We start from the raw sequence: 72089 nt of genomic DNA on the forward strand, positions 1-72089 counted from the left end.
TTAGGTAGGTGGGATGGCTAGCTTTGTGTGTCACTTAAGCTGGGCTATGAGGGCCTGTTGTTTGGTCAAACACCAGTTTAGATGTTTCTGTGAAAATATTTTTTTAAATGACGTTATCATTTAAATAAGTATATTTGAATAAAGCAGATTACCCTAAATTATGTGGGTGGCTTTCATCCAAATAGCTGAAAGGATTCCCCAAATTACAAGGAATTCTTAAGGTAGCAATGAAGAAACACTACCTGAATTTTCCAGCTTTATGGAGTTTGACCTCGTTCTACGTCAACTCTGACTGGAGTTTCCCATCTATCACTCTGTCCTGTGTTGTTTGTTTCTATTATATTTTGACTTGCCAGCATTCTTCTCTCCCTCCCCCCAAGGACTTTCTCTCTCTTTCTCTCTCTCTCTCTCTCTCTCTCTCTCTCTCTGTGAACATTTGTGCATGGCTCTATGTGCATGCATGTGTGTGTGTGTGTATGTGTTCTGTTTCTCTAGAAAACCAAGATTAATAGAACAGGATGTGAGGAAGATTTTGAGAAAAGGCAACATGACATAAATTTTTAAGGAATGAGTGGGAAATGATATACAAAGAGGAAAGATTAGGGTAATAACTGTTCTTTCTGGAGAATACAGTTCCTTTGAATTCTGAACGAAAGGCATAATTGCCAAACAGGCAACCCAGTTTTGTTAGTTTGCCACTTTCTGCTTTGTGGCCTCCTTAGTCTCTGCTCCATAGTCTACTGAAATAGGCCTTCCCTATTTTAAAGACTCTACACTTTCAAACAAATTGCTTAAGAAATGCACTTCACTGACAAGAGCAGGTAAAGCTATTTATTTACTACTTGGCACCTAGCAAAAATTGCCAGGTCCTTTTAGAAATGCTTACACCCTCTTTCCAAACAAATTATAAGCTTTCTTAGGTACTCAGCGCATAGCCTGTCATTCTAAACACACTAGGCATTTAATAACTGCTGGCCAAGCTGAGATGAGCTGAATATGTCTTCCCATGGACCTAGATTGCTTTAGAGGTTTAGTAAATTCCCACAAATGGGAGCATTCTAGGCAGACCCCAGTAGGTGAGTACTCATCTAGAAACTTCTCTCACCTCTCTTATTTTCCTCTCTCCATCCACATGCATATTAAATCCCATTCCTTCTCCTTGTTCCTTTCTGTAGCTGACCTCTTCCCGGTAGTTAGACAGCAATTACCAAGCACTGGTTGGATGTAGAGTGCAATGTTTGAAGCCTGGTGGTAGAAGAAAAGGATAGAACCTGAGGTTTTTACTTTCTTGGTCACTTTTTCTATCCCACCTCCCTCACACTCAGCATCCACTCTTCACCATAAATTACACATCTCCATGTTTTTCCAATTGGCAGTACAGAAGCTCTTTAACTTGATGTAGAACCATCTATTTATCTTTGCCTTCACTATTGTGGCGTTGGGTACTCTGTCTTTAAAGATGTCGCTGAAGTGTATGTCGTGTAGTGTTTGACCCATCTTTGCTTCTAGGTATTTTATGGTTTCCGTTCTTATGTCTAGGTCTTTAATCCACTTCGAGTTGATTTTTGTGACTGGAGTGAGGCAGTGATCTAGTTTCATTTTTTTGCATGTAGCTTCCCAGTTCAAATAAATAAATCTTTTAAAAAAAAAAAAAAGAAGAAGAAGAAGAGGGTGGCAGTTTTGAGTTCCTTCCTAATTAGATAATACTGTGTTAAGGGTAGAATTTAGGGCAAGAATGTGTCTCAACTTTTCCTACCCATTTTGTTGTTGGTATTTTCTCATTCATCCAATGTATAGTAGTCTATTATTTAGTAGCTTCTGGATTTCTCTCAGAGGCAGTTGCTCCATTTATATTCAGTGTAGCTGTGAATTTGGTATGTATGTTTGGTAAGGAGCTTGGGAACTTCCCACGTCACCATCTTGGTTGTCTCTGATTCCTCCAAAAGGTTTCCTTTGACTTGTCAGTAAGGTAGGAGGCTGGGCATCCTATAAGCTGATAAAGATAAATTAGAAAGATCTTTAATTTTTAAAAAAGATTTATTTACTTATTTATACAGAACTGGAATACAGGCCAGAGGTGCAGGATTGATGAGAGGATTCACCAGACACAGAGTGGGGAACAGAACAGGCAAATCAAAGAGGTACACTGCTGAGGGGAGCAACGGGTGGGTCAGGAGAGGTCTGCCACACCATGTTTGTCACCTCCGGTGCTGAGGAGCAAACTCACACTGAAGCAGCTGCACCAGCTTGCAGTGCTGTGTCCAAATCCATTGTGCCACCAGGGAGGGCCCAGAAAGATCTTTAATTTTTAAAAACTGAGTTTTATGTTGAGAAACAAGGCAAGAGTGTGCTAGATTTGGTAGGAATAAAGAAACAATATCTGCCCATGTCCACCGTGTCCAGAAATTAAGTGAAAAATTACATCTTGTCAACAGATTAAACTTGTGTCTTTCAGTTCTACCCGTTTGTCCTTTTCCTTCCCACTCCTCTTTACCTACAATATTGTTGTCAAATCTCTTAGATTTATTCATTAACAGTGTGCAGTAACACAGGCTTCTCTTATAGGATTCTCAACAGCCTCTGAAGCCACCTTTGGCTCATTTTGAGGGTCAAAGCCTTGAGTACATATGCACAGAGGTATTCATCTAAACACCAAAACAACAAAAACTACAGCGATTATAAAATGTCAAGTACAAAGACAATTACCTTTCTCAGCAACACTATTTCCTTTAATTCATCTTCATATTTGTTGATGATGATAATAGTTCCAAATGTGGCATTTCAATCTTTTCCCAGTGCCCAGCAATAGCAGTTAGAACCCACAAATAATTTTTTCAACATTCTGTCATATTTTGTTCTTAAACCACAGAATGTTCTTAGGTCTTTTATTTATCCTATTGTCTCTTAAAGTCTTATAGGATCTCTGGCTCCACCAACTAAACAAACATACAAAAACAAACAAAACCACCCCAGTGGTCCATGTGGCCACACTAGCTGCCCTTTATTCATAGGTCTGGTGTGGCCCAGGAATCACTGGCTAACATGAGGAACATTCATGGGTTCATAATCTCTTACCTGAAAACCTCCACCCTCAGGAGTTTATTAAGATAGAAACAAGATTCTTTTAGTGATTTTCAATTTCCCAGAAAGCTATTGGAGATTACAACCCAGTTGCTTGGGCCTTATAAGAAAAAACATCAGTCATTTCATTAAATAAGTAAGGCTAATGTCTAGTTACTGTCTGTGGACAGTCTGTGGACTTTAGCTTCCAAAAGTTGGGCACCAACCCGATTTTTCCTGTGTTTTTCCTAATTCTTCTGTGATTCAAGTTTCACTGAGTCTTGTTTCCAGTTATTAATGCAGAATCACCACCTAAGTAAAGTTCTAGCCCTCACTCCCAGTATATTTCCATGAGTATCTCACAGAGGTTCAAGTCCCATTTGCCCTCCGCCATTTCTAGTCTTCACTTGCCCCATCTCCTCTGCTGGTCATTGCCACATCCTCAGGGGCAACTATCTACCCCTCTGTGACACTTCTCACTTCCCTTCAGGAATAACTGCCAAGTAATGGAGGGTTTGAGGTGCTGAGCTATATGGCAGATGTTAGCAAAGATGTGAAGAATATTTCTATCTATATATTCTACTAGAGAAATAAGGATAAACACTCACTGTTCATTCCCTAGTCTCTAAATTTTCTGTAAAATAAACTTTTTTTGTTGTTTTTATCCCCTTTAGTCCTGTCTTCAGACCTGAACATAGGTGATGAAGACACAGGAAAGCATAGGAGTAAGGGATGGAAACTAACTAGAGATCTGGGTGTTGGTAAAACTGGGGAGATCTGCTCCAAGTCCAGGGTTCCCATATATACCTCTGCTATGCCCCAACATAAAATGATTTGTGGACACTTCACTAAAGAAAAATCTGGTACATTTTCCTCTTTGCTTTCAAGGCAGACACATTTCTATGAGGTACAGCAATGAGACATTGAATTTAAGACAGAAAGTTAGGGTGCTAAACTTCTGATGTGATGTCTAAGCATATATCCACACCCCAGGGCTAGAATGGTTGCTCTGAGGCAGTCTGTGGGGGTCGAGAGAGTCCCAGAATCTACTAGGATATTACAGAGATGGAAAACAGAGAAAATCTCATTTCTTTCTTTGTGATAAGAGAGCAATAGAATAAGTAAGAAAGAATGCCAGGTGAAGAATATTTAAGTCAGAAAGCAAGGTTAGTTACTCAAAATCTTTGTGACTATAACTCTCAAATGTCTTACAAGTGAAAAATAGGAACATGCTTTAGCTGGCTTACACAGAAAAGAAATCTATCAGAAGGCCCTTGGGGATCTGAAAAAGTTGGCAGAAAGGGCAGAGAACCAGACTTGGAAGAAAGACAAGGAAGGAAGGTTTTGGTAGTCACTGACCCCATCTGGGTTCAGTTTAGGACAGATTAGTTGAGACACCACCATTACTGCCACTGACATTTAACACTGCCCATGGCCTTCACTGCCCCTTGTCATTTCACTGACTGAATCACTGCCTGATACCGGCTCTGTCACTAGTATGGGGCCTTTGGACAAAGGGGGTCACTTTACCTGAGCAGATCCTGAGCTGCCTTTGCTCCAAACTCAATGTCCCCAAAGAAGCCCACTGTGGCCATGTTTGGGCCATAGACCCCTCTGGAGTTGCTGAGGGGTATCAGCCACCTGCCTTTGTACGTATTGGGAGGTACTCCCAACAACACTTGCCTAATGACAGGTTCCTCCAGCAGGGAAGAGGGAATTTCAAGTAATGGATACCCTCTGGACTAGTTTCCTAGGGCTGCCCTAGGAAAATACCACAGATATTTATTTGCTCACAGATCTGGGGGTTGGAAAAAGGTCAGCAGACTTGGTTTCTCTGAGGGCTTCCTGCTGAGGCTTCACTTGTTCTTCCCTGTGTGTGTACACCAATCCACTGCCCTTATATACGGATCTCCTCTCCTTATAGGGACAATCATCAAATTAGGTTAGGGCCCACCCTAAGAGTCACATTATCCTTTCATTATCTCCTTAAAGTCACATTCTGAAGTACAGGCTTCTAGGGCTTCCGTTTATGAATTTGGGGGTGGGGATCACAATTCAGTCCAAAACACCCTCTCAGATGGGAAATGTCTACTCAAGTGAATAAAAACAGAGAAGCAGGGGCCCTCCCTGGTGGCGCAGCGGGTTAAAGCACAGCACTAAGAAGCTAAAGCCACTTCCGCATGAGTTTGATTCCTGCCTGCCCTGGAGGAGATCCACATGGCGTGGCAGACCTCTCCTGACCCTCCCGCTGCTCCCCTCAGCAGTGTACTTTGTCGATCTGCCTGTTCTGCTCCCCTCTCTGTCTCTGGTGAATCCTCTCACACTCCACATCTCTGGCCTGTACCCCAGTTACATATGAATAAATAAATCTTAAAAACAAAACAAAACAGAGAAGCAAAATGTGAACTAGGTTATTCATACTCAAATATAGTACTAATTTGGGAGGAAACTTCCCTTAGCAGAAAACCCAAAGTTAATTGTCATCCAACAGCAAGCGTTCTGTCCTGATTCTTAGTCTGACGGGCCAGCAGCATCAATATCACCTCGGGGCTTGTTGGACGACAGAATCAAACTTCACCTGCCCTGCTAAGTCAACACATATACTTCAGGGAAAGCCAGTGATTCTTTTATGTGACACAATGGAAGACCTCTGGGTAGCAATGTAGAAGTGAGGAATTTGCTTTGGGCAGAGGAGGGGCGTGGGTCCCTGTGGCTCTGGCTGAGTCCTGTCACAGAAGAGGGAACAAATTGCTATAGCCAAACCAACAGGCTTTGTGCCTTAGGACCAGGACACTGTTCAGGCAGCCCAGAAAGACCTGACTCAGCATCACCATGACAACGGTGTGAACCCTCACAAATCTATTCTGGGTTGAGAAGGTAAGCTTAATAATCTTTTGATACTTATTTTAAGGCTTGGGTAGTGGACCTTAAGCAACTCCCTGGGCTTCTACCATTTCCTTGAGCAAGTCCCCTAAGCTCTTCAGGGCTTAGTTTTCTTGTCTGAAAACAGGAGTAATAGAACCTTCATTCTGAGATTTGGGTGGATTGATTAGGTTAATATTTGTAAAATCTGAGAGCACTTCTGCACATAGTGAGTTTTCTACAGGGTACGTATTATTCTTTTTATTTCAGGAAATTTGAAGTGATCTTGTCTTCCTTTTTGGTTTTAGTTTATTCTTAGAAGTCATCTGTTATGATGACTCATCTGCCTACCTAAAGTTTGTTCCATAATTTAAATTGCTCTCACAAGTATTTTCAAACTATACAATCCTCTTTGGCTTTAGAATCAATTTCTGAAGCTTTTCCTAAATTTACAAGTGAAAGTTGAGTTACTAGAATGAAAAAGTCAACTACTAGCTTGAGGAAAAGAATACAGTGCCTTTCTCATTTTAAAAAGGAGAGTGGAAAGGAAAAAGCTTTGGCTGGGAAAAAGCAATACAAAGCATTTTATACTTCCACAGAGATGTATTAGACAGGAGGGAGGGGAGGGTGGGGAGAGAGGGAGGAAAGGCGGGGGGAGAGAGAGACAGAGAGAGAGAGATGCTTAAAGCAGGGACCTGAAAGAAAAAGACACAAAATTTTGCTACATAGATATACTAGAAAGGATAACAATCACCCCATTTCACTTACAGTATCAGTCAGCCCCTCACCTGAGGGAGAAAAAAATCAGAAGACTAGAAAGTACACAGTCAACAGAGAAAAGAGCAGCATATTTGGTCTCCTGGTCTCTACCGTATGGGGAAAGAATTGTGCACTTTCAAATACGGGTTACAAGTAAAAGTGTTTGATAGGATTTGCTTTTGTTTTGTTTTCTTTGATCTCTGAAGCCACAGTAGACAGAAGTAAGGCAAATCCATGGCTAAGTGTCAGAAACTCTTGCTCTAGGAGCAGTGCAAGATGGCACCAAAGACCAGCTGAAAAGTGGGACATTTTTCCTGGGAAACTTCTCATGTGAGAACAGCTTCTGCCTAGCTAGAAATAGGTTGGATCCCTACCAAAGAATTATAAGAGGCAATTTTAAATTTCCAAGGAAATTGCTAAGTGTGTTATTGAGATCTCAACTATCTTCTTCGAACTTTTGAGTTTTCTTTTTTTATTTTTCCATTGTTTTCCTTTGCTGTCTACCCTGGTGTTCAGTATGGAGATGGAAAAAATTCCCTGTTTTGTAAAAAAGCTGATTTGTTTTGGAATGGAAAAAAGACTGATTGGTTCCATGTCATTTGGTGTCATAACCCTGGTTCTGTCAAAGGATTTGTTGATAGTCTCCTTTAGTTATTTCCTGACCTTGAAAGCACATGATAAAAGAAAGAAAAATCCAACTTAAGAGAAAGTGACACTGAAATTAATATCCTCTGCATGTAATATTCTCTTGGATTTTTACAGCCTGATTTCTTCCCACCCTTTAGGTCACACTTCAAATATTACTTGCCCAGAACAGCCTTCCCATTCACCTATCTACATGGATACTCTGTCTGATGATTAGTTTTTTTAAAAGATTTATTTATTTATACATACAGAACTTGGGTACAAGCCAGAGGTGCAGGGGTGGTGAGAGTCTTCACCAGAGACAGAGTGGTGAGCAGAACAGGCAGATGGACAAAGTACAATGCTGAGGGCAGCAGCAGGCATGTCAGGAGAGATTTGCTGCGCCACGTGGATCACCTCTGGGGCCAGGGATCAAACTCCCACTGAAGCAGCTGTGGCTAGCTTGCAGTGCTGCTTCCTCACCCGTTGTGTCACCAGGGAGGGTCTAATGGTTAACTTTGTGTATCACCTTGGTTGGGCACAGTTCCCAGATATGTAGGCAAACACTACCTGGATGTTCTTGTGAGTGTTTTGGGTGAGATTTACATTTAAATCAGTAGACAATGAGTAAAACAGATTGCCCTCTCCAACATGGATGGCCTCTTGCAATCTATTAAATGCCCAAATAGAAGAGGCTGACTTCCACAGCAATACATAATTCTGTGAGCAGATGGTGTTCAGACTTCACCTGTACCATGGATTCTTCCAGGTATTACTTTGGACTTACCAAGCCTCTACAAGTATTAAGGAGTCAATTCCTTAAAAGGAATGTCTTTATACATATATATGCATAATCCTATTGGTTCTGTTTCCCATGAAAACCATGCTAATATGCCTGCACCTCCACACATCACATTCTTTTCTGCAGCCTTTATTTATGTCCTTCAGAAGCTCATTACAGTGTACAGCCATTTTATTCATTGTTTCATGTTACTTTAGTATCTTTACTGAAGTTTCATGGGGGTCAGGATGGTTTGCCTTGTTCGTTCTACCTTATATTCTCCAAGGTATTTAACAGCTGCCAAGTTGAATGAGTAAATGGGTAAGCTTCTCCCGAAGATTATTGCCTGGGGTAACTTTTATAGTAAACTGAATTTCTAACGTGTATGATTATATTGTGTTAAAAAATGCTAGCAGTCAGAATGAAATAAAACTTCACACCCATATGATGACTAGAATTACATGTACACAAAAACAGATAATAACAAGTGTTGGAGAAGAGGTGGGGAAATCTGAACACTCATATTTTATTGGAGGGAATACAAACTGGTACAATCACTGTCAAAATCAATTTGGCTGTTTCTCAAAAAGTCAAATTATCCTAGACACAATAATCCCATTCCTAGGTATATATCCAAAAGAAATTGTCAACTTTATTCCTAGATACTTAATTCTTTTTGATGCAATTATAAATGGTATTGTTTTCTTGATTTCTTTCTCTTGGAGTTTGTTGTACATAGAAGCAAAAAATATTTTGTATATTAATTTTGCAGCCTGCTACTTCACTATGTAGATTTATTGTTTCTAATAGTTTGCTTGTTTGTTTGTTTTGAGATTTATTTATTTACACATACAAGAACTGGGTACTGTGAGAGACTTTACCAGAGACAGATTGGGGAGCAGAACAGGCAGATCTACTGAGATACACCATTGAGGGGAGCAGTGGGAAAGTCAAAAGAGGTCTGCCATGCCATATGAGTCACCTCCCTGGCCAGGGATTGCACTCATGCTGCAGTGACTGTGGACAGCTTCATGGTGTTGTGGTTTAACCTGTTGCACCACCACGGAGGGCCCAGTTTCTAGTAGTTTTTTTTTTTTTTTGTGAAGTCTTTAGTATGTTATTATTATATTATATGACATTATATACTATTATGTCACCTACAAATGGTGATCATTTTCCCACCTTTCCAAGTTGAATTACTTTTGTATCTTTCTCTGTCCTCATTGCTCTGATTGTAACATCCAACACTATGTTGCATAATAGTGGTTAGAGTGAACATCTTCACTTTATACCTAATCTTAAAGGGAAAACTTTCAGTTTTTCACTATTGAATATGCTATTTTCTGTGAGTTTGTCATATATAGCTTTTATTATGTTGCTTTTTTACCATCCCCACTTTATTGAGCGTTGTTATCATAAACGAATGTTGAACCCTTGTCAAATGTTTTCTCTGGGTCTACTGATATGATCATATTATTTTCATATTTTATGTGGCAAATTATATCAATTGATTTGTATATGTTTAACCACCTTTGCACCCCTGGGTTAATCCCACTTGGTCATGGTATATGATTCTTTTAAATTATGGTTGTATTCAGATTGCAAAGATTTTGTGGAGGATTTAGCATCTATGTTCATCAGGAATATTGATTTAGACAATATGTTCTTTAGAAATGAAAAATCAACTTGACTATAAATTTTCACTTTCTGAAAATGTAAGGTAGGCACTAAAATCCCACTTTGAAAATTATTTGGGTGCAACCTGCGGTTTAGCATGCAAACTAATCTTGGGTCATCTTTTGAACTATGAGTAGAATTATAGGGAACCAAGCAATAGTTATTGGAAGGCCGCATTTACAAAGTATTCCCCCCAAAATAATTGAGTAGAGACAGGCATGCCTTTACTGGATAAGTACTAGTACTGTTAGAAACTGATTAACAGTTCACTACATAAGGAGAGTAAAAGACCTTCAGAGAAAACAGCACAAAAGCTTGAATATGGGGAATTCTGAGTATGGTAAAAAGGATCAGAGACAAGGAGCAGGTGAGTTTGTAATATTAACAATTAACGTGAGAAATTGAATTCTCTGCCAGTAATGGGCAGTAGTTGTCTCCTGGAGTACTGAAAACTAAACATCATTGTTAACCAATGTGCATAATTTGAATCTGTTCACCAGGAAATAACTTCCAAATTCAAACTGAGGAGCAGTCTACAATCTCATTGGTTCACACTCAAAAGAGTTCAATGTTATGAAATATAAGATAGACACAAGACCATTTGTAGATTAAAGGTGAATAGGAAGACATTACAAGTGATCACAACATATCCTTGACCTTTCTTTTGTTGTAAAGTAAATACTAGTAGGTCAAGTATATTAAAGTAAAATATGGAGAATATTTGTAGATTGTATAATAATGTCATATCAGTGTTAACTTCTTGGTTTTGATAATTTCATTGTGTTCATGTAAGAACATTCTCTGTTTAAAACACTGAAATATTTAAGAACATAGAGATACAATGACCCAGAAAAATAATGGTAGAGGGGAAAAGGAGGAAGTTTTTTTTCATGAATAAGATCATGATTTTGTTAGCAGGGAGGAAGGGAAGAATGGATATTGGATCTCACAATAAGCACACATATCTTAATAAGATATTCCTTTACTGCTGAAAAAATGTGTAAATTTTACCCTAAAACATCCAACAGATATTTTAGTTTTTACAGAATTTTAAGCAGAATACAAGTTTAAAACAGAATTTTAACAGAACATAAAGTGAGTTTTTCCTGTGATCCTGGAAAATTATTATCCAGCTGTATTATGAACCCCACATTCAGAGAGCTACCAGCAGTTGAGGTTAGCTATCTATCATAGAGCCCAAGAAAAGCACCAGTTCAGAGCCAATTTTAATTTCCCCCTCCACCCCAACTCAATTCACTATAGAAAGATGCACAAGAGGTAAAGGAGTCTTTGAGTTCTTAACTATTATAATGTTCCTGAAAAGAAACTCCCATTCTCCAAAACCAAGGGAAAGTAGATCTTCAGAAAATCAGTTATCAGGATTTGGAGAGCCCACAAGACGTGGAGAATTGCATTTTTATTCTCTGGTTGGATATCAGCTTATCTAGTTGATATTTACGCTGGGAAGAAAAACTGTAGAAAGCTAGCAAAGTAGAGAGAGAGCTCCACAGAGGAACACCTTGTATCTACCATTTGACAAGACAAAGATGTACATATTTCATATTGTTCAGAAAGACTCTAGAGAAAACAACTAGTTTTGGATCCTGCTACTTACACCAAATCAAAGCTAGTCAGCTGCAAGAAAGGAGAGTATCAGGGGCAAGAGCCATGGAATGGACCACCTTTGGTTTAGACAGAGACAATGAGAGAGGGGAGGACAAAGAGACACATGGTCTTGCAGGCTGTCTATTAAATCAAAGATGATCTTGCTGAGGGACTCAAACAAGCTCTATGATACATGTGTAGCCATATTTAACCTAACAGCCCCCATATATTAAGGTAGCTCTATTGATACTAAAAGAATGGAGCAGGGGGAGAGCTTTGAATGATATTTGAGATGGAAATTTGAAATAAACAGGAAATAAATTTTGCATGGCAAAATTTGATAAGGCCAGTTGGACAAAATTATTAGGAAAGTATATTTTTTAAGACTCAAACAGTTTAACCTTACTTTTAGAGGAACTAGAAAAAGAATAATTGAAATGAAAAGTAAAGGTCTGAATTTGCCAATCAAAAGGCAGAGAGTGGAAGTTTAATATAAAAGTATGATCCTCCTATAATACAATACAGATATATAAACAAACAGAAAATGAATGGTCAGAGCAAAGTATTTCAAGCTAACAACATGAAAAACAGAAACTTCTCAATTCTGATAAATTAGACTTTCGGCCAAAAAAGGTAACTAGTGACAAAAACAGGATATGTGTGCATTCATAGATATAATGATTAAGAGGACAATCCATTGATTGTCAACACACCACTTTCTTTGTGGACAGATCATCCAGGTAGAAAGTAAGCAAGGAAACAATGGCTTAAGTGAAGTAGTAGATTGGCTGTGTTTAATAAGCATATACAGAACAATCCATTGCAAAAGAAACGAAGACTCAATCTTCTCAAGTTCACATGAACATTTTCCAAACATATATCATCTACAGAGACACAAAAAAGCTTTAATAAGCATATGAAGATTAAAATCTTTCAAGCACTTTTTTTGACCACAATGGTATGAATCTAGAAATTAAACTTAAAGAGAAAATTAGAAACAAAAAAACCCCACCAGAAATGTGTTTCTGCATTTGTTATCCAAATGCTTTTGGATAAATCCTGGGTTAATCAATCAATGGAGAAATAAAAAATTATCTGGAGACCAACAAAAATAAAGAAATTAGTTACCATTTCCTATGGGATGCAACAAAAGCAGTATAAAAAGAAAGCTCATAGCAAATCAGGTCATTAATAAAGAGGAAAAGTCTCCAAAAAAAAAAAATCATGGTTAGGTTTGTTACATATAGAAGCCCAAATAGATGAAACACTCATAATTCATTTAGATATACCTCACACATGCCTCCTTTTATCAAGTCCTATTCTTGTGGTTGAAATTCCAACAGATTTGGTGATGGGAGCCAACTTTCCCTGGCAAGGTCCAAGGGAATGAAATCAGAAATTCAGCGTCGAGAGCCATCTGAGTTTGTGTTCACCGGGGTCTGACACTACTAAATCACCTTGATTGTGGACACTTAGCTGATCAGTGAGAAGATGACAAAACTGATCCTTCCAAAATTAAGACTTTATGACAAATTAGTCTGGCCCCTCCTTTTTAGGACTACCATCTTGTTCCAAGTCTATTATCCAAAAGGGAGGAAGGGTCAAGATAGAAGAGGAAGGGGAGGAAAACAGAGTTGATGTCTGCAACAATCAGAATATGGTTTAATTTGCCTTGGGCCTCCTGATTTAAATTTGAATGAATGAGCTGAGAAAAGTATTGACATATGTGCTGGTTACAGTTATAATTTCAACCACTGAGAAGGCAATTTATGGGATGAGAGATGGGGGAGAATGACTGAGTTCAAGTCCTAGCACTCCCATGTTATATCAGCTTGGGGAAATTATGTCATCTCTCATACAGAAATACTTTCCTGATAAAAAGTCAGTGTCTGCTCCAATTGAGTTGCTGTGAACCTTAGGAAAGTAATCATATGCAAAACCTGAACAGTGTCTGGTACATCATAAATGCTTAATCAAAGTTGGCTACTGTTGTCAGAGTAATTATCATCTTGAAAGTATGGGGCACAGAGTGAGGATTGGAGTAAGAGTGGAGGGAAAGGAGGAACTGTCTACTATCAGCACTAAGTGAACAACCAAAACTGAGGTTTGAGTGAAGGTAAGTCAGCAGTCAAAGTCAGACAGAGAAACTCACCCCAGTCTGTGCACAATGGGTCCTGGACTGGATGGAGGGTGAAGACAATTTTTTTTAAACATTTATTTATTTATGCATACAGAACTGGGGTACAGATCAGAGGTACAGGGGCGGTGAGAGGATTCACCAGAGACACAGTGGGGAGCAGAACAGGTCGACTGATGAAGTACACTGCTAAGGGGAGCAGTGGGTTGCTCAGGAGAGGTCTGCCATGCCATGTGGGTCACCTCCAGGGCAGGGATCAAACTTATGCTGAAGTGGCTTTAGCTTCTTAGTGCTGAGCTTTAACTAGCTGCGCCACCAGGGAGGGCCGAAGATAATGTTTAAAATGATTTGGGACTGGGGTGTCAAGATTGAGTAGACCAGGAAGTGCTGGGTAAACATTTGCAGCTGCATTTTATTGACTGCAAAGATTGTGGGAACACACTCAAGATCAAAATACTTTGGTCTTGCTTACAGATCTCACACCTACCACATAGTTGTGGAAATGTTACAGGGTAGCCGAGTGGACTGGGCCGCCTGTCTGTGGGGCCTCACCCACACACAATTCTGTTATACTGCAGGTACACACAAATGGGTCAATAATGGGTTTATTTACAAAAGAGGAAAGGAATAGGAAACAACCCAGGGAAAGAGAGCGGGATACAAACTGGAATACCTCACGGCTAGGCTGACCGGCTGACTGAACACACCAAGTCGTGCTGTCAGGAGAGCTGCTTCTGGAGCGAGTGAGATAGTGCAAGATGCAATCACGCCCTATTTATCCCCCAAATGTCCCAGAATTCATTCCTGCTAGCTCCGTGCTAGGGTCCTTGCAATTCTCTCCCTGGTACTGCTGGGAGTTGTAGTTTCCAATCACTGGAGTAGTGTGTAGGGCCCAGAAAGCTGGAGTAGTGGGTGGAGTAGTGGGTGGAGTAGTGGGTGGATGTCCTTTAGGACATCCTTCCCCTTAACAGAAATACCTTGGGAACAAACAGCATGACCAGATTAGAGGTCACTTCTCTCTGGCTCAAGCAGCCAGCTCAAGTTGAAGGGTAAAGGGTGCTTATGTTACAGCTTAGTAAATATTCCCTCCTGAATACAAAGCTATTTAAACTCACAAAGCAAAATGTAGTCACATTTTCAAAAATGAGAATTTTTGAAACAGAATTGTGATAGTTGTGACTAGCATAAAACTAGAAGAAATCGGTGGTCATTTAAGAAATGTACTGCAACTGAAAAGTCCTTCATTTATACAATGAATATAGATAGCTGCAAAGTTAAATAATATGCTGTCCAAGTTCTGCACCTACTATCAGACAAATATGAATTTGACCTCCACTGTCCCATTTGGAAGCTGGGTGTCTCTAGGTGAGTTTCTTAAGCACTTTAAAATTAGGTTTTCTCAAATACCAGATGGTTTCTCTCATAGCAGGAATATAATGGAACAGGCAAGAAAATAATGATAATGATGAACAGCTACATACCAGAGACATTTTGTGGGGGTGGAGCAGGGAATGGGATCAAAAGCAGTGGGGGCAGGGAAATGCACTGGACTAGGGTGATGACACATGGGTGATTTGGTGATGGGAAACCCAGGGGGGGTTGTAACTGAGATGGAAAAATGCACAAAAAGATGTAAAAATAAACTATTATAAAACTTTTTTAAAAATTAGGTTTTCTCCCACTCCTAGGTATCTACTCAAAAGACACAAAAACACTGATTGGAAAAGATACCTGCACCCCCATGTTTATTGCTGCTTATTTACAATTGGAAAAACATGGAAGCAGCCCAAATACCCAAAAGTAGATGACTGGATAAAAAAGATGTGGTACATATCTACAATGGAATATTGCTCAGCAACCAAAAAAGAGAAACACATGTCTTTTGCAGCAACTTGGATGGAGCTGGAAAAGATCATGCTTAGTGAGATAAGCCAGAAAGAGAAAAAAAATACCAGATGGTTTCACTCATAGCAGGAGTATAATGGACCAGGCGAGAAAATAACAAAAATAATGAACAACCATATACCAGAGACATTTTGTGTGGGTGGAGTGGGGAATGGGATCAAAAACAGTGGGGGAGGGAAATGCACTGGACTAGGGTGATGGCACATGGGTGATTTGGTGATGGGAAGCCCAAGGGGATTGCAACTGAGATGGAAAAATGCACAAAATGATGTAAAAATAAACTTTTGTAATAAAAAAAAATTAGGTTTTCTCCTCTGTATCCAGGACTAGTGACAGTACCAATCTCAAAGAGTTATTATAAATATTAAAACAAAACTTTCTATGTTATAATGTTTTTATTTTATGTAAATCTGGAATATAGTAGGAGTTCAATATATTTGTCTAATCCAAAGTGAACATGTTTTTTGTCATATTCATTTCCTATGACTTTAAGGGCCACACTATATAAATTTGTGTAGATACTGAACAATCTATATAAATCTATTAGATTTAGAAATTAGTTTGATTTATAGGTGTAAGTGAATCCCTACCGTGTATATTAAAATTGACCCAAAAATAATCCTTTTAAAAGTGGGCTCCAATCATATGACTCACCCATTCAAAACCCCAGAGTGGCCTCCACGTCAACGCCCTCAAAGTAGCTAATTAACTGCTCCATAATCTCTTGTCCCCCCCACCTCTTTGTGCCCCACCCTGCTGTCACCACGCCAATGGCCTTCCCAGCTCCTCACACAAGTGGAGCCTACTCCAGGCACAGGGTCTCTGCCTCCCTGCAAGTTTCTTTCCCAGATACCCACGTGGCTCCTGCCTCACCTGCTCAAGTCTTTGTTCAGGAGCCATTTTTCAAATTATGGTAGACAAGCCCCGAACTCCTGACCGCATTACTCTTCTCTTTTTACCCATCTTACCTAATTAACATCCTTTCCCGTGTCATATATTTACTATGTCTTCTTTCTCCCTAAAATAGAATATAACTAATATCCACAAAGAGGTACTTATGGCTGTTTTGCCCACTTAAATCACACATAGAGAGCTTAGTAAATATGTGTAGTGGTAATATTTAGTAAACATTTGTTGGCAAATATTTGTTGAAGGAATGAATGAAAATAAATGAGTTATGCTGTAGGCATAGAATTGTCATTCCTTAACAAAGTCTTTTAGAAAAGCAGATAATCCTTCCCCAGTGGCTTATGGAAGCTGAAATCTTGGGACAATTCTTTTCCAGACCACATCTCCCATATCCAATTTAAGCTCAAATCTCTCCAATTTAATCAAAAGAAGATTAAATGAGAAAATATACATAAATACAACTAACATTGGTCTTCGCAGAATAAACATCTACGCAGTTCCTGTTTCTCTCTTTCTGATAAATATGGAACTTTATTATATTGAATGACTAAGTCTGGGTCTTCTTCAGTGAGTCTCTCTAGTGAAAGGGACAAGTGATCCCAGGTAGCAGCATCAAATAGATCCTGTCACATCTACCAAAGGCTCTCCCAGACTTGTATCAACAATGACATATCAACATAGCTGAAGGGCAGAATTATACATGTGAGACATGGAAATTCTGGGCTCCTGCAGCAACAGTCCATTTTGGAAGTAATTTCTGCAATTAAGGACCCTCTGACATTTTGTTTCAAAGGGCAACATCAGCACTGAGAACCTAGAGGAAAGAAACAATGACAGTATTCTCCAGCAAGCACTAACACAGTGAGCAATATGACACAGTCTCCCACTCTGTGCACAGCCCCCACCTTTGAGCCTTACCTTCCCAAGGAATGAAGTTGTTCAGCAAGGGCTGTCTTTAGTGGAAGGAGACAGGTATCTCTTAAAGGAAAATCTAGAAAGTTGACATTTATCCCAATGTACATTTCTCTTCTTGTTTGCTTTTATGCCTTTGCTCTCACTCTTTTGCTCAAACAAGATTTCATAGAATCTTTCTAAAGTTCATCCTCTATTGAATTCATAGTCATAATGAAGTGGAAAAAGTCTAAAATGAACCCTCAATGAAGACTGATAATTCCAGAGAGTAACTGACAAGCCTTCTCAAGGCCACACACCTCACTTAAGCCAGATAACCACTTAGAAACCTCCCTGCTTGCTTCTAAGTGCAAAATACCCCTGCTTAGGTAATAACCGCTATGTTACCTAATTGCTCAGGCCTCAGACTTTGGTGACAGATCCCCACTGGGCCTAAAGATCTTCCCTCCTCTCTGAGTGCTACCTGATTTCCTAGTGGAATTCTGCCATAACAATATCAATAAAACATAAAGCCATATCTTGGAATCCCTGAAAGCAGTGTGTTGATAAAGCATTTGAAAATGTCTAAGAAAACAGAAATTTAAAATTAGAAAGACTTCTTGCTTGCATGTACACATTGCATAATTTTGCCTTCTCAGGGGGTAGGAATTGCTCTTAAATATCTCTTAAATGAGAAAACTAGGGACTAGATAAATTCAGGAAATGATACAAGGTCACTGCTGTATTAACTTCCTAACTCTAACATAAAAAAAAATTACTATGAACTTGATTTAAACAACAGAAATGTGTCTGTCACAGTTCTTGAAGCCAGAAATCTGAAATCAAGTTTCCGGCAGACTGGAGAGTCTGGGGAGGAAAGTTTCCTTGCCTCCTCCTGGTTTCTGGTGCCAGCAGCTCTGGAAATACTTGGCTTGTAGCTGTATCACTCTGATCTCTGCACCATCTACTAATGTCTCTCCGTGTGTCTCTGTGGATAAAAAATCTCCCTATATTTTCTCTTATAAGAATATCTGTTTTGGCCCTTCCTGGTGGTGCAGTGGGTAAAAAGCACAGCACTGCAAGCAAGCCACAGACGCTTCCCTGCAAGTTTGATCCCCACCCCGGAGGTGATACACATGGTGCATGCAGCAGACCTCTCCTGTCTCGCCCACTGCTCCCCTCAGCAGTGTATTTTGTGGACCTGCCTGTTCCACTCCCACTCTGTCTCTGGTGAATCCTCTCACCACCCATGCACCTCTGGCTGTGTACCCCAGGTCTATATGCATCAATAAATAAATCTTTTTTAAAAAAAAATAATACCAGTTAGGCCTCCCTGGTGGCCCCGGGGTTAAGGCTCAGCATTTTCACCACTGCCACCTAACCAGGCAGGTTACCCACCTGGTGCTGCAGACCTCTTCTGTCTCATCCGCTGCTCCCCTTAACAGTGTATTTCAATAATCCAAATGTTCTGATCTCCACTCTGTCTCTGGTGACTCCCTCCACACACACCCCCACCTCTGGCCTCCATCCAGTCCTATGCAAAAATACATAAATAAAATTTTTTTTAAAAGAATACTGGTTATTTATGACCCACTATAAATACAGGATGATCTCATCTCTAAATCCTTAGTTATATCTGCAAAGATGCTATGTCCAAGTAAGGACACATTTATGGAGGCCAGGATTAGGTCTGATCTTTGATGTATAAGTTTATTCATTTGCTTGTTTTTCCCCTCCTAAGGAGAAGGCACACATTTAGATTTCCCCATAGTTTATTTGCATCAAAATAGAATGTAATCTCTAGGTTCTGAGAATTTTGGGGGAAATACATAGAATGTTATTCTAATTCTAAATGTGCTTTTTTTCTCTCTTTTGCTGCCTTCTTCTTGAGATATATGGAAGATTTTCTGGGACATAGAATCCTAGCACACACTATCATGGACTTTTAACAAAACCACCTAATTCAACATGACATTTGTAAAGATGCAGATGCTCCTGACATAGGAGTGATGCCTAAGGCTTATTTATAATTTCTGATTTTTTTAATGAAAAAAAGATTTCTGAATAAAGTGGTCAATAAAGGATTGGTCTAGCAAATGTGGGTTGTCCAAATCCTGCATACTTCAAAGACTGGATCCTGGCTTGGCTCTTAGGACCTGAGAACTTCTAGTCATTAGAATTCCTGCCTGATAAAAGTGCATTTATCCATGGATCTAAGACCAGAAAAGAGAGTTTAGGTGAACCATGTAACTTATGATGGGGGCCTTGGGACTTACGTTTCCAAGGAATGAAGTCATTCAGTAAAGACTGTCTTTAGTAGAAAGACACAGGTATCTCTTCAAGGAGAATCAAAAAAGTTGACATTATGTAACAATTTACATTTTTTCTCTTCTTGTTCAAGGTTATCAGCTTGATCTCTGAAGGAAGTGAATTAGGTCAACCAACACACTGGCAGCTACTCAGGTCTATGTGATAGTGAACCACAAGAAAAGTAAAAACAAAGGCTTCTCTCACAGCAATACTTCATGTGCATTATCATGCCTTGTTGGTGGAGAATGAGGCAATGCCCAGAAGACTCCACTGGGGGAGGACAGGCATCTACTGGATTCCATCTTATCCACCTTTATTCCGAAGTATATTTTAACCTGCGTCATATCACCACAATAAAACAGAACTATAATTATAACAACTATGATGACTTCTATGAGTCCTCCTAGTGAATTATTGAATCTGAGAATGATCTAGATTTTATTATCTAATAGAAATCCATAATTATTTTAACAATTCATGTTTACTTGAATATTCAGTTCTGGCAAAGTTCTGTTGAATTATAATTGCTATTACAGTGAGCACTGTGCCTTTTTATATATATGCTCATACCTCACCTCCCCACAATATACATATGGAGTTTTGCATATGCTAGGTGTTCAGTGAGGAACAAATGAAGTGATATTCAGTTTTGGACCATAATGCAGTAGTCTCCAATAATCAGAATTGACTCATACACCATAAATGAGACCTTCTGAATGGACACAGCTTACACAATAAGTATCTTAGGTTGAATAATGCAATACTCTACTTGATAGAGCAATTTCCCTGAACTGAGGTCAATTTAGTGGGAAGTAAGGGTGAGAGTGAAAACTAAATTGCAATTAATCTGCCACTTGAAAATAGATGCCTTGACCTTTAAAGAAAAGCAGCCAAGTCCACTTTTTTTTTTTTAACAAGAAAAATAAATATACTGTATTCTTCCAGGTTGGCCAATAGTCTTAGTCTTAGAAGAGACAGAGCTGGTTGAATTGTGGCAAATAATTATCTCTAATTATCAAGGCTAGTATCTTCTCAGGGATCTCTGTTTTTTGTTTGCTTTGAGATAGGATGAACTCTTTTTAGTGCATGATGCCAAGAAGTAAGCTGGTAGGCAAATTGTTGGTTGTATACAGAGAGACAATAGAAATAACATAGGGTGAAGACCATTCTCTGCTACCATGAATTAGGTGAATATTCTACACTGTTTGACTTTGTTCAGGGTGTTTAATTATGTGTGTGTTTTACCATCTCCTATCTAAGTAAAATTGTATTGGGTTAAAAGAAAATTATACACAATATGGTTAGATCAATTAAATTTTAACAAGGGTGCTAAGAAAATTCAGTGGAGAAAGAGTAGTCTTTTCAACAAATGGCCTGGGTTAATGGATATTCACATGGAAAAGAATCAAGTTGGACCTTTATTCCACACCATCTCTAACAAAGACTAACCCAAAGGATTGAAGGGCAAATGTAATACGTAAAACTATAATAATCTTAGAGGAAAACTTAAGGATTAATCTTTGTAAACTTGGATTAGGCAATGATTATAATGTGACACCAAGAGCACAAGTTCAGGCAAATAAAAATACCACAAACTAGATAATTTAAACAATAGACATATTTATTGTTCACAGTTCTGGAGACTAAAAGTCTGAGATCTGGTGCCTGCATGGTATGTGTCTGAGGAGAGCCCTTTTCCTGTTGTACAGAGAGCACCTTCTTACTGTGTGCTCAAAAGACAGGGGAGAGAGAGGGTCAGAGACAGAGACATAGAGAGAGCACAATTGTGACCTCTTCCTTTTTCTTAAGGGCATTAATACCATTCACAAAGTCTTCGCCCTCTTGACCTAGTTACTATCAAAGACTTCACTCTCCAAAACATTGCATGGGTTGTTAGGACTTAAATAGGAGAATTTGAAAGGAACACAAATGTTCAGTCTATAACAAACAAACAAAAAAAAAAACTTATACATAAATGTTCTTAGTAGTATCATTCTTAATGCCCAAAAAGTAAAAATAACTCAAATTTGTTAGCCAATAAAGAAAATTAGTCAATCTTTCATGTAATGGAATATTACTTATTGATGAAAAGAATTGAAGTGCAAAATGCATGATATGCAAAAATGAACTTGGAAAATTTGATGCTAAGTGAAAGATGCCAGTCTCAAAGTAACACATACTGTATGATTTCGTTTATATGACGTGTCCAGAATAGGCACATTTATAAAGGTAGAAATAGATTGATGGTTGCCTACAGCTGGGGGAACAAGGTTTTACAGGAGGGCAGAGAAAGTGTGAGTGTAATGGCTAAGAGATGCAGGGCTTCTTTTTAGGATAATAAAAATATCCTAAAATTGATTGTGGTGAAGGATACATAATTCTGCAAATACACTCAAAGTCACTAAACGACATGCATGAAAGAGTGAATTATAAGGTATATCTCAAAAATATTTGCAAAGCTTTTTTTTTTTTTAAGGGTTAAGATTGAACAAATTTTTCTGAAATGCAATGGCTTGTGCAAAATGTCACATAGTTTAATTTCTTCCTCATATCGCCCGGCCAAGGAGAAAAGAACCGACAGTTGATGAGCATGTCATTGGTGCAGGCAGCTCTTATTCTGCAAAGACTGTGTGGTAACAGAGGAGGAGACCAGGTCACACCCACAAAAAGTCACTGCTACATGACTAAACATTTATACTATTAGTCATTATTCCAATTTTCTCCAAAAGGGCCTTTGGCTTTTACCAAAGTTACTGTGCACTGGAGAAAAGAAAATAATCAGTGTTCTGAAATTACAGTAGTCTGAACTGATACACTAGTTCTAGAAGACCCAAAACACCACTGCAGTCTACTGTCAGAGGAGGAGGTATGCAGACCAGGAGAGTGTGGTATTTTAGCTCAGGTGAGTCTAACAGTGGGTGCAGTGGGCTCATCCGCCATCCTGAGGTTACTTCATTTCCCTGTTGCATAACTGAAAGAGAGTGGCTGGCAGAAATAGTTCTGCCTTATTCCACAGCCTGCATTCTCTTACAGCAAATGACTAATTTACTAGCAGACTCCAGCAGCCCTGGAATTGAATCCTACTTTCTGAATAATGAAGTTATAGCTGGTGATCTTGTTTCTCAGTACAGAGAGGCAGCAAATCAGAAGGGAAAACAAATTAATAAGAATCATCCTGATGACAGCCATGAGGAATAATCACTGAGGATGCTCAGTGAGACAGAACATACGCAAAGGAGGCAGATACTCTTTCTGCAAAGAGCCCAGCAGGATCTGGGGGTGGGACAAGAGCACTACTGGCTGATGCAGGTAACCCTAGAGCAACCTTTGAGCTTAAGTAAGCATCAGAGTTAACCTGGAGGGCTTTTAAAACACAGTTTTCTTGCTTCTTCCACCAGAGTTTCTAATTTAGTGGGTATAGGGTGGAACCCGAGAAAGTATATCATTCCTAATAAGTTCTTGGAGATGCAGGTGCTGCTGCCTCAGTGATTCAATTTGAGAAATGCACACCTAGATCCTAGCCAAGGGCACTACAGTGATCCTAATAAAGACTCTGAATCTTAAGGAAAGACTCAACCTTGCCAGATTCCTATATTATAAGGCAGAGGTATCAGTGTATTTTAAGTGATTTTTGATCAAAATTAGAATAAAAATTGGGGGGCATTTAAAGAGGTGAAGTTTGGAAACCGGAAAAATTCACTCATAAGGAAATCTTTTCACATCTCCTGAGGTGCAGCCTCCCCTGCTTACTTTATGTAGACCCCCCTAGCCATATCATCCCCTATTGCCTTAAACTTGCTTTCCTTTATTTCACAGCAGTATCATAACTGGACCTTATGATACTGATTTGCATGTATGGTATGTCCCTGTCCCCACAAAAAATACACTTCAGAAAGGCAGACCTAGTTTTCTTTGTTCACCTTGATAGCTCTAGAGTCTAGAACAAATTTGAACACTTGGTGGAGTCTTAATAAATAATTTTTGAATGAACAAATAAAGGAAACATTAGCTGTAATATTGTCAAAGGAGGGATGTATGTGTGTGATGTCAGCATGTATACTGTATGTGTAGTGTCTCTGTGTGTATGTAAACGTTATATGTGTGGGGCTCTCCCTGGTGGTGCAGTGGGTTAAAGTACCACATTATGAAGCTCTCAGAAGCCACTGCAGTACGAGTTCAATCCCCAGCCGGAGAGCTGACCCACATGGCATGCCAGACCTCTCCTGACCTGCCTGCTGCTCCCCTCCGCACTGTATTTCAGTGGATCTGCCTGTTCTGCTCCCCACTGTCTCTGGTGAATCCTCTCACCTACCACACCTCTGGCCTGTACCCCGGTTCTATAAGCATAAACAAATAAATATTTTTTAAAAAGTAAGTTATGTGTGCATGTGGTATATGTAGTGTATGCATGTAGCTCTTGGGTTGTGTATGTGTGCACATACTGTATGTGCATGGTGCGTAGAGTATATGTATGGGTATGTAACGTGTATGTGGGTGTAGTGTGTGTAGTTTTGTCTGTGTGTGTGGTGTGTGTGTATGAAATCAGATGGTGCTTGTTGTGTGTGTGCATTTGGATAGAGTCAGAGTACAGGAAAAGGACTAATTGTTGGATAATTACAATAGAAGGAAAAAGACTCTTGTCTCTCAACTTCCTTTGAAAATTCCAAGAAGGCAGTTAATAGAGGAATGCCAATGGTAAAGAAGCTGTTTATCTTCTCAATCCAGATGCTAAAAAAAGCAGTTTCAACCTCAGGAGGGACCGGGCCCCATCTGGAGCATGATACTTATGTGTAAACTTGAGTTTGCCTATACCCAGGTAACCAGGACACAGAAGCTGGGATTTCTTTTTTTTTTTTTTTTTTTTTAAGATTTATTTATTTATTCATACAGAACTGGGGTACAGGCCAGAGGCTCAGGGACGGTGAGAGGCTTCACCAGAGACAGAGTGGGGAGCAGAACAGGCAGATTGACGAAGTACACTGCTGAGGGGAGCAGCGGGCGGGTCAGGAGAGGTCTGGCTCACCATGTGGTCTCCTCCGGGGCAGGCGCAGGCGGGAATTGAACTCATGCGGAAGTGGCTTCAGATTCTCAGTGCTGTGCTTTAACCCGCTGCGCCACCAGGGAGGGCCCAAGCTGGGATTTCTTAATGATGCTCGTTGAATGACATGTCGCCAGGGCCTGAGAGCCCCACTTGGTTTCTCTATCATCTTAGTCCAGCATAAGTTGGCAAAGAGTGGGAGGTGCTGTTTAGCAAACTGCCTTCATGGTGACTCCTGGGTATTGCCAAGAAACAGTGAGTTTCTGGTACTAGAAAAATACAGAGAAGGGGAAACCATGTTTCTCCTCCTTCCCACTCCTCTACCAAGCCACATCTCGTGTTCTTCTCACAGTTGCCTTCTGAAAGAGCCCACTACACACTTCCCTGACAAATAAATATATTAAACCAGAAAGAAAGGAGAGCAGCAAGTCTACCTTTTTGACTGCCAGATGAGACAGCTAAGGCCAGGAAGCAGAGGTGATTCACCTAAGTTAGTAGCAGATCCAAGACTAGAATTTAACTCTGTCCATCAAGAGAACTTTCTATTGCATGTCACTATGGGCTGTGAGCCCCTACAGAGAGAAATCACTATATTCAGTCCATGGGCACAGTGTCTGGTATATTATAGATCTCAGGAAATAGTTGAGGAATGAATAGAAAGAGAGGAATAATAGATATTTTACTGTTATCTGCTTTTATGTGTATTCTGCAGAAGGAAGTATGATTGTGTATGACATATAGACATCTATGGAGGCAAGAGATTACGAGGGATATGATCAAGATATTGGAGAAGGATATTTAGGTCTGATGTGGCTAAGGAAATTAATTTCACAAAGGCATCTTTTTCCTGAGGCTAGTCAGAAGTTGTTTGGGTCTGGAAGTCCAATAACAGTTGATTGCTGGGAATTACCTTAAGGTAACCAAATTCTCAGGAGACTGGAAAGCAATTAATTAATTTTTAGTGTGCCGATGAACTGGGTATTTAAATGAGCTAATTGACCATTCTCTCCCTGTGGAGAACTCTAATTGGAAAGCCATAGCCCTTAATTTTGAGCTTCTGAGAGCCAATCTAAGCCCTTTATTAATGGCATTTCAACCCCAAACAGAATGATCACTCCAGCAGTTATTTCTTCATAGAAGGTAAGCTCTAAAAAGGCAGCCACCTTTACCTTTTTGTTCACTGCTTTTACCCAGCACCTTTTTAGTGGTGACATATAGCATGTGCTCAATGAGTATTTGTTGAATGAAGAGTTCCTTTTCCTTTCCCCTCTTTTGTAAATAAACCCACTATTGACCCTTTTGTGTGTGCCTGAAAACACTTAAATTTTAAGTGTGCGTGTGAGGACCCACAGACAGGCAGCCCATTTTCACTCTGGGCTACCCTGTAACAATTGTTGTTGTTGTTGTTGTTGTTGTTGTTCAGGAACACTGAAGGACAAATTTAATATAATGAGACAGAAAGTAGCACAAAGAGATGGATAATTGAAAGAAAGTTTAAGAAAGTCAGAGATTCCGTATCAGGAGGTACAAATTGACTAATAGTGGATCCAGGAAGGGAAAACTGAAAAAAATAAAGGGAAGAAATTTTAAAGAACAAGAATATTAAACAGGGCTGCAGGAAATTCATCTCTGGATTAGAAGAAGCCCACCAAAACAATGAATGAAAATGACCTACCCCACAGCATATCAGCAAGAAATTTCAGAATTTCTGGGGTAGAGAGGATACCCTAAACACTTCCAGAAAAGAAGCACTGCCAAAATAGAGGCCTAAGAATAGAATGACTTTGGACTTTTCAACAACACTGGAAGCTAAGATATGATAGTTATGTCAACACTCTAGGAAGCCAATCTGTCAGTTAAGTATGCATAAAGGTATTTCCACATGTACAGTAACCCAAAAAAAATGTATCTCAGTCACAAGATACATTTGTATGTCAAGAACTCGCAATCAGGAAAGTAAATATGAGGAAAAGGTGAAATAATGAGCACAGAAGAAGCAAGACAATGTTCCAGAAAAGGGCTGAATGTGGAGACAAAGACACTTCGTTCTCAGCAAGACAATGGCAGTTCCAAGAGAAGGTTCCAGAGGAAAAAAGGAACAGGTAAATATGGATGCTTTTGATCAGATCTTACAAATTACTTGGATTCTTTAAAGAATTAAGGAGTGGTACAAAAAGATAACTAAACAAATGGCAAAAGGAAAGCTAGTATTAACTTCTGGACAATCTAAACATTGTACAAGAAAAGAAGTGTGAATTGTTGAGTCAGCAGTAGAATTTCTATCTTGGAAGTTCTAAGTATAGATTTTATAAAAATAATTATGACTCAACTCTACTGTTAGCTGGAGGAAAGAAAAGAAAATAAAAAAAGATAGGGGTGTAAGAGAGCTAAGTGTTTAGCTATTCTAATAGGACAATTGCTATTGTATGACACTGATGATTCAGGAAAGAGCAGTATGTGTGTATTCCTTGGAAATCTGGAGTTAAATTAAAAAAAAAGAGGTTTAGAAGGTTCTATTTAAATTATATACTTAAAATTATATTTGACAACTATGCTGGTAAAAAGAGTAATGTCATAGATTGGGCTCAGTGTTACATGTTCATTAATACTTTTTATCTTCTGATTTTAGGAGAAATTAAAACATTTTCATGAGCCTCTAAAATCTCATGGACCTAGGGCCCCAAAGCTTCAGCAACTCCTGGGGAATCCAGACCTGAAAACCCCAGGCAGAAAGCAGTGGTGGCTGACAGAAGTGCTCTGCTACCCTCTGCAGGTTATGAGAGAAGAGTCAAAAACAAAGAAATGATTAAGTCCAGGTGGGACACGGAAAGGCCATGTATTAGCTGGTAGGTGGGATTATGTGCACTGTACTAAGTAACTGCAGGCACATTTCACAGAGCAGTTCAGTTTTTCTTTGAGGTTTGTCTCACATCGCCCATGCCCAGCCGCCACAGGTTAAGAGTTTGCCCCCACGTGCACCCAAGCAGCCAATGGCAATCTAAAGCTACATGAATGCCAGCCCTGACTCTCCCTGCCTGCCTGTCAACCATTCTGTTCCTGTCACCCTCTGAATCCCACCTCATCCACCCACACTCTGCTTTGCATGGAAAATAAACAGTGGTGACCTGTGTGAAGTCAGACTCTGACATACTTCAAAACTTCACAAACGTGTGTTCCTTGGTATGACAAAGATCGGAATCTTGATGACATATTTCCTTTCCAATCTATAAAATCCCTCACTGGCACTTGGCACCCCAATTTCATGAGCATTGTGCCCCTACCCTGGCTGGCAGAGGCTGAGGCTTCTCCTCGGTTGTTACATCTGGAAAAGGCTGTGCTGTGTGTACCATGCAAGCAGGGCCCCCCATCCCTGAGGGGTGAGATTCACAGCCAGGTGGTCATCCTGCCACCACCTCATTTCCCCCAGCTGTTGCCTACATGTTTCTGTGCCTGAGAGACACACATTGAAGAAGGAAGTGAGGGAACAACTTGCATTTCTATTGAATCCCAGATTTAAGTTAGCTAATCAAACACTAAGCCGTCCTGACCAATTCCTAAGTGGAAGGCAAAATGCTAACAGCTGATATACCCCGCTTGAAATGATTTACACTGCAGGAAAATCTAGCAGCAGAGCTCCCAAACATCGCAGCCTTTCACCTGAGGAGATTTGTTAGGAAGACTCCATTCATTTATTCCAACAAAATTATTTTCCTTGCATCATTTCCTGCCATCCTGCCCACCTTCATAATCACTCCATAAGCAAAAGCTTTCCATGATTCAAAAGAAATAACGTTCTCAGAAAAAGAGAGTTTTCTTCAAGTAAATGAGAAAAAACAAAGGATGGGATGAATACCCAACCCCTAGCAGGCTGAGATGTGCCTGGCTTGGCATAATAAACACCAGACTCCAGCCTTCTTGCCCTTTGGGCTTCTAACAACAGACTATGACAAGTTGTGTGGAAATCATCAGTGAAGGAAAGTCAGGCCTAAGGCAGAAACTTGGTGAAACATTAAAAAAAAAAAAAAGTATCTGAGATGAATAAGGGGCGAGCCCTAAAATGTTCACAAGTGGGTTACCTCGGAGATTGCTGACAATGCAGACATCTCCATTTTACATTATTCTGGAGGTTTGAAATATTTGATGAATTAAGAGCATGTAGTTTGTTTTAGGGCATGTATACACACATACACACAAGTACAGACTTCTGGACTTACAGTGAGTTGATGGTTCTTGGATACAGAATTGGTTGACTTTAAATAAGTAAGTGAGAGCATCGAGCTGAACATGACATACTATCTAAAGCTGATACCGCTCCCAGTCACATTTCTGACTTAGGATATTTTCAACTTACCATGGGGATTTTGGGTACCTGATCTTACGTCAAGGAAGAGCTCTATAAAACACAGATTACTTCAGCTATCATATAAAAGAAATTAAGTTATAGCCATGAGAAACTTTCAAGTGAAAAAAAAAATGGTTAGATTAGAGCACAGAAGTCAGACTAAAGGACTTGAGCCTCCCTCAGCTCTCTGCACCTCAAATTCATGTGGAAAATGGAGGAAATAATAATTCTTATTTGTTATAACCCAGAAAGATTACATAAGAATATAAGTGAAAAAAAAGTGCAGGGCTTTATCCTGGCACCTACTCTCTTAACGCTGTTAAACAAGGAACAGTTAGACCGGCCCAACTATGCAGGAGCCCACAAGTCCAGGAACCTTATTTTTGAGTTGCATTGGGATGGGGAGGGCTTATGTACACAGAAAAAGAGGGGGCTCCTGACACTCAGGTCCATTGTGCCAATTTAGTTTCAAGTTAGTTGATTGCTGTTGGCACAATAATATACAAATGAGTGAACAATTAGTGGACTGGCCATGGATGGAGTTTCGATCCTGGGCCACCAGCGATGGCTTTGTTTTAGTTTCTTCCTGCAGATGGCGACATCTAGGTGCACCTGCGACACACTGTCAATGGTCTCTGACTGTTTTGGTTGCCCCCAGACTCTAGGGGCTCCATATTGTTTTCTTTCTCTTAATAATTTATGTCATCTCTAAACCCCCCTGATTTTATACAATAATGGATTTTTTCAATGTTCTGCTTTATTTAAAATGTCCCCACTTTTGTCCCCATCACCATCCCTTGTTAAGGGTTTTCTTAATATTTGTCATCTTCATGATAAGGGATGGTAGTTCTTCTCGTCGTTTTGACCTGCCGCTCCTTTATAAAAGCAGTGGTGAATGGGCTTCTGGAGATCCTCTGGGTGAAGTGTCTGTTTACATCTGATGAACATTATTAACTGGGTTATTTGGGTTTTTATTGTTAAGTTGAACATGTTTTTTGAGTATTAATCTCTTTCTATTTTTAGATTTATTTATTTAAACATACAGATCTGGGGTACAGGCCAGAGGTGCAGGGGCGGTGAGAGGATTCACTAGAGACAGAGTAGGATGCAGAACAGGGCTACTGACAAAGTACACTGCTGAGGGGAGCAGCGAGTGTATCAGGAGAGGTCTGCCACGCCATGTGGGTCACCTCTGGGCCGGGGATTGAACTCCCACTGAAGCTGCTGTGGCCAGCTTGTGGTGCTGCATCCTAACCTGTTGCGCCACCAGGGAGAGCCCTGAATATTAACCATGTATCCATTGTAATCTGTGAATATTTCTTCCATTCAATAGAATGTCTTTTTAATCTATTTATATTTTCTTTTGTTTCTTAAAAGCTTTTTTATTTCAGGTAATCCCAATTGTGGATTTTGGGATGTCAAGGGGGTGAATTCTCTAAAAATATGTTTATTATATCTGTTACGAAGCATGTTGTCAATGTTTTCTTCTATGTATTTATTGTTGCAGGTCTATACCTAAGTAATTCACTTTGAATTTGTCTTGTGTATGTAGTTAACTTTTGTGTATGTAAGTCAACTTTTATATTTGGTTTTATTTATCCTGTTTTCCCAGCACCATTCATTAAAGATACTCTTCTTTACTCATTGTATGGTTCTGGCTCCTCAATTATGAATTAAGTGTTGATATATATATACATTTAGCTATTTCAGGACTTTTGATGATATTTCATTAATCCTTGTATCTACAGTTATTCTAATATCACATTGTTTTAATTATTGTTGCTTTTAAATTTATTTTTATTATAATAAAATAGTTTACTTTTCAATATATAGCCCCTTCTAATTCAAACTTAAGCATCTATGTTATATATTCTGAAGGCAATTCAGGATTGTATTAAGAAGACAACATATTTAAATATCTTATTCCCCAAAGAAAATAATAATAATAAATTACTAGTTGAGGCCTTTTTATTGTTCTACATAAATTTTAACATCTTTTTGCTTACTAACATACTGTTGGTATTTTAGTGGAGTTTGCATTAAATTTATATATTACTTTTGGTAGAATAGTTATTTTGACTACATTTATTCTCCTCATCTGTGAGCATGGAATGTTCTTCCATTTCCCTAATGCATGATCTGCAACCTTCAATAACATCTTGTGGTTTCCATTATATAAGTCCTTCACTTCTTTGTTAGGTTTTTTGTTTGTTTGTTTGTTTGTTTTTATCACAAATGAGTACTGAAACTTGTCGATTTCTTTCCTTACATCTCTTGATATTATGATTTTTATATTTCTTTTGTGGATATAGTGTATTATATTCACACTTGTATTTATGCATTTTAACTATCTATACACCCCTAGAATAAATCCCACCTGATTATATTATGTAATCCTCATAATGTGTGGTTGATTCAATTTGTTAGTATTCTGTTGAAGATTCACATCAATATTTACTAGATATTGATAGGGTATTGGTCTATGATTGTTATTTTTTTTTCTTGTGCTATCTGTCTTGCTTTAAATGTTGACATCATAGAAGGTATTAGAAATCAGTCCTTGTTTACGTTTTAGAAATAATTTGAGCAAAATAGGCATAAATTCTTTTTTAAAGGTTTAATAGAATTCACTTGTAAAGCTGTCCTGACCTGTACTCTTGATTCTGGGGAGATTTTTGATTACTGTTTCAATTTCCATGACATGGTCAGTTTATTCAACTCTTCTTTTTCTTCCTGGCTTAGTCTTTCTAAACTACATTTTTCTAGAAATGTGTTCATTTCATCAAGGTTATTAAACTTACTGGCATATAGTAATTGATAATAGTAACCCTTTGTATTTCTGTATTATCTGTGTCAATGTCTCCTCTTCTATTTTTTTTTTTTAAGATTTATTTATTTGTGCATACAGAACTGGAGTACAGGCCAGAGACTCAGGGGTGGTAAAAGACTTCACCAGAGACAGAGTGGGGAATAGAACAGACAGATCGACGAATTTCACTGCTGAGGGGAGCAGCGGGCGGGTCAGGAGAGGTCTGCCACACCATGTGGTCACCTCCGGGGCAGGCTGGAATTGAACTCATGCGGAAGTGGTTTCAGCTTCTTAGTACAGTGCTTTAACCCGATGCGCCACCAGGAAGGGCCTCCTCTTCTATTTTTTATTTTATTTATTCTTATTTTCTCACTTCTTTTGTTTGCCTAGCTAAAGGCCTAGCAATTTTTGTTTTATCTCCTCAGAGAACCAATTCTTAGTTTCACTGATCATCTTGTACAGTCTTTTTGTTTGTTTTATTTATTTCTGTTCTTATTTTTAGTATGTCTTTCCTCTTACTAACTTTGAGTCTTATTTATTCCTCTTTTTCAAATTGCTTTAGGTGTATTATTGAGTTGTTTATTTGGGATTTTTTCTGCTTCTTAATATGGGTTTGTATTGTAGTTATCGTTCCTTTTAAGATTCTGATAGTTGTATCTTCATTTTTATTAGTCTCGAGGTATTTGCTGTAAATCCTTTTTTTTTTTAAGATTTATTTATTTATACATACAGAATTGGGGTACAGGCCAGAGGGTCACGTGTGGTGAGAGGCTTCACCAGAGACAGAGTGGGGAACAGAACAGGCAGATGGATGAAAGTACTCTGTTTTGGGGAGCAGTGGGCGGGTCAGAAGAGGTCTGCTGTGCCATGTGGGTCACATTTGGTCTGGTAATCAAACTCGTGCTTTAACCCACCGTACCATCAGGGAAGGCCCTGTAAATCCTTTTTTAATCCCATAGTTATTAAACAGCATGTTATTTAGGCTCTTATATATTTAAGTTTTCCCAGGTTTGTTTTTTTAATAGTTAATTTCTAGTTTTATGGCATTAAGGTTAGAAATAGCACCTGGTGTTATTTTTATATTTGTATTTTTATTGACAATTGACTTGCATAGTCATGGACTTTTAAATGCGAGGCCCAAACAAATTTGTCAAAGTACTATCCTTCAAGTTGTATCGAGGTGGTATGAGGGCCACTGGTTTTGAAGTACTGTCCCAGCAGACAGTAGAGGCAGTGGCTAAGCTCACAAACTCATGGACATGTCACAGGTGCACACGCTCATAGGTAAAGGTAAATATGAGAACATTACAGACTTATCAGACACCATCACCAAAGAGAATGAGGCAACAAAGGAGCCAGAAAAAAGGTGTCAGAAAGTCATTCACTTAAGGAGACATGACACTCAGGGTGGAGGAAAGGGTGATTTGTCCCAGAGCAAAATGCAGTCACTGCAAGGTCTTGCTGAAGGATGGCCTAGCTGACTCCCAGGGGTCAAGCAGAGATGTGCTTTCTTTCTTTACTGACCCATCACGCAATCTAAACAGGCTAACAACCACCTTGCCCACTGGTCATCTCCTGAAGTGACAGGAAGGTGGAGATGTCAGTTTAAAGTTGTCTGTGGTGGGCACATGTACTAGGGTTGAACCCAGATTTAAACCTGTTCATCAAACAGAAAACAACTGTGAAGACATAATCTATATCATTCATCTTTACTCCGGTGAGCAATATCACAAGGAATCACTAACTTTTATAATACTTTCGGTTGCTCTGGAAGGACTTCATTTAGTGTTTCTTATGTTAAAACAAGGTTAGTAGTTAACTCTCCCTCTAGTGGAAAGAACACGCTGAGCAGCCCTGTCAATAATCATTCTACTAAACTGTGCAGGGAAAACATCTCATCTTCTAAGATGAATGAAATCAAAGCCTGGGCTGTGTGCCTGAAATCCATGAGAGATAATAGAAGTTGTGCATATATTAATAGGTTTATGTTTTGAAGTAGTGCTGGCGTAAAGGTTGAGATGTACCCAACAAATACTATTAGTATTCTCATATCAGTGATGCTGAAAAAGGTCAGGCTCTGTGTATTGTCACTGAAAGAAATATGAGACCTCTCCCAGTTCCACATGTTTCTCCCAGTTCCACATGTTACTCCCAGAAGCTCTGTAATAAAAATCCTCTTTGTGGCTCACCTCAGAGATTACATGGAAGGAACAAACTCTGAAAGTCAGTTGGAAAAGACATTAAGAGGTCATCCAGTCTAACGTTCTAATTTCAGACAGACTTATAAGCAAATAGTCATGGGCTGGAGGGTTTCAGTGGTTAACCCAAGTTCACAAGGCCAATGAAGAAAATTGAATGTGAAAGCTCTCATCTCTGCCTTTTGCTGCAATCTAACTCCACTGTTCTGCCTCTCCCCTGGTTCAGGAAGAATTTAAGGACTGTCTCTTGTTCAGTGTAGATTTCTGCCACCCAACCATTATCTATAAATTACCCACCCATCCATCCATCTCCATCCATCCATCTCCATCCATCCACCCATCCATCCACCCATCCATTCATCCATTCATCCTTCCATCCATCCATCATCCCATATACTTACCTAGGACAACAGCAAAAATTTACTAGGGACCTAATCTGTTACAAGTTCTATAATAATGCCAAAAGCAGAAGTAAAAAAATAGGTAAGAGGCAGATCCTTCCCTCAGGTGTTTGCAGCTCAGTGGAGAGGCCTGTACATACTCAAGCTAACAAAATAGAGGCTTGAGCAGGGACAATGAAGATGAAGTGAAAAGGGGGAGGGACATATAAAGGGTGCTGGAAAGAGGAGGGATTTACAAGTAGGAGCATAGGGGAAAGCACCCGGAGCAGCTTGGGAACTGAAGGAGGCCATGCTGCTTGGCCTTGGTGGTAAATATAAAGGATGGTCTGAATAACAGAAGGTAAAGACAACAAAAAGTCAGATTCTATGGTCCTTGACTTCCTGGCTAATTTGAGGCCTGAGCAAGTAAGAGTGATCAAAAGGACAGGCTGGGAGGTGAGTCTGGGGTCAAACTATGGAAACATTAAACTTTGGGGTGATGGTTCAGATTTGACCCTACAAGGACTGTCCTTCCTTTTGCAGCTGAATTGTTGGTCAATCCAGGGCAATTATTATAATTAATATACTGTTCCTAAGTGTTTTTAAAATGTTCCTCCTGCTTCTAAGACCTCTTGGAGAATTCTGCCTGTTCTGTCCTTCACTTGAGATACTCTAGTATTGACCAGCATTCATTTCTGGGTTGGTTTTTAGCGGTTGCATTGTAACTTTGTGTGTGGGCTAGTTATTAGTACTTTATTTCATCAAAGGAGTCAAAATATGTTTACCTGCCTCACCCCAAATATGCTTATCTCTGATGGTACAAACATTCCCTTGTGATTATGACTTCCTGTTGTGCCTCCCCATGCAGTTAACCAGGAACAAATCCACCCTTAACAATTATCCATTCTGCTGGCTGTTACTCTGTATAATTAACTACCCCTTTGCCTTCCAGAGTGTGGTATCAGCTCATGTTAAGCCAGCTAATCTAGAGTCTGCTAGGTTTCAACACAGACTTTGCAGAGATCAAACATTGGCTAACCTCTGAGAAGAGGCCACAGACTTTCTATAGGTGGAAACTTGTGAGAAATCATAGTTGTGACAACAATCAAGATAGAAGCTTCCAAAAGTGACAGGTGAAGACTTTGGTTGCTGCTATTCACAAATGCTCCCCAGATTATTATATTACACACACACACACACACACAAGCAAGGTACTATCTCCAAATGTTAACTTAAACCTTGAGGTCAACAAACACTACTTAGTTACTTAGCAGGTTCCAGATGACTGTTCTATTACCAGGTTTGTAACTCATGGCATTCCATAACCTATATAGAGAAGAGATTTGAGAACTGTAAAGGACAGTTCAGGAAGGACATGGAATGTCCTTTGCATTCCGTGGCTGAAGTGAAGGATTTTTCTTACTTTATCTAAGAAAGTGGGAAAAAGTGGTGTCAGAGATGAGAATGAAAAGCTGAAAACTAAAAGACAAGAGTACAAACAATCAGAGAAAGAGAATCCACAAACCTGCAGATAATCACTACTGTAAAGTGAGGTGACTGGTTCATCCCTGTTTGTGTTTTAGAGGTATAGGCTCCCCCCTTAGGTACTGTTATGACAGCACACCCAACATCCCTGCAGCCTGGGACTGACACTCAGGCAGAGCCATGGTGTGTTTCAGTGAGTCTTCTCTCTGATCAGTCCTGTGACTGCCTGCTCCTGGAAGGAAACAGGTAGCGGAGGTCTCACCTTCCTGAACTTTTCCCTCCCCACTGAAGAGGCCCCATCTGCATTCGCCACCACACTCAAGCCTGTTTCTGTCTAGATCTACAGCAATCATCTTCACCCTCCTCTATCCAGGGACCACATCCCACTCACTCTATAATTTTCAGAGTTGAATTTCTTTCTCGTGTCTCCAGTTGCACTCATAAGTGTTGATCCATGATGATTATGAGGTTCTCTGGTCTCCACCCATATCACAGAATCCTCTGAGTTTGGTACATCGTTAGACTTCTCAGCTCATTCTTTCCAGAGCAAAGCAGGGCTGTCAACTCACTGGTGTCCATTATCTGCCTTCCCGTGTTGCTAGATAAGTACACGTGTCCTCCATTAGGTACTAATAACACAGGTATCCCTTGCTTTTCAGAAATTCATGTTCAGCCTTTTTACTTTTGCTAAACGCCTATATTAGAAACTTATTGATAACTTTGGAGGGAAGGAAAGTATATGTTCACTTTATGTGAGTAAAGTAGTTAGTTCCAGGTTATGCAGTTCTGCATAATAGGAGGGATAAATGAAAAAAATTCAAGGAGAGATGAAAATTAAGACATTTAATACCTGTACAGAGTTGCCAGGTAAAATGCAAGACAACCTGTTATATCCAGCTTCAGTTAAATCATGACTTTTACTGTAAATATGTTCTATGTAGTGTATATTTTAAAATTCTTTATCTGAACTTCAAATTTAACCAGACATCCTGTATTTTTCTTTGCTAAATCTGAAACCCAACTATTACAGGAAGAATGAAGACTCTCATCTAGCTTGACAGGAGAATGGTATTTAAAACATAAGAGAAAGGTCAGCGAGAGGTCATCCAGCAAACACCACAAAGGATTTTTAATAGAGGATGCTGGAAGAACTTGTGGTAAAGCATCAGCAACTCAATCCATGAAAGGCTGGCTTTGTTTCTTAGCAGAGTGAAGTCTGCCCTCACTAACCTCAATTTACAGACAAATTGGAAAATTCCTGGAATAGAACTGGTTACCATGAGAACACCTGGCCATCAAGACCTCAAGTGCCTGAGCCTGGAGCAAATGCTCCATGAAGAAGGGCAGGGTGGATGAGAGCCTGGTGGCTGGATTTGCTAAACTGTAGCATTTAAAGAATGGGCGAGCCTTTTGTAGGACTAATTAGCCATCCAAAGTGTTTCTATCTGCACTCATTGGCCATTGTTCAATTTTTTAGGATAAATGTAGACAGGTCTTTGGGCTGTCACTCAGCTGATTGACGGGAGAGCTGTCACAAGAGACTGAGGGCAATGTACTGTCATGCTGTGTCATATGCCCTGGAATTTGCTTTCCCACTTGATAGCTAAGATTTTCATTCTTACAGGGTAGAATAAAACCACATTTTCCAGAGGCATAATTATTTATTCATTGTGTACAAGGCAATTTTCAAAGCCCCTACTTTCTCAATTCTTTTTGTCTGAGTTATTGCAATTTAGAAAATCACTACATTACAAAACCATTCCAGCTATTCTACTTTTTCATTTAAAAATGTATTACCATCTAGGTGAATTTGCTCCCTGCCAATTTAGATATGATTTTGGTAGAACGTTCTCATCCCTCTTCTATCTTTCATTTATTCTGTCTCTATTAAGTAAGGATAGGTAATGATTATCTAAATCTAAGACACATATATTTGGGAATTGGAAAATGCTTAAGGAGGTACCATGAAATTGGATTTCTATTTATTTCATCATGTTTCTGCATCACTAATAAAATTTGGAAACATTTCTAGTGAACTTTGGGTACTTGGCATGTTTTAAAAACTACCCAATTCAATAAATGAATCTTGGTTTTTGACAGAAATATCAGCCACAGTAGAGAGGAAAACAATGCACAAGCCCAGACTGAGCTATTCCTTTGCCTTTGGCATGCAGTTCACTCAACCCAGGTTGCCTGACCTAAAAGCACCAGGCATAACTTTAGAAATAAATAGGCCAAATATGCCATTAACCATGACAAAATCCCTAATCTCACTCATAGTTCCTTTACCCTCACAAATGACTTTTACTACAGCTCCAGAGTAGCTACAAAGTTTAAGAAGCCATCCTGTCATTCTTGAGATGTGTGATGAAAAGCCTTGCATGTTTGTATCTGAGAAAACACAATCTGTATTTATTTGGATGGTATATTTTAGAAATTCACATGGTAGTAATGAGGAATAGACAAAGACCTGCAATATTTTGTGTGTGTGCTCCCTACCACACACTGAGCTAGACACTTGGAAAACAGAAAGATGAATTTGCCCCTTCTCCTCAAAGGGCAATGTGACATGTAGCTAAATGATTAAAACACAGCAAAATATACTACATGTCTCTAAAAAGTACAGAATGTTATAGTATTGAGAAGAAGAAGAGAGACTTGTACTATAGAATAAAAGGTTTGAAAGAGGCTTTTGGCAAGTTGAGATAAGGGTCAGGCAAGCCAGGAGATGGAATAGGATACAATCATGTGAGGAAGTATGTTCTAGTTCCATCAGTAGGGTACAAGGTACAGCAGGTGCTGAGCCTAGAAACGTAGGCTGGGGGCAGGTTGTGCCGGATAAAGTGCCCCCTCAGCAGACAGTAAATCTTCCTCACATTCTCCCTCTTTCCGGGGCCTCTGGCTTAGTTCCCTGTGGCCTTCCAGCTACCCACCTATTGGGAAACCTCTTTGGCTGTCAATATGAGCAAAGAACTCCATAAAATAGCTTTTGGGGACCCAAAGTTATCTTTAATAACTCAGGAGAAACAAGAAAGGAAGAATTATTTTCCAGGACGCCTCACCTTTGAAAAATAAGAGCAGCACACCATAGTCCTATCCTGTAGCAACCCCAAAGGAAAGCCATTGTCTGCTCACAACAGAGCAAGAGCGAAGGCAGAAAGAGAGCTAGCTACCTGATCGGAAATGACCTGCTGGACTTGAAGTCATAGTCTGGTTCTCGAGTGGATTGGGTCAGACTCCCCAACACTGGAAGACGTTAACCCGCTCGAGAAGTCTGCAGAAATTACTTTTCATATTCTCAACTAATGTGTGTTTTGTACTAAAATAGACTGCCCAAGAACACGCCACCCGAGCGCGCTCACTCAGCGACTTGACCCTCACCTGTTGTTTAGACCTCTGTTTAGACACCACGGAGAATCATATGTCCCACAGTTTCCTACAGTCACTGTCCCTGGTCTAAAAATGTCTATCAAAGAGCAGCACAGATCTGAGAGAGAAAGGTCCCTGAGTAAAGCCAGGACGTTTTCTGGAAGAAAATCCAGGGGACAGCAGCGAGGTTGGCTACAGCTGCCCTCGCCATTCCCTGGCCTGGGTCTCAGAAGACAAGAGGGCGAGGCTGCCACAGGAAAGGTTTGTGGAGTGAAAAACAATCAAGTCAACTTTTTTCCATCCGAAAACAATTCTAATTTGTTGATTGACTTGTCACTGAGGACTGACTTTTTCCACCAGGTGATATAGGGGTTATTTTTCATAAATAGAATCAGCTTACTCTGTAAATACCTGATGTACAAAAAAATATATGGGAGAGCTCATCCTGGAAAACTATTAAACTGATGTGATTCATTTAGATGTCAACTTAAAAGCATGCAATGGAACATATGATTGTTGACAATTATTTCAGGGGGCTTACGAGGGAAGTGTGAATCTCCAGGTTCTCTGCAAACTAGCAAATGTTGGAAAGTATACACAAACTGCTGAGTAGAGATTCTAGTTTTGCTCTGCAGAGGGCAGCATTGGTAAAATATTATGGGCGCTAACAAGTTTTTCTTTTTCTCCCTTAATGGCTCTTTCTAGGCTAACTTTCCTCTTCCTGCTTTCAGGGAATTTAATTAGAATAAAAATGAGGGTCAGGATTTGTGGCCTTGAGGAAAGAGTACATGAGGATTCCTTTGTGTCCAGCACATTTTCTTAGAGCCCAAACAGTGTAATTTTCTACTTTTCCTTTTTTTTTTTTTAAGATTTATTTTATTTATTGATGCATATAAGAACTGGGGTAGGGGTCAGAGGTGCAGGGTGTGTGTGTGTGTGTGTGTATTCACCAGAGACACAGTGGGGAGCAGAACAGGCAGATCTTCTGAAATACACTGTTGAGGGGAGCAGCAGTTGAGACAGGAGAGGTCTGCTGTGCCATGGTGGTCAATTCCCCAGAGCAGGATCAAATGCATGCTACAGTAGCTGGGGTGATAGTGCTGGGACTTTAACCCCTGAACACCAAGGAGGCCCTCAATCTTTCTGTTTTGTTTTGTTTTCACAAATGCCTACATTTCCAGAGTGTACCAGTACCCAGCCCCAAGTGTGCATTCGAAAAATGTTAGATGAATACACAGTCTCACTACTTCCAGTTTCCTCCCATACCTGTCCCTGATGCCAGATTCCTTCCATAACTTTTAATTTCAATTCCAACCAAACACATAGTCAAACCCACAGCCATACCCACATTAAAATCTGCTGGAGGGCAGTCTTTGAGTCCAGAAAGAGCGTAGCCACTTAGCTGGGAGAGGGAAGGGATGGAGAGTAGGTGGAAGGGGGCGTAGAAATATTATTGGAAAAAGGTTGAAGTGCAGCACTAGGAAGTTTGCCACAGCTGCGTCACAGGTTCGATCCCTGTTTACTTAAACATGTAGGGAAGTCACAGGTCTACCTGAGCCAGACTAATCTTGAACCTGAAACCCAGCTCACTCGAACTACTGATTGTGTGCAGAAGGGACAGGCACCACAGGTAATCAAAAAGGACTTTGGCACTGCTAACATTAACTGTCCTATTTGTAGTTCTCAGTGACTCCAGGAGATTATTTTCTGCTGCCATTTCACTAAGAAAATTATTCAGTTTCCTTATGGTGAGTTAATTATTACCAGGTCCTGAATAAAGGACTGAAAATTTACATTTAAAGTGCTTGGACGCATGATCCCAAGGTTGACATTGAACATTTCAGGTACTGAAAACTTCTCTCAAAGATGAGACAGGGAAGGGAGATGAGGCTGAAAGAGAAAGCAGGAAATAATAAGTTTTGACTCTAATGCTTCCAGTTCCTCTTTCCAAGAATGTATCTATGCCCCCTCACACCTACTCCCCATCCCTTCCCTCTCCCACTAAGCAGCTACACACAACTCTTTCTGGATTCAAACTGCCCTCCAGCAGATTTTAATGTGGGTGTTGGTTGCGAGTCTGACTATGTGTTTGATTGGAATTGAAATTGAAAGTTATAGAAGGAATCTGGCTTCAGGGACAGGAGTGGGAGGATGCGTGTCCAGACAGAGCGGTACTCTGTGCCTGTTGCTGAGCTGGATGATGTGAAAGGAGTATTGCAGCTTCCATTCTGTCTTCCTACTGGTTTCCCATTAGAACAGAGTGTGGTGGAGCCTCCCTGGTGGTGCAGTGGGTTGAAGCGCAGCACTAGGAACTTTGCTGCAGCTGCTTCACAGGTTCAATCCCCAGCCAGGGAGGTGACCCACATAGCACAGCAGACATCTTCAGTCTCACCTCCTGCTCCCCTCAGCAGTGTACTTCATCAATCTGCTTGTTCTGTTCCCCTCTCTTCTGTGGTGAACCCTCTCTCACACACACACCTGCACCACTTGCATGTACCCCATTTCTGTATGCATAAATAAATAAATCTTTAAAAAAAAAAAAAGAACAGAGTGTGGTACACTCAATGGACTGAAAGTTACAAATATAATATCCAACAATAAGAATCACAAGTTTATTTATAATGCCAGTTCTCTGCTTTCTAATTAGAAGCATCTCAGTGTATTTCTGTGTCTGTGTACACAGATTATGTATGGTCTACTATATGATATATACACATTAGAAATACATGTGTAAATACATATGTTTAAGCATATAATTAACTGAAAAATATAAGGCTTACTATATTAGGAACTATATAACCTGCCAGGAAAGAACCTGTGACAACCAAAGACAAAGAGTTAATAACTAAATGCCCATATTCATATGGCATTTCCCTGAGCACGCAAAGCAGAAGGCAGCACTGTTGAGTTTATCATGTGTAATAAACACCATGTGGACACTTCCGTATAGGAAAAACAGCTAGGGCCAGGCAGTAGACTAAATTAATGAAGACTAAACTAATAAACTCACTCTGTGATTGAATCTACAGAAGACAAGTGACCACACCACATGGCATTATGACCTTGACCATGCCCTGTTTCTGCACTTTCTCAAGGATATAGCCTAGTTACGACCTTGTCCCACTGGCAAATTAAACTGGTCATTGACACATTGGCTTATTCCAGACTACCCTACTGTCTCCCTATTTCCATATGGTAACAACAAGACCCTGAAACCAAAGTGCAATGGACTGAATATTTACATGTTTCCTCCCCCCCCCATTCATTTGTTGAAATTTGAACCCAGATGCAATGATATTAGATATTAAAAAGTGGAGTCCTCATGAATAAAATTAATGTCCTTATAGAAGAGACCCCAGAGAGCCTCTCCCCCCTCCCACCATGTGAAGACTAGATGGGAAGATTGTTTAAGAACCAGGTTGCAGGCTCCCACCAGACAACAAACCTACCAGTACCTTGATCATGGACTTTCCAGTCCTATGTTCCAGAACTATGTAAAATAAATTTTTGTTGTTTAAACCACTTAGTCTATGGTATTTTTTGTTACAGCAGCCCAAACCGAGAAAGGCACAGGTAAAATCAGTGCTTATTACACGTAGGCTTCAGGGTCTCAGAAGCCAGTTTTGCCATCTGATACTTGAGAAAATGATGAGGAAACAGGTGAACTTAAGTCTATTAGAAAGTTGCTTTCAGTTGTTGACTGTAAAACAATCTAGACCAATTTAAAATGGAGGTGCTGGGCCCTCCCTGGTGGTGCAACGGATTAAAGCACAACACTGCTAAGCTAGCCTCAGTCGCTTTGTTACAGGGTACCCCAGTGTGAACTGGACTGCCTGTCTGTTGGCCCTCACCTGCATGCTTAAAACTCAGGTGTACTGCAGGCACACATGAAAGGGTCAATAATGGGTTTATTTACAAAAGGGGAAAAGAAAAAGAAACAATCCAGGCAAAGAGAGAGGGATACAAAGTAACTGGAATATCTTACCGGCTCAGCTGACTTGGAGTGGAGCTCTGATAACAAACTAACTGAAAACCCTGAGCCATGCAGTCCCAAGAGCCATTTCCCAAGTGAGAGAGAGCGTTGGATAAAATGGCGCCCTATTTATCCCCCAAAGTCCCAGAATGCCTGCTCAGCTATGCCCTTGGGTCTTCGCAGTTCTCTCCCTGGTACTACTGGGAGTTGTAGTTTCCAGTCACTGGAATAGTGTTAGAGTCCATAAAGCTGAAGTAGGGGGTGGAGTCCACAAAACTCTGCAGAATTTCTTTAGAACATCCTTTCCCTTAACAGCTTCAGCATGAGTTGGATCCCCAGACAAGGAGGGACCCACATGGTGTGGCAGACCTCTCCTGTCTTCCTGCTGCTCCCCTAAGCAGTGTATCTCATCAATTTGCCTGCACCTCTGGCCTGTACCCCAGTTCTACATGCATAAATTAATATATATTTTTAAAAAATTTTAAAAATTAAATGGAGGTGCTACCTGGGTGACTTAGGACAGTAAAAGGAAGGAGGAAGACAAAGAGATCATTCACAGTCAGTGAGATTCTTTCTGGCCTCTCTTATATTCTTATGTAGGGTCTATCACATTTGGAAAAATGTATAAATAACAATATTTTCAGGAGAAGACATGGGAGTGTTTCTTACATGAAAATCAGTTATAAAGTAATTGAATTCTTCAAAGACCAGGAACTCTCTATAATATATTCATATATTTATACACCCACATATTATGTTATATATATAATAACCTACATATTATGTTAGGGTATATATATGTTATATATGTGTCTAAAAATATGTAATTTTTAGAGAGAAGATTCTAATGAGTAACAACACCCCCAGTCACTCCTACTGAGTACTTCCTATAAACACATTGCACCATCTCTCCTAAACCTCTGACAATTAATTGTATGAGAAAATCAAGGCTTAAAGAGTTCATGGGTTAGCCAAAGGTCCCAAAGTTAATATCAGATAGGCTCAAATGTAAGTCTTTTGAGCCAGAAGCTTATGTTCATCCCAGATTCTGCCACACCCACTGCCTGGACTGACTGAATAAAAGTTTAATAAAAGAAAAAAAAATCCTATAAAGTGCTTCAAAAAGAAGGAAAGGATATTGCACCCTTTGGTGTCACCTGTGTGAAAAAATGTCACTTTTAAATACAATCTCGTGGTTATATTTACTATAGTAAAGCAGGTCCTTGAATAACATTTTGTTCAATGTTATTTCTTCTATAATGTTAATGTGAAAAAAAAAAAGGCCTGGTCAATGTTATAGAAAACAAAAAGCAATAGTTATTTGAGGACCTGCTTTTATTATACTTATTTTGCTTAAAGTTGCGCTAAGAACCTATCAACCACCTTAAGTGTGGACTTACTATATTCCCAACTGTTTTAAAAGGAGAAGCCAAGAGTTAAAATGACTCTGTGATCTTTGACATAGATACACCTCTTTCTTACAGGCAACCAGAACATGTTTTCTCGGTCAAAAGTCAAGTCATTCCCGTAGTGCCATTCTCCTCCAAGAAGAATTGGCTCCTTCCTTCAGAAAGATATCTCTGCTGGTGGGTGGGGTTGAACACCTGGCTTCAAGAAGGATTAGGAATTCAGAGATGTAATCTACCTCATCTGAAGACCCTGGCTGGGCAGAGGTGTGAAATAGTTCATTATCCTGCAAATCTCCAAGATTTGAATGCTGGTCAGAGTACTGCTGAGAAGCTTCCCTCCTGATGTCACACACACTCCCCTCCACCCCCATGCCCTTACTCACAGGATGCTAGCAGGCAAGTTTCCTGGACAGAATGTTTTCATCCACATTTGCGGATCTTAGGAAACCAAGGGTGACCTCAGTAGGCATGACTTTGATTTCCTTCCCATCATGCTCTTGATATATGGAGACTGAATCAAGATGCACACCAGGATCATCTACCCCAACAGGTCAGGGTGGGCACTGCTCTATTTAGTATCAGGTTGCCAAGCATAAAGCTGCCTTTGGCAGATCTGGTCAAAAGACAAGGTCATCTGTCCAAAGGATGGAAAACATCCACCAGGCTGTTTTCTTGCAGCATGGTATAACTGAGCTTATAATTTATGACTCACCCAAGAGCAGTGGGTTTTGTATCTTGAACAATAGCTCCAGAGCTGGTGCCAGACAAGAAAACCTCCCCTCTTGTGACTTCCGATTGAACCAAACCATCCAAGAGCATCCTTTGTGCACTCCATGACCCTGATTCTTGTAAAAGTGCTATTTTAAAATTGCCTGTCCATACACTGCCTCCTTTTTATCAAGGGACATTATATCAGCTAGAGGAATGTTTCTGTGATGGTGACTATACAGATGCTATTGAAGATGTGGCCAAAGGAAGCTGAAACATTGACTCCCTTCTGAGGTCTCTTAGAAGAAATGTCTTTCTTTGAAAGACCAGAAAGTTTTATTTTTCCTAAGTGTTATCATGTTTTCTTCTCTTTAGAGTACATTAAATCAATGAACTATAGTATTCCCTTCTTGGCTTTGGGTACCAGGAAAGCCAAAGCTAAATATGTAGCTAGATATGTAGCTTTCCAACAATTCGTACAGTACTTCGTTGTTGTTTTTTTAAGGTTTATGTATTTATGCATACAGAGCTGGGGTACAGGCCAGAGGTGCAGGGGTGGTGAGAGGAATCACCAGAGACAGAAAGGGAAGCAGAGTAGGCAGACTGACAAAGTACACTGCTGAGGAGAGCATTGGGCAGGTCAGAAGAGCTCTGCCTCACCATGTGGATTACCTCCTTGGCCAGGAATCAAACATGCACTGAAGTGGCTCCAGCTAGTTTGCAGTGCTAAGTTTTAAGCCATTGCACCACCAGGGAGGGCCTGTACAGTACTTTGTAACTGCAATTCTGTACTTACTTTACACTTGCATTCATCTTCCTCTCTTCTCTTGCTTTCTTTTTTGTTCTCATTGTTTCATCTCCAAGTTGCTGTTTATCATATTGGATGTATTCTAAAGTTCCCTGCTATTAATCAGAATAAGTTACCTGTACTCAAATAAGTCCAATATCTTAATATAAGAAAGCTGACACTTCACTTAGCCTAAGTCTAATGTGGCTTGGTGATTCCCCTCTAAGGGGTTGGCAGGGGTGGGGACCCATGTTCTCTAGCTCATCCATCTCCAACATATAATTCTATAGCAGCTACAAGAGGTGAAAATTTAAGAAGAACATCAAATACTTAACTCCTTCAGTCTTGCAATGACACCCATCATTTTCTCATACATTCCAGAACTATCACTCATATGCAAAGTTGCTGTGAAATATTGTTCCCAATTGGGCAACCATTTCCTACAAACAACTCTACACAAGAATAAAAATAAAGCCATAATGTTTGACTTCTGTCTCTGCCACACTCCCTTAATTCCTTTTGGAAAAAGGAAAATTTTAAAACTTTAGCTAAAAAGTCTCTTATTGCCCAAAAAAAAAAAAAAGGAAATAACACTATTTATCAAGTAACTTTTAAAAATACATGAAATCCACATCTGGACTCTGTGCTGTAAGTAATGCAGAAGGGTGAGTAGTAATTCTTGCCTTCAAGCTCATTGTAATATATTGCATAGATCATCCCTACTTCTGCTTCCATAGTATGTAGACATGGAGAAGCCCACAAAATCATTCCGTGGTAAAGAGGTCATTCTACCAGGTCTCTCTTCTGCCCTCACTGAACTCTATAAAGGGAAGGATAAGATGCATCAAAGAGCTAGTTCTGCCTGTAGAATAAAAGAACCCTTCTCTAGCTACCTTTGATGTGACCAGTGGAAGTATTCCTCATTTCTAATATTCACCCCGAGAAGGCCTTGGGTAAATGGCTTAATTTCCTCCTACCTGGATTCCTGTCTATAAATTGTTGATAATGATATTTGCCTAGTTTACCTTCAGAATTAATTAGTGGTTGTTTCACTTGATGAAAGGTCTTTGTGTGAGCACAGGACCTCAACGTCACCGTCATCATCAGCACTCTCATTACCTTGTGTCCTGAAGATAAAGTGATGGAATTCCCACACAAAGTTTCCAAGGGACTTGACCTTTCTAACCTTTCCAATCTCTTCTTTCATGCTTTTTAAAGGACTAGCCCCTTTCTGCCTTCCTTGAAGCCTTGTTGCCAAGGATGGAGAAAGTGAGAGCTACCTGTCATCCCTGAAGAACCATGTTTCACACACTTCAACTTGCCAGTTACTCTCTCCCAGCTATGGAAGCTGGATATTTCAGTGATACTCTAAAAATACAACATACATCAGAAACAGAGAGAAGGGAAATTTTCTAGGGGACTTTTTGTTTTTAATATCTGAACTTCTCAAAAAATTATCTTATTTTCCTCCCAGGACATCTCACGAAATAAGTATACTATCTCTTACTAAATGACGTTATAATGAGGGGTATTATTTCCTTTTAATTTAGTACTTTGAACTGGACTGGATCTCACATCCTGAGATGTGAGATGTGAGTTCAGTCTCTGAACTCAATAGAAGTTTAAATTCTGATAGGAAAATGGTAGTCCTTTCTCAGGGTATTATGGTTTGGCTTAACATTCTGCTTTTGAAAGTGGAAGCTGGGACCAGAGGTAATGTGGACTGTAAAGTGATAGGCGTCAATAAAAGCAAATAGGGTCAAATTATCACAGAAGGACTTGAGTTTGCTCTGGTTTGTAGAGTTAAATGTTCCAAATCAATTTTACCACGAATGGTTAAATCTAATGTTCTCTTTACTAAGCAGTCCTAGTCTCTGGAACTGGCTTAACTGGAGTCTTGGTGCTTCTGGGAAACTATTAAAATGGAGTAGTTTGCTAAGTGAGTGTAAGCCTTTTCACTTGTCTCTGGAACATATTGTAGGTCATCATTCTAAATTAACTAGAAAAGAAACACTAGTTAGGATTGAAAGAACTGGAGTGACTCAGCTACTCCTATGTTTCTAGCCCCAGCATGTCTTCAAGTGAACAATGACAAGTTGCACAAGGGGACTGAAGTTTAATTTTGAGGTTTTTAGTGACTCACATGCTTAGTCAGACAAAATAATAGCAAATATTTTATGGCTCTTCCTGTAGGCTAAACATTATTCTATTTTACATGAAACAAATAATTTAATCTCCGAAACCTTTTGATGATTTCTTTTATTATCTCTACTTTAGAGAAAGGGAAACTGAGGAAGGAAGGGTTAAATATCTTATGCAAAGTCTCATGGTCAGTCAGAGGCAGAGCCAGGATTTGAACCCAGGTTGTCTATGCTTGTCACTAAACTCACTGAATTTTCACTGCTTTTTATGTAGATACTGAGCAGTGTTCTGTGTCCAGAAGTTAAGTCCTATTCTTAGATTGAATTTGAGTCAACTATTATATTTTTTCCATGCATCGAAATTTTCATATGTAGAGAAGATTTGAATCTGATCAATCGCAAAATAAGCTCAGACCAGTAGGGTTGAGGCCATCCAATGACCAGGAGTGTACACAGAAGTACATGCTGATGGCTGGAGATTAAAGGTAGATACTGAGTTCAGGCCCAGTCCTCCCATGGAAGAGGAATAATGAGTAGCAACCTTTGAGCCAGTGGGTGGCACTCACAGACATATGATTTAATAGCCATAAATAATAGTCATGGCTCTTCCTGTTGGCACAGTAAGTTAGGACGCAGCACTGCAAGAGAGTGCAACGCTTCAGTGGAGTTCGATCACCCGCCCGGAGATGATCTACATGGCATCCCAGACCTCTCCTGGCCCGTCTGCTGCTCCCCTCAGCAGTGTACTTAGTCATTCAGCCTGTTCTGCTCCCCACTCTGCTCCCCTCTCACTGCCCCGGACATCTGGCCTGTATCCCACTTCTGTATTCACAAATAAATAACTCTTAAAATATAAATATATATATACATCTATATATACACAAAAGAGAATGAATGTTAGATTTAAATAAAAAATAATAGTCATAATTATTGCTTAATAGCCACCACTTGCATTAAAAGGTGAAGGTTTTCCCCATCCCTTACTCTCTGAATGGAGGGTGGGGGGCGCTTCTAAGAATTCGGGCCACGGAATTTTTCGTAAATGTATTGACTGGCAATTAGCAGGATGCCATCTGTCCTACCAGCAGATAATATTAGCTGAGAAAGACTAGGTTACAAGTAGAGGACCCCCAAAAAAGATAGTGACTGACCTGTGTTTAATCTTTTTCAGTTCTTCCGGGAGCCTCTGCACAGGCCCAAATTCCAAAAAGTTAAAGTTAACAGATAAAGACTCTGGTAGAAAACTTTATAAATCACAATATAGCTTATTCAGTTAAAGGGTGAAACTGGAAAAAAAGGTCAGCAGTTTTTAAGAGCACTCCACTGATAGGAGCCAGGGGAAGGACTTTAACAAGTTAACAGTACAAATAAATTAAGGATATTATATTGATTGAAAAAAAAAAGTCAGCGTTTTTTCTTGGGGGGAAATCTCAGGATGGGGAGGGGAATCAAAAAACTTCTGATTTCATTAGGAACCTTATTGTACCGCTTGCACTTTAAAGTTGTAACATGTATTATACTGTAAAAATATAAATTCAGTGCCCTCCCTGGTGGTGCAACAGGTTAAAGCAGCACTATGAAGCTGTCGCAGCCACTACAGCATGAGCTTGATCCCCTGCCAAGGTGCTGACCCACATGGCGTGGCAGACCTCTCCTGACCCACCTGCTGCTCCCCTCAGCAGTGTTCTTCATCAACTTGGCTGGTCTGCTTCCCACTCTGTCTCCTGTGAACCCTCTCAATCCCTGCAACTGTGACCTGTGCCCCAGTTCTATATGCATAAATAAATAATTCTTTTTAAAAATTGTATCTTCCATTACCGACAATTGGGAGAAAGTTCTGCAGCATACTTCTGGCTCAAACATTTCACTCAGTTTCTCCTACACTTTCAGACTTCCGTTGTGAGTCCACAGCAGCACATGTGGTGAAAGGGCCTCTGTGCCCTGCATTTTCCTGCCATGAATCCCTCGGGAATAGTCACGGTGAGCAACAGGAGTACTCTTAGGGCTAACTTAACTCTACATGGAAGAGATCACAGCACACATAAATATAACCCACTCCACCCAAGCTAGATGTACTGTAGCTCCAACTCAACTTCCGCTAAGTGCCCATGGGCACATGGTGCTGACAGATAAGGAAAATAATGGAAAGGAAGTCAAAACACAGGAAACAAGGTCTTCACTGATTGTGACTAAAAAATCCTTGCAAATTTTGTAAAATCCATGACAACCTATTTGCAGGGTCTTCAAAGGGTCAGTATAAGGAAAGAATCCTGCAACTAAGCTTCATTCCCTCGGACTGGTGGTGGGACAGGAAACCTGCCTTTGGTCCTTTGGACATGATGGGCAAACTGCCACCTCCTCTGCCCTGGGGTGGGGCACTCAGGGCGGTGAATGAGTGAGGATGGCAACTGGCTCACCTGAACTGATCTGAGCTACTGACTTCTGGGAGCAGAGGACCAGGAAAAGTGTGTTCCCCTCAGAATGCCGTTGGCATGCTTTCTTTGCCAGTTGGCAGGGAAGAGGGTGGTGGTGGGGTGGATATGTTTAAGTGGAGAAAGAAAGAAAAAAAAATATCTTAACTGTTCTGGTCATCAAAAAGTACATATGGCACCATGTAGAGTTGGAATTAAATATTTGTTTCACATCCCCAGTAAAATCAATTCATCCATTTATCACAATTTTTTTTCCTAAAAATCTCCATCTCTCCCTTTATTTGTGTGTATATTTATACATTCTGCAGATTACAGCCACAGTGGATTGCCACAACTTGCACTCTGGATCTCTCCTAACAATTATTTGAATAACAGAAATAAAAGTTGCCAATACTGATAGAACAAGCAAATAATGAGGAAGGTGATTTAAGGCAGAAGAACATAATAAATCCCAAGGCCAAACAGAAATTATCACTGGAAATCAGTTTAATTCTGGCTTCTGGGGAAACAACATTTGTTTATTATCTGCTTTAATCCCCACACTAATCCTGAGAGGGAGGTGCTATTATTTGTATTTTGCAGATAAGGACATAAAATAAGGACATAAGATAAGGAGAAACAAATCAAGGGGGTAAGGGTCTATCCAGGATAGTGGTCTCATTCCTAAATTGTGTGTGTTTGTTTGTTTTTCACTACCCCAACCTGATAAGTGACAACTACCTAGGTTGTCAAATTCCTGGGAAGGTGAAGTTCTCCCTACCCTGTGGCTTTTGTGTCCAGATCTGTCACATTCTGGACCTTACAGAGGCAGAGAATTTCATGCATGCCTTCCTGGCGTTTTCACAGTGCTCGGTGCTTGCTGGGTGATTCAGACAGTTAATTGACATTATTTATTATTTTTACAAAGACTTACCACTACCTTTATAGACAAAGCCAAGTAAGTTTTAAGAAAGTTTGTAGAAAACAAACTTTACCAATACTTTTAAATTTTGTTTTGGAAACTCTAGAGAGTATTGAAGATTAACAGTGTTGAGTCAGATGAGTTTTCTTTTTGAGTCCTTATATGTATTTCCAGAATTATGTTTTATTCTATACTCATAGGAAGTAGCTAAATATTTGCTTCATCTCTGAGTTCATGTGTCTGGAATGAATGAACACTGACGTTTTTGCATGTGTGTCTGGTGGTTGTTTCCAGAACATTCCTAGCATTCAGGAAGCTCTGCTGGTTCTACCCAGTTGAAATTTTCAATTTCAGTGAAGTTGAAGTAGGTTATGGAGAATTTCCCAGCAGCTCTCACCTAGAATGGGGGTGCACACACACACACACACACAGTCATCACAAAATGAAGACTCAGAGAAAAACAACTGCAGTTAGTGAGTGACCATCCTGGTCCTGAACTTGAAGTTCCCTGAAAACTTTGGACTGAAAAAAGTAGGTTGCCAGTGCCATGAGCCCTTTGATTTTCTCAAAACTTTAGAAATGTTTCTTGAGGAATAAGCAGACTTTTTTTCCTTAAAAAAAAAAGAAAGAAAGAAAGAAAGAAAGAAACTTACTCAGGGAATACAAATTATTACTTTCCTCCCATCATTGTATATAAACATTTTAGTCCCAGAGGTAGAAAAAATGTCCTCTATGTCCATTATGTCTCTGTTATAACAGAGACATAATGCCAGACCCAGGTCTGCAATTGTTGAGTGACTCCTCAAAACCAGCAATAATCATCACACTTGGGTGACATCTTTCTCAAGGGGAGCCTTAAATGTTACAGCCTTGTTTTAACTTTTCCCTCCAAGACCCCCAATCTCATTCTTCTCAGAGTCATCTTTCTGAGTCCCTTTGTGACTTCCTCTATCTCAAATGTGCCCTTATTCCACCAGATGCCCAAGGCTCTCTGGTGACTCTGGTGATGCTCTGACCCCCCCCAACCCCACCCAAGCTAGATCCTCATTGATAACTACAGGTCCAGTAGCACCAACCTCACCAGAAGATGTTTTAGGTACTCAGGATTTAGCCCCCAGCCAAAACCTGTGTCCAATGAGACAACTGGTGATTTATTAGCTTCGGTGAATTGCACTCTGCACAGTTCTTGTTAGGTACAACTGAGCTTTTTCACCAACTTGCATGTGACCTGGGATAGATCAGGACACACCTCTGGGTCCTAGTTTTCTCATTTGCAAAATGAAGAAATCAAGCTATCTGCAGGTGGCAGCATGACTGAGAGCACTCTCTCCAGTCAGGTCATGCACTTACCTCTGGGCGAAATGAGTCAACTCTCAATCCTCAGTCTACTCATCTGCAAAAGAACAATATTAAGTACCCATAGGGTGGGGCTGCTGTGAAATCTGCATTTGTTTCCTATTGCTAATATAACAAATGACCCCAAAATTAGTGGAATAAAATAACACCACTATAATCTTACAGTTCTGGAAGTCAGGAGTTTGAAATGGGCTAAACTTAAGGTGTTAGCTTGATCAGGTGACTCTGAAGAAGAGCATATTCCTGGCTTTTCCAAAATCTAGGGATTGTCCATACTCTTTAGCTCATGGCCCCACCCATCTTCAAAAGCAGCAATGGTCCTTCACATATGTCACTCCAACTTCTGCTTCAGTTATCACGGTTATTTTTTTTGACACTGCTTTCTGCTTTCATTCACAAGAACTCAGTATAGAGGGGTTATTATTGTGTCTGACAAATAATCAACACCTAATAACTGTCAGCTACTTTTGTCATGGTTTGTGATTCCACCATGTAGGAGGAGCAGAGCTGTGCACCAAGGGTATGTTTTGATGAAATACCCAAGACAATTTTCCACAGAGTATCTTCTGGCTCTGGTGTGTCAGACCTTCTGGCCCCTGTGGCAGGAACATATACCCCCGACATGTGAACTACACATTTCCTGGCAAGACAGCCACAGTGACGCACCCGCCAATCCACATCTAAAACTTACAAAGCTTTCATGTGCTAAGAGAAGTCACAGCCTCACAATGTGGTTGTGGATCCACGGAACCCATTTTTTTTTTTTAATCCTGCAGGTCACCTGTCCTCAACTTCATTCACTTGGAAAATATGGCACACCTATCACATGCTGGGCTCTAGAGACATAACAAAGATGAATAGCTCTTTGTCTGTCTTGTGAGCCCTAGCTTATTGTAGAGCTGTCAGGAGCTGTCGGCAGGATTCAGAGGGAGGCTGAGTGATCTGAGCCCACCAGGGCTCATTCCAACGGAGCAGCTCCCATTTGTTTCTATTTTATAGGTTGGAGCTCTGCATAAGATCTTTTTAAAAATGGGGTTCCTGACCCCTTCTTGGTGGTGCAATGGGTTAAAGCACAGCACTGTGAAGCTATCAGCAGCTGCCTTGGCACAAGTCCCATCCCCAACCAGGGAGGTGACCCACATGGCATGGCAGCCCTCTCTCTCCTGCCTCACCTGCTGCTCCCCTCAGACTTCATCAGTCTGCCTGTTCTTCTCCCCAGTCTGACTATGGTGAATCCTCTCATCACCCCTGTACCTCTGGTCTGCACCACAGTTCTATACCTATAAATAAGTCCTTTAAAAAATGGGGTTCCCTTTCTAGTATGTGACACACAGTAGACATAAACAAGTTAACCTCTGTGTATCTGAAAGCCACTGGTCTACCATCAAGTCCTTTCCCAGTGGAGTCTCCAGGTTTGGCCCCTGCGGTCACTGGTCCCCTTGTCCTTTGGTGCTAAGCCTGGAAACTGCTTCTCCCATCATCCTCAGCTGTGCAGCCTCATGTGCACATGGGTCTCAGCTACTGCCACTCCGTCATTTATCGCCTCAACTTCCCCTTTTCTTCCCACTTGTGGGTCCCATCTTTTGGTCTACATCTGGCATTTCTGGATTACATCCTACCTTATTTCATTCCTGGTTCATTATCACAGTTGCATTTGCAGAGCCCCTGTGATATTACCTTTCCAGAAAACAATTCAACTCTGCCTTCCATTTTCCTCAGAGGGAGAAGAAATCACCTTCTTCCCCTTCAAGCCCAGCCCTCTCTCCCCTCAACACTGGGCAATAAAAATTTCTAGCACTCTTACCCAGCCCTACTTGACCTGGAGGCATTTGAAATTACTTAAATGAAGCTGTCTCATCATTTACTTTCAACTGCTTCTAATAACACCTTATATTTATAACTCTTTAGAGTTCACAGAGCTCTTTAACTTTATCGCATTTAATTTGTGCCTCAAACGCCCTTATGAGGTAAGCAAGGCGGTGACTTTTATTCTTGTTTTGCAGAGTAGGAAACAGACTCAGAGAGGACCAGTGCCTTGCCCATGGCCCTGCAGACTAAAGCAGCAAAACCAGCCACAAACTAAGATTTTGCCAAGCACAGCACTCCCAGCACTGTGTGTGCAACCTCTCTTCCAAAGCTTAGGAACGCTCAGGGCTTGTTTCATTTTTGTTTCAGAAACATCTCTGGCAAAGGAGCAAGACTTAACTGTTAGCCCTGATGGCACTGCTGGAAAATTTCCTCCCCCTCTTCCTGTTAGCTGCATGTTGAACTTGGAACCTCAAACAAAGGGCAATAGGAAGACAAAGAAAACTTCCGTTTGCATTTCATTTTGATTTCCCCTTTGACTTCATAGAAAGGAAAGAAGCAGGAAATCTGCACTTCAGGCATTGTTTGGTCACCTTAATTATGCGATGCCACTTGAAAATTTAGCCAGTTTTGTTATGAAAAACAATTTTCTTTTGTTGAAATAGGGCAGCCTTTTGGCATCTAGAAAGACATGGAGTTCAGCCAGATTCTTCCCTGCACCCCCTGACCTGCAAGGAGCTAGGAGGGTCACTAAGATTGTGCATTTTAATTATCTGGTAGCAGAGATCTAACTCTCTCAGGACTCTACATATTAAGAAATATAAATGTAGGCTGAGCGATCACGAGATAATCAGTGCTGTCCTTGCTGTTTCCCTCTCTTGCTCTCTTTGAGAAGGCTCTATACTTTAGGTTGTCCTCAGATCCTTAAGATAACATGCACCTCATGACACCTGAATTACCTGGGGTTTTCAAAAGGAGTTTTCTTTTTTAAAAAGCTGTACTAAAAGAAATGACAGATTGCATCTTCAAAACTTGGCTAAAAGGTCAGCCACTGTGAACACTAATCAGCCTTCAAATCAGCTTTCCCCTCACTGAGGCACTCTGGAGCAGAGTAAGGAGAAAATGATTCCAACCTTGGACACAAAAAAAACATGCCTGACCAGGCAACACAACTTGAGTTCACGAGTATAGCATCCGTTTCCACTAAAGGAAGTTCACTGTGGTTTTGGATTAGGAACAGAGGATTCCATATGATTCAGTTCGTGATTTAAATAAATATGTTGATGGCAAATATAGCGTGGAATATACAGAAGTTAATCTATAATGCTGCATACCTAAAACCTGTGTAATCCTGTAAACCAATGCTATCTTCATGAACATTTTTTTATAAGATTAATTTTTATTTTATTTTTTAAAGATGTATTTATGCATACAGAACTGGGGTACAAGCCAGAGGTTCAGGGGCATTGAGAGGCTTCACCAGAGACAGAGTGGGGAGCAGGACAGGCAGATAGATGAAGTACACTGCTGAGGAGAGCAGCGGGCAGGCCAGGAGAGGTCTGCCACACCATGTGGATCACCCCCCAGCCAGGGATAGAACTTGTGAAGTGGCTGCGGCTAGCTTTGTAGTGCTGTGCTTTAATACATTGCGCCCCCAGAGAGGGCCCATCAAATGTTTTTAATCTTTCCTTACACCTGGCTCTGCAGGGGATGTAGTCAGCATGTCTCCACCCAAAATGTGACGCTGAAAATGTGATACTGCTAAATGTCCCACTGGGGCAAACCCATTCTCGTGGTTGAGGCTCATTAATATAAGTGTACAAACGGAGTGATCATCAGGCTACAAAATCCTGAAAGAAACTGTTATATTAGCCTTAACACTGATACTCAGCAGCTATTGCACTATTATAACGCAGCTATCAATCAGATTTTTAAAAATTATCGAGTGATCATAACTATTTGAGCTATATTAGTTGTGCTTCTTTAAACTGTATTTCTGCTTCTTCTTGTTAAGTATATTTGATTCTTTCGATCCCTTTTACTTCACATCTTACACAATTTGTTTCCATTTTTTCTGACCTAAATAAGTATGAAGCCATAAGTTGCGTTAGTCATCATAAAACCTCTTGAAGAATCTTTTGTCATTGTCATGATAGAACAGGTCTGCAGCCCCATAGAGGAAGTAAAATCAAGACAGGAAAGATGATCTTTTATAACATCCTCTTTATTTGCTGTGATCCTTTAATAAGACTACTTTTTCTTAGCTATAATAGCATTAGTGTTTTTTAAATTACCACAAAGAAGAAATAGCATTTATTTCTTATTCTTTAGTTTTACATTAAAAACTTGAAGATATTAAATTTTGGCCCCTATACCAGTAGTCTGAAACATGAGTAGAATCTATCACTTTTTTCTTCTTGATGAGTCACACAGCTTCTTAAGAACAAATCAGAAACAGTGCAAGTTTGGGTGACCTGCCAGTTGATGAAAAACAGACAAAAAGTTGTTTTATTAATTGAGGCTCAAGTGATCTTATGTTAACAGTCCTTTGGTCACAGGCCTTCATATTCAAATATTTATATATAAATATGATAATTACTCTTTTTTTTAAGAGTTATTTATTTGTGCATACAGAACTGGGGTACAGGCCAGAGGCTCAGGGGCAGCGAGAGGCTTCACCATAGACAGAGTGGGGAGCAGAACAGGCAGATCGATGAAGTACACTGCTGAGAGGAGCAGTGGGCGGGTCAGGAGAGGTCTGCCATGCCATGTGGTCACCTCCCGGGCAGGTGGGAATCGAACTCATATGGAAATGCCTTTAGCTTCTCAGTGCTGTGTTTTAACCCACTGCACCACCAGGGAGGGCCCCAATAATTACTCTTAAACAATTCAAGCAATTCAGATTTGTATACAAATCAATCAGAAGAATGGGGCCGATCACTGGAGACTTTATAAAATAATTAGGAAAAAGATTACACTCTGTTGATACTCTGTAGAATCTGGGGTATTAGAACAGGGAAGGACCTGGGGCTTATCTAACCCAATTCCTTTATTTTACAGACAAGGGTTGTCTGGTGAGTCATCTAAGGTCAGCAGTTAGCTGGGGAAATAAAACAGATGTCCCACTCTCCCCATTAGATCATTAATTTATTTTTGGATATATGGGCAATAAAGAAATAGTCATCCAGTTGTATCCTAATTGCAGCTGTAGTACCAGATATTTTATGAGTCTTCTAAAAGAGGTTTCCAGACAAATATATGGGCAAAGAACACAAGCTCTAGACTTTTAATACTGATTTTTGGAAACATTTAGCTATTAAATGCATTTAAGTTTAATGAGGGAGTCAGAAGAAAATCAAGCTAAACACATGTGGATTTCATTGAAGAATAGATTGTATTCAAAGTCTTTTTGACCAACAGAGGAGTTAAGAATTGCTAGGAGTGAATTATCTTCTTCCAGTTGCTCTTAATAGAGATACCAACAAAAAGTATATTTAATGGAAAGAATTCAAGGCAAAAAGGCTATTACAGTTAAGATGCCTATTACTCCAGATGGAGAGGGAGATTAGCATTCCTCATTTATAAATTCCTTTACTGGGTATGAATAATGGCTGGAAGCTTCATGTGCATCTTCTATTTCCCATTTATAATCAACATTGTGGCTCCCCACCATCAGCCACATTACACTACATTAGATTTTTTTCCCCATTACTCAAGGTAAGGAATCAATTTAAAATTTGATAATGTTCTCCCATATTTTGCCCAAATTTGGGCCCTTAATTTTTGTATCATGGTTTTGGTTTTTGTATTTTTTTTAAGATTTATTTTTTTATTGATGCATATAAGAACTGGGGTGCATGCCAGAGTTGAAGGGGTGGTGAGATTCACCAGAGACAGAGTGGGGGAGCAGAACAGGCAAGTTTACTGAAATATACTGCTGAGGGGAGCAGCAGGCAGGTCAGGAGAGGTCTGCTGTACCATGTGTGTCACCTCACTGCATGGGAATTGAGCTTGTGTTACAGTGGCTGTGGATAGTTTCATAGGACGGCCGTTTAACTTAATGTGCCACCAGGGAAGGCCCTGTGTATCATGGTTTTAAGTTTATTATAAATTACTTAGTTGATCTGGAGAAAGAATACCAAGTTTGAATTTTCACTTTGAGGTCTTGTGGTTGACTACACGACAGAACAGAAAACAACATCTATAATCTTGCAGGTTGTTCAAACGTGAAGCCACACTTATAAAAAAACTAATTCTGTGGCTGTGGCTCAGTTCTCACTGCCTTTTATCAGCTCTCTATCATACTCTTTTTCTCTTTATCTTCCTCTGGGCTCTGTGGTATTTCCTGAAGACAATGTATGAAATCTCTCAAGTCAGAATATGCAGCCTGTCATTAGCAAAGAAGACACTGGGCAACATAATCTCCATTTGCATTAGATTTGTTCTAGATGTATTAGATGATTTATCAGCATCAGCAGCTTTCAACTACAGATTTGTGTGTGCTTTGGGCCTGTAAATCCATTTCTTTCTTTCCTTTTTTTTTTTGTTTTGTTTTAATGATTTATTTATTTATGCTCTGGTACAGGTCAGAGGTGTGATGGATGAGAGGATTCACCAGATACAGAATGGGGAGCAGAACAGGCAGATGTACTGAAGTACACTGCTGAGGGTTGCAGCAGGTGGGTCAGGAGAGGTCTGCCACGCCAGGTGGGTCAGCTCCCTGGCCGGGGATCGAACTTGTGCTACAGTGGCCTCAGAGCTTCATAATATGGTGCTTTAGCTCATTGCGCCACTAGGGAAAACCCAGTAAATGCATTTCAATAAATACTTGCTAAACACCTTTATTGAACTCACCATACTGACACACTGCAGAAAATGTAGTCTTTTAGTTCACAGTGTATCAATTTTATTTAGGCTGTTATGTTATTCTAATTTGTATGTGTTTTCTGTAAATTGCTTAATTTATTTTGCCTCACATGCCACTTATTTCATTTTTTTTGAAAATATCACGACAGTAAAAGTCATTCCTTAGTTAATTTTTTAATGCACTTTATTCTCTTGTTTAAGAGTCATTAAGTTCACTATTTCAGACTCTGGTTATGGATCTGTGTTACATAATGAACATAAACCTGAAAATAATAATGTCAATATTTCTCAATATTTAGATGACACATGTTTACTTGATAATTTTCAAAATTCTCAAAATTAAATGTCACTGTCAATAATGGAATAAAGAATTCTTGAACATTTTGGGGTAGATTTTTGAAGTCTTAAAGGAATAAAATAAGCAAGTTATCAGTATTAATCTTTCAAAACTCAAGGTGTTTGGAGAAGAGCCAATAGTATAATGAGTTTGAAGCAAATTATCAAATTAATCCTGGTTGATGCAATGACTGTCCTAACTTGTGAGGCCACCTGTTTCCATTTGAAGATGTCAACATCAAAAGTGAAACAGCATTTACTTAGAGCCCACAACGCTCCAGGCAATGAAGAGGAAAACAAAATCAAAGAGCCTCGCCCCAGTGAGCTTATAATTACAGGGGAAGTAATGGGCAGGGTCTTTTAAGGGAGAAATAAATAGAAGTAACCAGATAATATTGAGCAAGAAGAAATTTTAAGATGAGCTTAGGGAAAAAATTCCTATCAAACTTCTCAGTATAATCACTGGAACCATTATACTGTATAATGGTGTTGGGGCTATTAGTATTAATAATAGTAATCATCATTTATTATGTGTGCAGGATAGAAAACAATCCTGCAGCGGTAGGAAGATAGAAGAGATATAGCTCTTCATTTCTGTGATGCTATGCAGCATGTAAATTGTAAGAACAAATGGTATTAACCGCTTCATTATCAAAGAAAGTACTGCCTGACCACATATAAGGCAGGCCGTGTCTTTTAAACCTTATTCCTTTAATTAAAGAAGATGAGTTTTAATATGACTGACTCAGCTAAGAAAAAAATAAATAAACTAGAATCAAGGCTGGTATGTTTATTTTTTTAATATTTGTTTTTTATATTGCTGTTAATTTTTGAAGTGTTTGATTTCTCCCCTCAGGTCTAATCTCTGTGGTTCTCCCACCACCATAGCACCCATGATTCATAACCGCAGTTCTCGTGTTCTTCCTTCCCCTGTTTTGACCCCTCACCTTCCTCCTTTACTGTTGCTCTCTGGTCAGCTTGCAAGTTTTGTCTTTTACCTCTTTACTTGTTTTCTCTATATTCTACATACAAGCAAAGCAATCAAATATTTATCTTTTCACTTCTGACTTATTTTGTTTAGCATAATCTCTCCCAGCTCCATCCATGGTGCCACAAATAGCATCAGCTTGATCACCAAATAGTATTCCATTGTGATCACTGACTGGTATTCCATTGTATGTATGTACCACATCTTCTTGATCCATCTCCTGTTTTGGGGTATTTATGTTTTTTTCATCACTTAGCTATTGCAAGTAGTGCTTCAATAGGTACAAGAGTGCAAGTTTCTTTTTGGATTAGTGTTTTTGTGTCTTGTGAGTGGATTTCTAGGAGTGGAATCATAGGGTCATATAGAAGATCCACTTTTATCATTTTGAGGAAGCTTTACACCACTTTCCATAGTGGTTGGACCAGTTTACCTTCCAACCAGCACTGTAAGAGTGTTCCTTTATCACTACATCCTCATTTTCCTGCATTCTTGCCAGCACCTGGTATTGTCACTATCTTTAGTTTCAGCCATTCTGATGGTTGTAAAGTAATATCTTAAGTCATGGTCTTAGATGTTCACTTTGCCATCCTAGTCCCTTACTTTTCCTTCAGTTTATTCCTTATTTAGTAATTAATATATACTGGCTATTAATCCAAAGAGAAGATAACGACAGAAATACTTTTGTGAAAAAAAGTGTATCTTCAGCGCTAGGAAAAAAAAAGATAATATTACTAGAAACAATTACTTTGCTCCCCACTAATTTTTTTGAATTCCTGTAAGAATAATAAACCTGTTTCAAGTAAAGAATAAGATTGTTTCCACTTTATTGCTCATGTGGGTAGGTATAGTGAATTTTAAAAATTGTGCTCTATTTCTTTTCTTTTCTTTTCTTTTTAAGGTTTATTTATTTGTGCATACAGAACTAGGGTACAGGCCAGAGGCTCAAGGGCAGTGAGAGGCTTCACCAGAGACATAATGGGGAACAGAACAGGCAGATCAAAGAAGTACACTGCTGAGGGGAGCAGCGGGCGGGCCAGGAGGGGTCTGCCGCACCCTGTGGTCACCTCCGGGGCAGGCGGGAATGGAACTCATGCTGAAGCGGCGTTAGATTCTCAGTGCTGTGCTTTAACCCGCTGCGCCACCAGGGAGGGCCTGTGCTCTATTTCTTACTGATGCAAAGGTAAAATGTAACAGGACCACAATGTGAATTAACTTTATTTCACTATCATTTTCATACATAAAATCGATTAGTTGTCCCTCATTACATATACAAAAAATGTCTACCTTCAGGGTCTTGATATTACTTTAATATTGTCAATGATAGCTCCTTTAGTATTGGTGACAGTAAGTTCAGCTACAATGCGCAGAATACTCATAAAAAGACCCAAGCTCTACAATCATTAGAAACCCAGGTTCCTTCTAACCTGTTGCTCTCCCATCCTTAAAATGTGGTTTCCATCTTGTAGCTATTGCAGATACTTTTATCACATCCCCATACTGGCTAATAAAAAGGAAGAAGAATGGAGGAGAAGGTATATGTCCCTAACCTCTGAACATACATTCAGGAAGTTTTACACATCACCTGCTTATATCTAATTTTCTGGAACTTAACCACAGACTACACCTACCTTCAAAGACAGCTTTAAAGAGCAATTTTTATGCTAAGAGATTAATTAATACCTAGCAAAATTGAGGGTTTCTATGACTGAGAAAGATTGTGAGGCAATCATTAGTTGTTGTTCTACTACCTTTCTCCTTTTTTCTCCAAATGAGGAAATATAAATTTGATTTCAGAACATTGACTGGATCATGCATGACACATAGTATGCCCTTCTGAATGGATGCATGAATGTAGTCTTCTCTTGGTTGGTCTGTTCCATTTCTTCCTTTCATGCAACTAAATTGGTAACTTGACCAAGTTTTGGCCTAATGGATGATCTAAGCATCTTTGTTTATGATCTCTTCATCATTGTTTAGAAGTATTTGACCACACAAATTCAATTGGCTGGTGGCTTCCTCCACACCCACATGAACTGTGAATCACATGCTCCATCCCACTTGAACAGAAACTTATACATTAAAAAGATTTTAGGCTTCAAAACATCTAATACTAAAAAATCAAACAGAACATTGGTTTTCATTTTAAAGAAAAAGTACTTTAGAAGTCAGAACTTTAAATAATATTCAAATGATTATCATAATGGTTAAATTGTTTTACATAACAGAAGGAACCAAAGGAAATGGAGGATAAGCGTTGGAAAATCAAAAAGAAACCATCTCCAGTAGAACTAGAATAAGAGACAAGATGGGAATCTAGATGGGGATTTTGTAGACAATATGGTTTTACCTTATCAATATCAATATGCTCTTTTTTCCCTCTTCTGTGAAGTATTCAATGAATTATACACTGTTCACTAAGGCTTGGTATGACTAGTCTTGATGGAACCAAAGAGGAAGAGATGATAGATAATCAATTATATTCTGTTACATGCATATTAAGAAAAGCAGGACAAACTACTCTTTAAGGAAGAGAAAACTGGTTATAAAATGTGGACATCAACATTTAGATTTGGATATAGTAGTATTATTTTCTTTCTCACTTTCCTATCTCTTGTCATTCTTCTCTTCACCTCCCTTTTCCACCCCCCACCCCCCATATCTGTCTCTGTTGTCTTCTTTTATTTGTTATTCTCTTTTATCGTTTATTAAGTGAGGGAAGGCACACACTGGCAGATCCAGTTTTACATTTTTTCCCAGACTAACACAACCAGCAGAAAAGGCAATTTGCTCCTCTCATTTTTATATCTATCAGGGAAGATTATTCCTGCAGAATCCTGTGCCCATTTCTAGATCAGACAAGCCTAAAGTGAGCCATAAGTGACCCAGTATGGATCACATGACAACCCCCTGACCAGAAGGTGTTAGGCAGCGTGACTGGTAGCCCAACTGGACAACTGTCCAGACTGACAGACTTGAAAAAAAATTCCTTAAGGAAATGGAGTATTGTGACTGAACGCACAACACTTGCCCAGGCAAAATAAAACAAAATAAAAATATTACCAATCCACTATACTATGTCAGGTTTTCTGTTTTTAAACTACCTACTTGCATTTTAGATATCACTGCAGAGCTGAACAATTCATATTCTCTAACCACTATCAATTGTTTAGTATGTCAGTACCTGAAAGTGGGAAAATGGAAATTAACAGGCAAAAAAGGGCCCACCATACATTTTCTGAGTCAGAAGGAAATTATACAAAGTTGAGATTAGCCTGACAGCTTTTTGGGGGATACCAAACTCATGACAGAATAAATTTCTAGAAATAGTATTAATATATCAAAGTGGTACATTTTTAGTGAACTACTACATTCAGATTGTAATACACAAGAGTAGTTTCAATGTATAGTTCCACCAATTATAGTACCTGGAAGTGACTGCTCTCTAGACTCTAACCACCAATTATTAGGGAAATGCAAATTTAAAGCACATAATACTAGGGTGCATACATTAGAATATCTAAAATTTAAAAGATTGATCATATCACATGTTCGGTAAGGGTGTGGAGAAAGTAGAACTCAGACATTGTTGATGAATGTAAGGTGATTCAGCCACTTTGAAAAGATTTTAACAGACTCTTAAAATACTAAACAGACACTTATCTTGTGATCCAGCCATTCTACTTCTTGGAATTTAAGAAAATAATTTATATGTCCATACAAAAACTTACACACACATACTAATAAATGTTTTACTTATAAAAATCAAAAAGCTGGGAACAATCCATAGTGACAGAAGAATAAACGATCAATGATATATCTAGACAACTGAATACTAGTCAGCAATATGAAGGAATAAAATATTGAAACACAGTGATATGGCAGAAACTCAAAATCATTGTGCTGAATGAAAGAAGACAAATCAAAATAAGAGTACACATTGTCTAATTCCACGTACATAAAAATCTATATGATGCAAATGGTCAGAAAGTAAATCAATAGTTTTTTGGACCGGGCAACAGTGAGGAGTAGGATGGTAAAATTGCAATAGACCTGAAGGAACTTCTGGGGGTAAAACATTTGTTCATTATCTTGACTATGGTAGTAATTGCATGGGTGTGTATATATGTCAAAACATATCAAATTGCACACTTAAATATATGCAGTCTATTGTTATCAAATTATCTCAGTAAAGCTGTTTATATAAATGTATTTATATACATATTATTTACATATATAGTAGGCATTTTTAAAAAGACTTATTTATTTATGCATACAGAACTAGGGTACAGAGGAGGATCTGTGAGAGGATTCACCAGAGACAGAGTGGGGAGCAGAACAGGCAGATTAATGAAGTACACTGCTGAGGGGAGCAGTGGGTGGGTCAGGAGAAGTCTTCCGCACCTTGTGGATCACATCTGGAGCGGGGATCAGACTCATGTTGAAGTGGCTTTAGCTTCTTAGTGCTGTGCTTTAACCCGCTGTGCTATCAGGGAGGGCTTATAGTAGGCATTTTTACATATAACACTATACCACAATTAAGAGGTACATGCATACGGGCCCTCCCTGGTGGCGCAGCGGGTTAAAGCACAGCACTAGGAAGCTAAAGCAACTACCTCATGAGTTCGATTCCCGCCTGCCCAGGAGGAGATCCACATGGAGAGGCAGACCTCTCCTGACCCGCCCGCTGCTCCCCTCAGCAGTGTACCTCCTCGCTCTGCCTGTTCTGCTCCCCTCTCTGTCTCTGGTGAATTCTGTCACCCTCCACATCTCTAGCCTGTACCCCAGCTCCATACGAATAAATAAATCTTTAAAAAAAAAAAAAGAGGTACATGTATGTACAACAACCATATTAACCAACTCAGTAAGTGTTTACCATGTGCTGGGCACTGTTCTGAAGGTTGGAAATTCAGAAGTGTCAAAGTCCCTCTCCTTAAGAAACATTCCTTCTAACATAAAAATATTAACCCCCCTAAAAGCAAATAACTATAACTATGTAGAAATAGACCACCAAATATTTTCCATTGTTGTTTTTCTCCTACAGTAGAGCAACAGAGATGAAAAAGGCAAAATTCTATGTAGTGATAAGATATATTTCCATACTACCAGAAATAGTTATTTTAATTTTTAAGGTTCTCAAGTAAAAACTATTAGCCTATGGTTTAGTAGTCTTTCCTTCAAAAAAAAAAAAATCTATTTACCTTACCTTCCTTCTAAATACTACCTGGACTAAAGAGGAAATCAGAATCAAAATCATATCTAAATGATAAAAATATACACCAAGGGAGATGGCAAGATGGTGGCAAAGTAAAAACACCGAGATCACTGCGTCCAGGCTCGCGCAGGAATTTCGGACTAAAAACAAACTATAGACTTACATGCTATGAGTTTCAACCCAAATGAGAACACCCTGGACTCACTAGAAGGAAGATAACTGAGGGAGAATTGGCGATTGGGGAGTTCCCATAAGGGAACTCCTATCTGGAAGTGCCACAGACAGGATAAGTGGAACCCTGCAACTCCGATGGGGGGGGGGGTGCCCATGCTCTAGTGCTTCCTGCTCATTTGGCTCAGTGAGTGGAAACCAAGCTGTGGGAAAAGACTGAGCAAGTGGGCATACAGAGCCTGAGATATGAGGAGGAAAATCTGGTGATCTGGTGGCTGGGGCAGCTGCAGGGCTTGCAGCCCTTTCATCCACTCTCACAGCATTGGCCTGAGGGCTTGTTCCTGGCATTGGTCAGTAAAGCAGGGCCAGAAAGCTCACAAAGCCACTGAAATAAAAGGGGGGGGGACCAAAAACGGTCAGACTGAATCAAAACAGGCCCATTAACACACTCCCCCCAAGCAGTAGGGAAAGACTACTTAGGAAGAGACTGCTCTGAGTGGGCACAAAGAGCCCTGGAGGCCTTGAGGGAGTACTGACAGCTTGGACAATGGGGTGAGGGGGGCATGCAGTTAGGAATCAAGGTGTTACTGAACAGCAGTGGAAGGAAGATGTGTAAGCCAGTAAGGCACTGCCTTGCAAGGTTCATAGTGCTCAAAAAATAAACAAAACCAGTGACTGGCTCAACAACAAGCCCAGCTGCAAACTTCTAATGCACCCCACATCCTACGGCTGCATCCAAGAATAGAGGGAACCTGGGATATCAGAAGGCTACAAAGATCAACAGGCACTTTCCAGAGACAAGGACTCAATGTGTTACCAGAAAAGCTGAACACCACAAGAGACCCCTGAGTGTCACTGGCAGAGACAACAGACATAATTCCACACAGCAGAGGCTGGAAAAACAGGAGATATTGAGATAAAACAAGGCTCAGAATACTCTCTACAACTAAAGTGTCTGGAAGTCCCTTTGCCATCCCAGAAAGAACATCCAGAAAGAATGCCAGTCATAATAGCAACACTGTGTCTCAATGAATAGAAAGTATTAGAAAATACACGACAATGGAAAAGAAGACAAACAAATATTCAAGCAAGTCCACAGGAAGAAAATTCACCACAAAAAGATTAGTCAGCAGAAACCACCAAATAAATAAAAGAACTGCTCAGCCTATGAGATACAGAATTCAGAATCATCATGATAAACAAACAAAAAGAAATGACAAAGAAAAAAAAAACGAAACGAGGCAAGCTATCAAGGAATTGAAGAATGCAAACAAGGAAATGAATGCAAAAAATGAAAAAGAAAACAATTATATGAGACAAACAATCAATGAACTGAAGAAAGAAAATGAGACAAAAAAGTAATAGAAGAAATGCAGGAGATGAACAGGCTACTAGAGGAGATAAAGAATGCTGGGAAATGTGAAAACAGAATAGATGAAATGGAAGAATGAATCAGCTCCCTCGAAGATGCAGAAATAAAGAGAATTAAAACAGAAAAAGAAAGAGAAATATAAAGGAAAAGGAATGAAGAAACCCTTCAAGACCTATCTGACACCATTAGAAAAGGAAATATCAGAGTTATAGGTATCCCAGAAGGTGCAGGGAAAAGCCAAGGAATCGAGGAAATATTCACAGAGATAATAGAAGAGAACTTCCCTAATATAAAGAAGGACATGAAAGTAGATATCCAAGAAGCAAGAAGAACACCAAACTACTATGACAACAGGAGAAATACAAGACACATCATAGCAAAACTACCAAGAATGCAAGACAAAGAAAAGATAATGAGAATGAGACAAGAGGGAAGAAACAAATAACCTATAAAAGGAAACCAATCAGGCTGACATTAGACTTCTCCGAAGAAACACTAAAGCAAGAAGAGAGTGGAGGGACATACTCAACAAACTCCAAAGCAAGAATATGCTAGCCTGTGAAGAAGATTCTTTCTTCCTCTATGAAGAAAGAATAAGGACATTTTCAGACAAACAGAAACTCCACAATTTTGTCATGACTAAACCCCCACTCCAAAAAATACTACAAGAAGCTCTCAAATCAAATCCAACAGAAGAATGAACAAGAACAGTTCAAAATAAGGAATAAAAATTCAAAAGGACCAAAATGGCAAATGTAGGTGCCAATATATCAATATTATCTTTAAATACAAATGGCTTAAACTCATCAATAAAAAGACACAGAGTTGCAGGAATAAGGGAGATGCAAATTAAAAACACAATGAGATACCACCTCACCCCATTGAGAATGGCACATCTTCAAACAACTAGCAACAACAAGTGTTGGCAAGGGTGTGGAGAAAAACGAACTCGCCTGCACTGCTGGTGGGAATGCAAATGAGTGCAGCCACTATGGAAAACTCTTTGGAGGCTCCTCAAACTGCTAAACATGGAGATTCCCTACGACCCAGAAATCCCACTCCTAGGTATCTACCTAAATAACACAAAACACTTGATTCAAAAAGATACCTGTACCCCCCATGTTTATTGCTGCTTTAATGACAATTGGAAAGACATGGAAACAGCCAATAAATAAATAAATAAATAAACACATGCCTTTAGCAGCAATATGAATGGAGATGGAAAAGATCATGCTTAGTGAAATAAGCCAGAAAGAAAAAGAAAAATAACTGAATGGTTTCACTCATAGCAGGAATATAATGGACCAGGCCAAAAATGATAATAATAATGAACAGCTATATACCAGAGACATTTTATGGGGGTGGAGTGGGGAATGGGGTCAAAATACAAGGCATGGGATCAAAAACAGTTTATTTTTTCATCATTTTGTGCAATTTTCCATCTCATTTGCATTCCCATCATCTTGGGCTTCCCATCACCAAATCACCCATGTGCCATCACCATAGTCCAGTGCATTTCCCTCTGCCCCTGGACTATGGTGATGGCATATGGGTGATTTGGTGATGGGAAACCCAAGGGGATTGCAAATGAGATGAAAAATTGCACAAAATGATGAATATATATATATATATAAAACCATGCACGCACAAATAATAAAAATAGAAATATCCCATGAAATATAGTCAGAAGAGCCTCAAATGCATATGCTATAGTGGGTTCAAGGGAATATAAATGATCTAAGTCATTTACCCAAAAAGCTAGAAAGGAATAATAAAACAAATTCAAGGAAAGGAACAGCTAAATAAAAATAAAAACAAAATAATAAAATCAGAAGTTGAACAATACCAAACAACAATACCAAAAGGTGACTCTCAGAAAAGAGCAATAAACCAAACCTGTGAGAAGTGTAAAAAACAAGAACTGAAAGAGCACACAAGAGAACTTATTAAAAAGATGTGGAATTCAGAGCTTGACTTGAAACCCAGTTCCTCCTGAGAAAGTTACTTAACCTCTTATAAGCTTAAGTTTCTCATTCATAAAATAATGACAACCATACAGGGAAGCTGTCTCATGAAGTTGTACTGAGGATTAAGGGCTTGGCACAGTGCCTTACATGTAAGTATACGTGTAGCAACTATTATCATTAACTTTAAGATGAATTGTACCTGTTACATTGTAGTTACCCAGCAGATGTTAGTTTCTTTTCTCCTTAACAGAGTTTTGTTGCCATAGATCCACACAGAAAGTCATTAACCATGTACATCTTTTTTGCTTTATATATCTATCTATCTATATATATATATATTATTACAAAGTCAAGTCAACTCAAGGCAGAAGAGATACATGGAAACAGTGGGGGCTGATACTGATGTTTTCATCAATGATGTGCCAAAAAAAAGTTTTAGGGGCCCTCCTTTGTGGCACAGCTGGTTAAAGCACAGCACTAAGAAGCTAAAGCCACTTCAGCATGAGTTCGATCCCCACCCAGGAGGTGACCCACATGGTACAGCAGACCTCATCTGACCGCCCGCTGCTCCCCTCATTAGTCGGCCTGTGCTGCTCCCCACTCAGTCTCTGGTGAATCCTCTCATAGTCCCTGCATCTCTGACCTGTATCCTAGTTCTGTATGCATAAATAAATAATTCTTTTTAAAAAATTAAGTAGGTGAAAGTTCTGGGTCACAGATGGAGATCATGAGAGATAAAACTGTTGTCATAAACAAGAGTTTGTGGAGACAATTCTAGGACACTAAAGCCCAGAACTGAATCATAGATGAGCTAGGGTCAAATGCTAGTCATTGAGAAGTCCAAAGGCATCCCTGTCAAATCCTGTAGGAAGAGATTGGAATAAAAGTGGGTCAAAGTGAGACATGTGTTTAAGAGAGCTTGGAGGGAGTCTCAGGCAACCCACACTTTGTCACACCTCCTGCTTTCTTGTGTGCTCTATTTTGCAGTGTCACAAGCCATTGACTGATAATTGATTCCCTAATTGCCTTAAGTCTTACCTTTTATTTCTCCTTCTATATGCTGTTCAAATATTCCTTGGGAATAGGATCAATAGCCATTTGGGTAGCGATAATGGAACAAGGATTCCATAGGCTAGAAAGACTTTTCTTCACACTGCTCTCCAAATTTTAACTTTGGGAACCCTGAAGCTGACCATACCTGGCCCAGTTACATGGGTCATTTTGAACATTAGTTCAATGTACAAAAAGAGTTAGAAATTTCATTTCGTTCCCCAGTTCTCTGGGATGTATATGAGTTCATCTATTTGGACTACACTATTGAGCTCTGGATACATAACAGACCTTGCTAAAGGAGACAATTAATTGGTTGCCAAGTTTTCTCTAGTGACTTTGGTCTGAGGCATCAAACCTTAGGTAGAAACTAGCACACCAGATAGGAATCTCAGAAAGGGAGCAGAGTAAATAGACACCAGTACTGAATAATAGATCCTCAGCAGAGTCTCTTCACGGTGGGGCTCTTCAGCTTTCTCACTGTTCTCTGCCTTGTATTTTTACCTGCTGGCATGGCATTGCTGACCCAAAGCAGACCTGAGATTCTGAATCTTAAACATCTTGGAGGAAAGAGAGACCCAGCCTTCCAGGAGATTGTAAATTTACAATATCTTCACCAGTCCCATATTGACTCAGGCAGGGCTGGCAACATCAACTCTGAGCAAAGGAGCCCTGGGGAGGCTTGGTCTGATCTCTGATGAGCTTTTAGTACAATTTGTTCCATAAAAGACAAGTCAGGTAATACACTAATTATTTAAGAAGGCTGCAGATGACCTCACCCACAAGAGAATAAGAAAACCCTTGGCTTTACCCAACCTTTTTTCCTCTTCCTTTTTTCCTCTTACTCGTTTATTTTTGTTTTATTTAGTTCATCTGTTTACAATGGCATGGTGAAGGAGAGATTTGAACTTTTAGCAAAGACCTTAATGTAGTACACACTCATGTTGAAATGTATATAAACTGAAATTTACATAATTACGAAACTTACCTCATTTTTAAAAGTCAAGTTTGCCCCTTAAATACATAAATTTTTGTCAAGTATTCCTTAATAGTATTTAAAGGGGATGGGGGGAAGAATGCACTCAGAAGTGAGGGTATGAGGAACATTACACCACTGAAGTCTTACAGATCTGGGAGAAGATGGCGAGGAGCTGCCATGACTCTGGGATTGATGATCTACTGCATTTGCACTGGGGTCAGGGTCATGTGGCCATTCACTTGGGGAAATGAGTCTTACTGGCAATCATCAGGTCAAGGAGTGGTTCTATAGGGTCAAAAACAGACCTGCAGTTGATCTGGCTGAGTTTTACCTCTGCTTGCTGCCAGGAGTAAGCTCCTTCCAACCTATGACCTGAGGGTGGATGGAAACTAACAACCGATCTAGTTTTCCTTACCGAGTTAAGTTAAATTCTTCTGAAATGCCACTGATGTTCAGAAAAAACAAGAGAGAAATGAACACAGATTTTACAAGGT

Source organism: Condylura cristata, unplaced genomic scaffold (assembly GCF_000260355.1).
Source record: "Condylura cristata isolate star-nosed mole 26May11 unplaced genomic scaffold, ConCri1.0 scaffold00010, whole genome shotgun sequence".
In the NCBI taxonomy this organism is placed as follows: domain Eukaryota; kingdom Metazoa; phylum Chordata; class Mammalia; order Eulipotyphla; family Talpidae; genus Condylura; species Condylura cristata.